Genomic DNA, 72089 nt, shown 5'->3' on the forward strand with positions numbered 1-72089 from the left:
AGACATTTTATAATACAAGTAGATTTTAAAAAGTTGATTCATAAAAGAAAAACTAACAGGAGAGCTTTAAGTTAAAAGAAGCTAACGAGATTTAACAACCAAGTATAATGTAAACCTGATTATATTAATAAGACAAACTCAGGGGTGAGTTTGAGCAAACTCCAGGAGATAGTGAAGGACAGGGAAGCTTGGCATGTTGCTGTCCATGGGGTCACAAAGAGTCAGACATGACTAAGTGGCTGAACAACAACAAAGTCAGGGGAAATATAAGCTATTAAGATATTTGGGGAGCAATTGAGGAATTTTGAATATGTACCAAATATTAGATATTATGGGATTATAGTTACTGGTTTTTTTTTTGTTGTTGTTCAAGTATACTAATGATACTGTGGTTACATAGAATAAAGTCTGTCATGATGTATGTGGCTTACTTTCAGATGGTTCAGTAAAAAAATAAAATTACAAAGTTTAATTCTATTATAAATTATTTATATTTATATTATAATAAATTTATTAAAATTTATTACTACTTTTTGTGCTGTACTTTCAACCACTCTGCATTTTAAGTATTTTCATAATGAAAAGTTGGAAATGTAAAGAAACTAGTTGACATGATATCTAAACAAACATTGATGGAGTTTAAAATGCTAACAAGATGAAACCGAGTATCTGGACAATAATGCCACCCTGGCTGGGAGTGAAAGATCGATGCTGAAATATTCTAAATTTCATATATTTATCAGTGTGTATGTGCTCAATCATGTCCAACTCTTTACCACCCCATGGACTGCAGAGCCTGCCAGACTCCTCTGTCCATGCGATTGCCCAGGCAAGGATACTGAAGTGGGTTGCTGTTTCCTTCTCCAAGGGGATCTTCCCAACTCAGTGATGGAACACATATTTCGTGTCTCCTGCATTGGCAGGCAGATTCTTTACCACTGCACCATCTGGAATGCCCAATTTTTTTTTAAGAGAGTCAATTATAATTTTCAGAAATTTTAAGATTAGGAAAAAAGTATTTTGCATTTTTCTGTATATTTACCATTTTCAGTTCTCTGCACTTACTTGTATAGTTACAAATATTCATCTGGTAACATTTTCCTTATGCCCAAAGAATTTTATTTAATATTTTTGGGGTGCTGGTCTACTGACAACGAATAGTTTCAGTTTTTATGTCTGAAAAGAAATGCTATAGAGTTCTATGCGTATTTTTTCTTGCTTTTAATATTTTAAAATACTATGTTATTCCACTATATTGTGGCTCTCCTTGTTTCTGTCATTATTCTTATTTGTTAATTTGTGTATAATGGCTTTTTACCTTGGCTGCTTTTAAGATATTATGACTAATGTTTGGCATTTTTACATCTGATTGTGATATGCTCTGGTGTTTTCATCATATTTTCTCTGTTTGACCTCCTTGGACTTTATTTGATCTGTTTCTAGTCTTTGTTAATTTTGGAAAAAAAACTTCAGACATGGCTTTAAATATTTTTCTCTCTCCTCTCTTCTGGTATTTGAGCTACATGCATTTAGGCCACTTGACACTGTCCCACAGCTCACTGATGCTTCATTATTTTTTGCCTTTTTCTCTTCTTCATTTTGGATAGTTTCTATTGCTAGAAATAGTGTTTGGATAGTTTTTATTGCTATTGCCATAAAAGTGAATGAAATAATACCATTTCCAGCAACATGGATGAATCTAGAGATTATCATACTAAACGAAATCAGACAAAGACAAATATAGGATATCACTTATATGTGGAATCTTTAAAAAAAAAAAAAATTCCACAAGCGAACTTATTCACAAAAAAGAAAAAGATAGACTTCAAAAACAAATTTATGGCCACCAAAAGGGTAGGGATAAACTGGAGGGATAAACTGGAATACTGGGATTGATCCATACATACTACTATATATAAAATAGATAACTAATAAGCACCTACTATATAGACAGAGGAAGTCTACGCAATACTCTAATAACTTATATAGGAAAATAATATGAAAAAGAATATGTATGCATACGTATATGCATAACTAAATCACTTTGCTGTACGCCTGAAAATAACACAACATTACAAATCAAGTATTCTCCAATGTAACATTTTTAAAAAAAGAAAATCTTTGGGAAAAAAACTACACTATAAACTTGGATGAACCTTTGAAATATAATTTGAGTGAAAAGTTACAGAAGAATGCAAATAGTAGGATACCATTTATGAAAGTATAAGACAAGAAAAATGAAATAAAGATACTATTTAAACACATCCATATTTGACAAAATTATAATGAAAGCAGTGGGAGGATAAAAATTTTAGAATACCACTGGTTACACTAGTGGTGGGACAGGGTGGGTGAGGAGGCTGTGGGGTCAGGTGGGGACATGCGACTGGAGAAGCGTATTGGAGAGTCTGAATACATTCTGCAATGCTCTATTTCTTAAGTTGGGAAGTAGACTAATGAGTGCCCACTTGATTATATTTCATAATTTATACTTTTGCATAATAAACTTCATAAAAACTGAAAGACAAGCAAAAATAAACTCTACTGTTATATTCTTGAGTACCCTGCAACCTCCAGGAGCCCTTCACACAGATGGCCCTAAAGAAATCCTCTCTGCCTCGAATAAGACCTATTTTTCCATCCTGGCCCAGATTACTTCTCTCTAGACCTGCTGCTGAGTCACTTCAGTCGTGTCCGACTCTGTGCGACCCCATAGACGGCAGCCCACCAGGCTCCCCTGTCCCTGGGATTCTCCAGGCAAGAACACTGGAGTGGGTTGCCATTTCCTTCTCTCTAGACCTCCTCTATTTCGCACAATGGACTGGGAACTCATCAAGTCCTCCCACTCTCGCACCTCCACTCAGGAAAGCAGTCCCTACCCAGTTTGCCTACTTTCCTTTCACAAATTTGCCCTTGATATCTTCAGAGCGGTGCTCTGAAGAGGTTCTCTGATACCTTTGGAGCAGCTAGGTCAGCACAGCCTGACTTCCGCACTGGGCACAGGAAACAAGTGCAGACCGCAAGCATGCGTGTGAGCCACTGTGAGACAGCGTCCTCCAGGGTAAGCAAGAAAGCGGGCAGGAGCTCTGGCCTGCGGGTTAGGGAACGGCTCCAGGCCGAAGGCAGCGTCAGAAGGGGCCTTGAAACGTGAGCAGGATTTTGATAGATGAACGAACATTCTCTTTAGAGGAAATGCAATGAGATGGTTGGATGGCATCACCAGCTAGATGGATATGAGTTTGAGCAAGCTCTGGGAGTCGGTGATGGACAGGGAGGCCTGGCGTCCTGTACTCCATGGGGTCGCAAAGAGCCGGATATGACTGAGCAACTGAGCTGAACTGATCCTGAGAGAACATTACAGGGATTTTGGACTTTGATCCTTTGGTTTGACTCATTCACACAGGAAGAGAGTAGGTGACAAAAACTGGATTGAGGTAACAGCAGAGAGCTAGGATGGTGTGTTAAGGAGACAGGTCTTTGTTCTTTAGACCATGAGAAGCCACAGAGGATTGTTGAATAAATGTTTAATACGGCCAGACCTCTCTATGAAGATTTAAATAATTAATCTTGGACTTCCCTGGTGGTCCAGTGGTTAAGAATCCACCTGCCAATGCAGGGGACATGGGTTCAATCCCTGGTCCAGGAAGATTCCAAATGCTCCTACACAGCTAAGCCCATGTACCACAGCTACTGAAACCTGCATGCCCTAAGCCCCATGCTCTGCAGCAAGCCACCACAACTAGAGAGTAGCCCCCCGCTTCCCCAACTAGAGAAAGTGCACGCTCAGCAACAAAGATCCAGCACAGCTACAAATAAATTAATTAAATAAGCAAACAATCTTGAGAACTTACTAGGGATAAGGCACGTGTATGTGTGTGTGTGTGTGTGTTTGTGTGTGTGTGTGGTGGGGCTGCAGAGAAACAAAAAGACTTAAGATCACTGCCCTAGTGGCTCATAATCCAGCTGAATTTGAAGGCTATAAATCAAAGGGGTAAAGAGACAGGACAGTTTTCCACCTTCCCTGAAATGGGTCTTTAGTGTGTGGTTTCCTTATCTGGTTGAAATCAGTGTGGCTAACCAAAAGTGTCTAAATTAAAGTACAAAGGCAAAGAGTTAATCTCTGCCTTGTTCAGTCCGTTTTAAATTGAGTGGTAATTAAGTGGTATAATGCTAGGACAGAGGTCATTGCCCATTCCTAGGAAAGGCACAGTCCGGTAGGAATAACCACAGGATCCCATGTCCACAAGTCCCATGGACCCTCTTTTTAAAGCACAGACTACAGGAATCTGACCAGTCACGTGGTGTGCAGTGCCCATTAGAGGAGGGCTCGCCTCCCCTGGGCAGTAGGCCCCAAGAAAGGGAGGCTCTCACAGACAGGCAGCAGGTCTTTTGATGCTAAGTGTCCCAGACAGAATCTTCTTTTGCATCCCTTCAGCCTGATCTTTAAATTAGTTGTTTTGTGAATCTATCAGTCTGGATAAATGCAGCAACCTGCCTCAGAGGTTGGTAAGGTGATCTGTTTATCTCTGTGTACTGGCTGAGATCTTGACGACATGGAGCAAGCCGGGCCTCTTCCTCTCCACCTATCCATCATCCCCTAAGCGCCAACACACCCTACTGGAAAGGAAGAGTCTGCCAAGACATCTGCTAGAATTATATTGTACTTCATCTTACTTTGGAAGTAATGAGATCGTTTAATGTGAAACGTAATTTAAAAGTGCAATGGGGCTTTTTTCTTTTCCCTCCCTTGGTGATAGCTTCGGATTCTTGTGCAGTTTGACTGACACATCATTAACAAGGGCGGAACGAAACCTGTTCCTTTCAGAAAATGAGTGTCCGCTGAGAGAGCAGGACAGAAAGCAGCCGTGAGGTGGCTCTTTGAAGAATTTGCCTCTGCCTCCAGCTCATCTCCCAACTCATTCACGATTCCTGACTCTGGGCTCCACACAAAGCCTGGTTCACAATGAAGAGAAGACTTCAAACACATGCATATTAAGCTTCCTCCAAAGTGAGACACCAAGAAACAGCTCAAACCATATCCCCTTCCCTTTTCCTCCACTCACCTGCTTTAGAAAATGATACTCTATCCTTCCAGGATATAAAAACAGAGCAGCTGATTCAGATCAAAAGATGCCAGTTCCATTAGCAGTTTCAAGTGTATTTGTTACCCCTCGAGGGGCATAACATGGGAAATTATTAGCACTGGGTGAGGCTGGAAATGTAGTTTTCTGGAAAAATTTCACAGTCAAGGTGAAGTCCCATAAGGCAGCTAATAGTTTTAGATTCACATATTTAAGAAGAAAAGTGGTAATAGTATGATAAAATGTTAGTGAAGCTCAAAAAACAGAGCTAAAACATCTCAGTCTTTGGGAGGAATGATATGAGATGTGAGATTTATTACCAGTGTTACCTGTAGGCATCAATAACAACATCCTGTGTTGCCATAATTTAAATATATGAATAATATAAAAATTGGTACAGTCAAAAAAGAGAGGTAGAGATACAAATGCTAGTTATGTTAACAGACTAGAAGGTGATGGCACCAGGAAATTGGATTTGTGCTTGCTTCATTATTGTTACTACTTCTTAGTGTGTTTAGAGTTATTCAACCCTGAAAACCATGAAATAGAGGCAGGTGAAGAGTCACATATCTTTTAATTGGCTTCTGCAGGAACTAGCCATGCAACCTTGAGCAAATCACTTCACCTCTCTTAGTAGTTCAGTTACTCAGTCATGGCCGACTCTTTGCGACCCCATGAACTGCAGCATGCCAGGCATCCCTGTTCATCACCAACTGCCAGAGTCTACCCAAACCCATGTCCATTGAGTCGGCGATGCCATCCAGCCATCTCATCCTGTCGTCCCCTTCTCCTCCCGCCCTCAATCTTTCCTATCAGGGTCTTTCCCAGTGAGTCAGTTCTTCGCATCAGGTGGACAAATTATTGGAGTTTCAGCTTCAGCATTAGTCCTTCCAATGAATATACAGGGCTGATTTCCTTTAGGATTGACTGGTGAATCTCCTTGCAGTCCAAGGGACTCTCAAGAGTCATCTCCAACACCACAGTTCAAAAGCATCAATTCTTTGGTGCTCAGCCGTCTTTACAGTCCAACTCTCATATCCATACATGACTACTGGAAAAACCATAGCTTTGATTAGCCGGACCTTTGTTGGTAAAGTAATGTCTCTGGCTGCAGTCACCATCTGCAGTGATTTTGGAGCTGAAAACAATAAAGTCTGTCACTGTTTCCACTGTCTCCCCATCTATTTGCCATGAAGTGATGGGACCAGATGCCATGATCTTAGTTTTCTGAATGTTGAGTTTTAAGCCAACTTTTTCACTCCCCTCTTTCACTTTCATCAAGAGGCTCTTTAGTTCCTCTTCACTTTCTGCCATAAGGGTGGTGTCATCTGCATATCTGAGGTTATTGATATTTCTCCTGACAATCTTGATTCCAGTTTGTGCTTCATCCAGTCCAGCGTTTCTCATAATGTACTCTGCATATAAGTTAAATAAGCAGGGTGACAATATACAGCCTTGACATACTCCTTTCCCTATTTGGAACTAGTCTGTTGTTCTGTGTCCAGTTCTAACTGTTGCCTCCTGACCTGCATACAGATTTCTCAGGAGGCAGGTCAGGTGGTCTGATATTCCCATCTCTTTAAGAATTTTCCACAGTCTGTTGTGATCCACACAGTCAAGGGCTTTGGCATACTCAATAAAGCAGAAACAGATGTTTTTCTGAAAATCTCTTGCTTTCTTGATGATCCAACAGATGGCAATTTGGAGCTCTGATTCCTCTGCCTTTTCTAAATCCAGCTTGAACATCTGGAAATTCATAGTTTACATACTGTTGAAGCCTGGCTTGGAGAATTTTGAGTATTACTTTGCTAGCATGTGAGATGAGTGTAATTGCGCGGTAGTTTGAACAATTTTTGGCATTGCCTTTCTTTGGGATTGGAATGAAAACTGACCTTTTCCAGTCCTGTGGCCACTTCTGAGTTTTCCAAATTTGCTGGCATATTGAGTGCAGCCCTTTCACAGCATCATCTTTTAGGATTTGAAATAGCTCAACTGGAATTCCATCACCTCCATTATCTTTGTTCTTAGTGATACTTCCTAAGGCCCAATTGATTTCACATTCTAGGATGTCTGGCTCTAGGTGAGTGATCACATCATCATGATTATCTGGGTCATTAAGATCTTTCTTGTATAGTTCTTCTGTGTATTCTTGCCACCTCTTCTTAATATCTTTTGCTTCTGTTAGGCTCATACCATTTCTGTCCTTTATTGTGCCTATCTTTGCATGAAATGTTCCCTTGGTATCTCTAATTTTCTTGAAGAGATCTCTAGTCTTTCCCATTCTATTTTTTCCTCTATTTCTTCGCAGTGATCACTGAGGAAGACTTTCTTATCTCTCCTCACTATTCTTTAGAACTCTGCATTCAAATGGGTATATCTTTCCTTTTCTCCTTTGCTTTTCACTTCTCTTCTTTTCACAGCTATTTCTAAGGCCTCCTCGAACAACCATTTTGCCTTTTTTCTTTTTCTTGGGGATGGTCTTGATCCCTGCCACCTATACCATGTCATGAACTTCCATCCATAGTTCTTCAGGCACTCTATCAGATCTAATCCCTTGAATCTATTTCTCACTTCCACTATATAATAATAAGGGATTTGATTTAGGTCACACCTGAATGATCTAGTGGTTTTCCCTACTTTCTTCAATTAAGTCTGGATTTGGAAATAAGGAGTTCATGATCTGAGCCACAGTCAGCTCCTGGTCTTGTTTTTGCTGACTCTGTAGAGCTTCTCCTGGAGAAAGCAATGGCATCCAACTCCAGTACTCTTGCCTGGAAAATTCCATGGACAGCGGAGCCTGGTAGGCTGCCGTCTATGGGGTCTCACAGAGTCGGACACGACTGACTCGACTTAGCAGCAGCAGCATAGAGCTTCTCCATCTTTGGCTGCAAAGAATATAATCAATCTGATTTCAGAGTTGGCCATCTGGTGATGTCCAACCATGTCCATGTGCAGAGTCACCTCTCTTGGCCTTATTTTTTCTCATCTACAAAAGGGAGCTATTGTTAGTGCATAACTTATCCTTATATAAAGCACCTGGTATATGTATTTTTTTTTTTAAAGCTCATTAGGTACTTTTCAAAGGTATTTAAAGATGCCCAGCAGGGACTTTCCAGTGTAGCCTACAAACCAATAGCACCCGCAAGACCTAAAGCTCACTAGCAAGGCAGACTCTCATGCATCACTTCAAACCTACCTCATTGGAATATGCGTTTTAACAAGTCAGGTGATTCATATTGCTCTTAAAATGCTAATTTGCATGCAGCATATCTGAGGTAGAATCTGAGGCTCTGCCTTTCCTAGTAAGCTCCCAGGTTATGCCTATCCCGCTGGCCTAAGGACCACAGTTTGGTTAGCAAGGGTCTAAAGCAGGGTTCCCCAACTTCCAGAATCTAATGATTGATGATCTGAAGTAGAGTTGATGTAACAATAGAAATAAAATGCACGATAAATGTAATGCCCTTAACTTATCCTAAAACCATCCTCCTAACCTGCTCTGTGGAAAAACTGTCTTCCATAAAACCAGTTCCTCTTGCCAAAATGGTTGGGAACCACTGGTCTAAAGAATGTCTACCACATTGGAGATACCTAGTAAAACAGCCTAGAGCACCCATTCTCAAATTGGGTGCCTCAGGATCACCTGGAGGGTTTGTTAAACCACAAATGAATAGGCCCGACCTCCAGAGCTTCCAAGTCAGCAGATCTGGGTAGCACCCATAATTTGCCTTTTTAACAAGTTCCCAGGTGATACTGATGCTGCTATCCAGGGATCACATTTTGAGTATTACTGGTCTCCAGACTTAAGTGGAAAATAAAAGATTAAATATTATAAGAACAGGTAAACAGGATGTTAGTCCAGCATGATTTTTAATTATAATGTACATGTTAAAACCTACAATGTACAATAGAGATTACTTGAAGGATGTCCATGTTAAAGTCTAAAATGTACAATAGAGATTGCTTAAAGGAATCGGTGTGCATGCTCGTTGCTTCAGTTGTGTCTGACCCTTTGCAATCCCGTAGACTGTAGCCCGCCAGGCTCCTCTGTCCATGGGATTCTCCAGGCAAGAATACTGCAGTGGGTTTCCATGTCCTCCTCCAGGGGATCTTCCCGACCCAAGGATCAAACCTGTATCTACCAGCAACAGCTGGTGGGTTCTTTACCACTAGCGCCACCTGGGAAGCCCTAAGGAGTTGATACTAAAAAGAAATTTGGGGATTTCTCTATTTGCCAGATTTAATTGACAATAAAATATTACCCCCCCTTAAAACCACCCTTTTCTTCCTAGGCTGCAGTTCCAGAAGCAGCAGCTCTTCTAAGCCACTGACCTTTTCCAGTTACACAAAGCGACTACTGACTTTTAGAGATAAACACGTTGATTTGAATGGAAAAGGGAAGGAGTTTAAGAAACACAGGAGGGTGCAATGACTAAAACTACAGGCATAAATGAACAAGTGAGTGAGCATATTAAAGGCTAGATATCCTCAGATTTAGCAAGGTGGATATGTCCATATATTCACCATTTTTTGTTTCATTATTTATGTTCCAGTGTGCTCCTAAAAGTTTTTAAAATATTTTGAAAATGGATCCTGGCTTTATTAACCTCGAGGTGTTGAGCTGGGGAACGTTAAGTCTCCACAGTGTAGGAAGCACCGCGCAGAGCCACCGCGGTTTCCCTTTGTCGCTGGTGGAACTATAAGCCAGGCTCTGTACTTTACAGAGAAGCAGCTGTCTCCAGTGGGCACATAATCGTGTGTGCCTGGCAGATTAGATCCCATGGCCATAGCCCTTCAACGTAAATGTCCTCAGATTTAAGAAGGCTGTAACACCCTCTGAATCCAGCCCAGGTTTATTTCAAAGGGCAGTTATCCCATCTCCTGAGAAAGAGCTGATGCCTCAGAACTGGGGGAACAAATGCAAAGTATAACAGTCATCATAATAATTTTTAAATTGTATACAATATAATGGAATCATCCTATTATGAGATATTCATTGTAGCTATGTAGACGATGACAGATTGTCCACAACTGCCCAGAGTTTAGTCGACAGAACATTACATAACCATTAAAAATTATGTCTGAATACCAAGTAATAATTACTGCATTATGCAACAAACATTTTTGAGGTTAAGTTAAAAGAGAAAACAATAACACAGAATTGCATCTAGAGCTTAATTACTGCTGTATTTTTTAAAGTTGATGCCCCAGAAGCACCTGAAAGAAAACATCACAAAATGTAGGCATTTTGTGTTTGCAGGACTCTTTTAAATTTTCCTATTTTCCCCTTAATCACTGTTTAATATAAGTGTGCACTGTTTATCATGAAAAAAATGAACCATTTTTAAAATTATGGCTTTTAAAATTATGCTATTTTAATGCTGATAACATTAAGAGTAAAAAGGAAGATAAGAAATTATTACTCTCTAATTACAGTTATGCTAAAATATCTACTTGTTAAAAATATAAGTCAATGCATTAGCAGTGTTGCTTTTATGAGGATTTAGAGCAACAGGGTGGTGGGGGGCGGTTCTCTAATTGCCAAATGTATTCAGTGGGGTTTTCAAATGAAACAAATGCCAAATACGAGAAAATGAAAGTGTCAGCACCTTTGCCATTCATAAGCACAGGAGACTTCTCAAAGAAGCTCCTTAAATTTGGGGGATCCATCTTAAAATGAAATGAAACAACAGCTTGCTCTTGACATTTTTTCTCCCATTGAAGAGCTTGGAGGACGTATTCAGCCACCCCATGCCTGAGCCTGGCCTCCCACAAGGGGGCAATGTAGAGCTTTCTGCTCTCCTCGCTTGGACGGGAGCCCAGCGGAGGCACATGCCCTACCGCTCAGGACCTCAGGGGAGGTAAAGCAGAATCCTATAAAGCGGAATCTAGCGGAGGTCACCACACCTGTAAACCAGAATCCAGTCCCTGGCAGCCTCACTGCCATAGGTGTTGGCTAGCACGACTCTGCCCATCAGCTATATGGGCTACACTCATACCAACTCTATATATGCCACCAGCTACACACATACCAACTCTATATGTGCCACCAGCTACACACATACCAACTCTATATGTGCCACCAGCTACACACATACCAACTCTATATGTGCCACCAGCTACACACATACCAACTCTATATGTGCCACCAGCTACACACATACCAACTCTATATGTGCCACCAGCTACACACATACCAACTCTATATGTGCCACCAGCTACACACATACCAACTCTATATGTGCCACCAGCTACACACATACCAACTCTATATGTGCCACCAGCTACACACATACCAACTCTATATGTACCACCAGCTACACACATACCAACTCTATATGTGCCACCAGCTACACACATACCAACTCTATATGTGCCACCAGCTACACACATACCAACTCTATATGTGCCACCAGCTACACACATACCAACTCTATATGTGCCACCAGCTACACACATACCAACTCTATATGTACCACCAGCTACACACATACCAACTCTATATATACCACCAGCTATATACATACCAACTTCATGTGACCACGAGTGCCCACATATTTGGGGCTCAGGACCCACTTGCATGTAGAGAGCAATAACCCTATTTTTAACCAACCATGCCCAAGGAGGGCCACATATCTATCAATCAGGGTCCCATCTAGTGACCTTTGCAGAATCTCACTGGAAAACAAAAAGTCCTTTCACCCTGAGTCCTGAGGTCCTAGAAATTTTGCCAGTAAACTTGGGGAAATTGAACTCTTTTTCATGTTGTGAGCCCCATCAAGATGTTAAAGTGTGTTTATGCTGATCTTCAAATAATGTTCCAAATAATGGCAAACCGTTCCCCTGGAGTATGCAAGAGGATTCAGGAATTCATTCGTTCATTCGCTCCATTCATTCAATGACTACTCAAGGGCCTTCTGTATGCAAACAGCGTGCCAGGTTAGAGGTAAATGGTACATGAGACCCAATAGCCACTCCCAACAAGCTGGAGGAGCAGATTCAGAGACAGACGGAAGGAGCAGGCTCATGGAAAGTGCAAAGGCTCTCCCTGCAGTCAACATGGGGAGCGGAAGAACAATGGGCTCTCTGGGAGAAATGGGGTCTCAGCTGGGCAGGGACACACAGGGTGAAAGTAACCTGGCAAAGGTGACGGCAAGTAGGGGAGTGGAAAGGGGAAGAACTTTCTAGAAAGAAGAATAGCCAGGACAAGAGCAAAGGGATAAGAGAGAGTTCTAGGGGATTAAACAGGATGGGAGAGGGGAAGGGACAGGGATTTTCAAGGCCTTGGTAAGCCATGTTGTCTTGGTAGCACCCTTCCAAGCTACCTGCCTCCCCCACCCGCTCATCTTGGGGAAGGAGGAGGGAGCTGATGACAATCAGAGCCCGGGTCACAACTGGACCAATGTCATTGGTTATGGAGCTTTCCTTGTAAATGCAGTGAGCTTGAAAATGTCCAGCCTCCCGTCATATTCTCTTGGGTTTGGCTGTTTGCCTTCCTTTCATTGGCCTCTTTTTCTCCAGGACTCCTTTCTTGTCAGAGCATCTGGTTCCTATGAGATGTCTGGAGCTATCTCTTATTCTGGAAGGGTCCTGCCCTGTGGAGGCCATGTGGGAACTCAGGTAGAACCCAAGGGAAGGGAGGCCACCTCCAGACCCTTAAAGCTGCCTGCTCTCAGCTCAAGGACCTTTGGCTGATGGCTGTGACCTCAACATGATAGCTACAAACATTTGTTCATCAGATAATGCATAAAATGGGATGCTTAAAAGGCTGCAAAGGTTGTCAATGTACAAAACAATAGGTTCTATGGAATGTGAATATACAAAATGGTAAGATTGCTTAGGCTTCTCTTGGAAAGTGATGGAGACACGAGGTCACATTGGAACCTAGCTCAAAGCAGATGTTTAGTATCAGCTCCTTACTCTCATCTCCTTCATTCCTCTGAGCCCTAGAGTTCACAAAACCCTGGCCAGTTAAAGTCAGCTGTGAAAATCCACAAAAGGAGCCCTATAGAAAATAACAAGCACAAAATGTTTTAAGCGGAAAAAAAAGATCATTGTACACTGAACACACAGTCAGGGAAAGTTTTCTATTAGGCATGGTTCAAGGGGTAGAAACCACTTTGCTCTTGGGAAGTCGTCCATCCACTGGTGAGAGGAGTCCACCCAAATGGCACAATTGGTGATTCGAACTACATGCAGAGGAAGAGTGAAGAGATGTAGCTACTGGAACAGGTGCCGTCCCTCCCAGCTGGGAAAGCTATAGATGGTTTTGTGGAGGAGGGGGCATTTGGGAGAGTGATAAGATTTGGATTCCAGGGTAATAGAAAGACCCAAGGCAGGGAGGAAGGAAACACGGTAAAGAGAAAAGTTCAGCTGGGCTGCCCATGAAATGAATCAGATGTTAGATCCAAAGGAAGGCAGGCTGGAAAGTCCCCTTGGGATGAGGGGATGGCAGGTCTAGAGGGTGCCAGCTTTCTGCTGACCCCAGGAATTCCATCCTGCCTGTCTGTGGTCTCTGGGGACACTGGGTCAGGAAGGGAGGTGGTGAGTGAGTACGGTTGACAAGAGACACTTGTGACCACCGGCGGCACATATTCACGCTTTAGTGTGACATGACACGTGTAGCCCGGGAGCACTCCCGGCCAGGCCTCGCACCAACTTCACTTGGGGAGTAATTGCCCTGTTTCCAACCTTGGTAGCCATGTACTTGGCCCCTTCTCTGCTCATCACACTTCAGAAAACCACAGCCACTCTCCCCAGGGCTGACCTAGGGACATGGTCAGCCTAGGGACATCCTAGGCATCACGGCCAAAAGACACAGTCAGGATCCAGAACACCGACAGAGCAGCCTGGGATGACTGACAGCAAAAGGCAGCCACGCTCCTGGCCTCCGCTCGGCAGATTCAGGGCAACAGCTGTGGAAAAAGCAGCGCGTGCTTCATTTCTGCCTATTCCGCATGGCCTCCGCGCCCGCCGCTGCTGAGCAGAGTGCAGAGTATCCCATGTGAGCCCCTCGTGAACCGCGATACTGTTTTTCCTGAAGGCCCTTTCATTCCAGCATGTTTCCATGTCTCAATGTTTACTGCCCTTCCATTCTAACTTGCCCGTGGCCAACAGCTGTCAGTCATCCATGTAGACAAACTCGGGATACCCTCCCTCCTCTCCCAGCCCCAAACTGTCCTGTCAATCCTCTCCACATCTGTATCCCATATGGTAGAAGGAACACCCTCCACGAGGAGTCACCGTCAACAACTCAAATGATGAGATCGAGTTCCAACTGAATGCTTGGTTAAACACATATGATCGACACCAAATAAAACGATGCACTGCTGATAAGAAACCACTGGCCTCAAGGGGATCCCAGGGAGAAACACACATTCTGTGACCAAATCTCTGACATATGCGATAAGGAGGCACCCACCTTTAAATATGAGCCAATAAAATGTAACGGTGAGCAGGATATTGAGGGAAATCAGCATTATTATTACTGGTAGATTTAAATTGTTCTCACAGAAGACTCGGATTTTTTAAACCTCTGATTTCTGAAGAGATTTTCACTTGAAAGTACATTGTATAAGTGAAATAGGACATTTCCTTTTGACAGAAACAATGATGATTAAGATCATAGGCTAGTCAATAAAATCCTCTTAACCCATAATTATACTGGAGAGGACTAGTGCCAAGCCAGCCTTGAGTCCAGTCTGTATCTCCGTCTCTGTCTCCTCTGATGTCCTTTGCTTATGCCCACCTGCCAAGTCCTGCCTCATTACAGAGATGAAGAGCAGGAACCTCTTCCTCCAAGAAGACTCCCTTACAACTCAGACAAGAGAAAGCTCTGTCCCTTTATGCTCCTGGAATGCTTTTATAGCCTACCACATTGTGGGCTATAATACACGTGTTTTCTTTGCCCTGTTCTACTGGAAGTCCCTTACTGGGAAAGAGGACATCTTAATCATTTTGTCCACTCTACAGTAGCTATCTTGATGTCTGTCAAAGACTAGTCCTTTCATAAAAGTGTTTTAATTGAAAAACACATGTCTGATGTTAAACCAAGCAGAATAATGAAGAATAAATGGAACTTTGAGAAAATGACTGATAGTGCCTTATCTACAGTTGAGTTGGATGCACAGAAAAGGCTAATAAAAGTTAAACCCGAAAAACAACAGAAAGAAGAAATGTCTTTCTTAGGACAGCATTCCTTTGCATGGCTAGGCCAAACTTTAATCAACCTCTAGTTACTGAACACACGCAGTACTGGAATTTTTTTCCATTAATACAGAATCATACAATGAGCAAAAATGAACTATCAATTTTGTGGGTATAATTATTACTTTAGAATAAGCTACTGGAAGGCAGTCTGACCCATAAATGTGCATATGTGTGTTTAAGACTTTATATAAATTGATACTTCTAAGTGGGAAGTCTAATGTTTCATAAATAGGTGTAATCTTTGCATGTGTTTTCTGTTAGCTATGTTCAATTCAAGTTAAGGAATTTCCCTTTCTTCTTGGTTATAGTTTGGCTCTTGAATTTGTGTTGGATTTTATCCAGTGTGTGTTGTCTGCTCCTTTTCTAGACCTTCACTCTGTTGGGCTCCTGGATCCACCTTTCACAGCATGCTCTGTGTGAGGAAGGGGGCTTGCTTGCCATCTGGCGATTGGCTGGGTTCAGCCAATGAAGGGACCTTTAAGCAAGCTAAAGAGGTGTTGGTGGGGGAGGAGGGAGAAGCTCAGCACATCCACTCTCCCGGCCTCCTCACTCTTGTCTTATCAGTAGTTGCATGTCTCTAAAAGGACCACAGCTTTGGTTAGATGCCCCCACTCCACAGTTTCTGGAAGATATCACCTCCTCTTGCCCTTCAAGCCTTGGGTGGCAGGGAGCATGCAGGTAGCATCTCTCCACTCTCACTAATCCTGGGGTGTTTCACCTTGCCTTGTCGACTCTTGCAACCCAACCCACATCTCTACAAAGAGGCCTGTCCTTAAACTCTCCACTTACCCTTCTGAGTGTTCCAGCTACTACTTGACAGGCTTGGACTGACACAGTAACCAGTACCAGGAGTAGTTCAGAGGCTGTGTGGAAGCACACAACCGTTAGAGATAATGGGGACACAATTTCTAAAGTTAACAATGGTGTCTTTTGTGAAAATGCAAATATTTTAACTCACAATGCCTGCGACAATGGCTAATTTGATGATGGATCCCCTAGAAATTAATAAATGGACAGCTTATCAGGTGTACTGATGGTTCTGGTGGGCAGAATCCTAATATAAATCACTATCATGGGTTTCTATCACCTCACAAACATTTTCTAGTCATAAACTGGTTTACAGACCCAGAGTAGGTTTTATCCTTTGAGGAAGAACACTACAATGCGGCCACAGGTATATGCTATGAATTTTCCTCTAGGCCTTCCCCAGAAGGAAGAAAATATTCAGGAAGAGGAATACCTAGACCTTCCAAAGGTTACTAGGTTCTGCCTCTGAACTAATGTTCAGATTGACAAGTGGCCCATGCTGGCAGTTCAGAGTGGTGACTTATGTAAATTAGATGATGTATAGAGTTTTGGACTGACTCCCACCTCTCCATTAGTCTAGTGGGACTCATCGTGGTTTGTTTGTCCAGTTTCAACATGTAGAGGTCCAAAGACTTGAGAAATACAAGAATGGTAACTCTTAACACAGCCCCGTTTAACAAATTATTTGGCTCATAAAAAAATCAGATGGTGTTCCAACACAACTATAGATAATTGTTTCTCCTACACTCACAAAGTAAGAGAAATATTTCTCTGATAATGAGTGATGTTGAGCATCTTGTCATGTGTTTGTTAGCCATCTGTATGTCTTCTTTGGAGAAATGTCTGTTTAGTTCTTTGGCCCATTTTTTGATTGGGTCATTTATTTTTCTGGAATTGAGCTGCAGGAGTTGCTTGTATATTTTTGAGATTAATCCTTTGTTGCTTCATTTGCTATTATTTTCTCCCATTCTGAGGGCTGCCTTTTCACCTTGCTTATAGTTTCCTTTGTTGTGCAAAAGCTTTTAAGTTTCATTAGGTCCCATTTGTTTATTTTTGCTTTTATTGCCAATATTCTTGGAGGTGGATCATAGAGGATCCTGCTGTGATTTATGTCGGAGAGTGTTTTGCCTATGTTCTCCTCTAGGAGTTTTATAGTTTCTGGTCTTACATTTAGATCTTTAATCCATTTTGAGTTTATTTTTGTGTATGGTGTTAGAAAGTGTTCTAGTTTCATTCTTTTACAAGTGGTTGACCAGTTTTCCCAGCACCAAAGAGTAAGAGAAATATAAATAAAATTAAGAAACAGAGGCCCACTCTCAGCTAAAGAGCCAAGAGAATTCCCTTGAAGGAACAAAGAAACAGACCTATCCAGTCTAATAGACACCACATTCAAAAAGGAGATAATGAAAATACTGAAGGAATTAAGAAAGGCTCTTGACAGAGTACTCTAAAAAAGAACTAAAAATGATAAGGAGAAGCCAAGAAAAATTAGAAAATTCATTTTCCAAGGTAAAAGATGAGCTAAAGGCAATGAACAGCAGAATGAATAATGCAGAAGAAAAAGTGATCTGCAAGATAGAATAATGGAAATTATCTGATCAGAACAAACAACAGAAAGCCAAATTGAAAAAAAAAAATTAAAGCAACATAAGAGACCTATGGGACAGTATAAAATGTGCCAAGCTACACATAAAAGGGGTTACAGAAGGAGAAGAAAGAAAAATGGAACTGATTATGTATTTGAAGAAATCATGGCTGAAAACTTCCCAAACCTAGAGAAGGAAACATATATCCAGATACAGGAAGCACAGAGAGTCCCAAATGAGATAAACCCAAACAGACATACCCTAAGATATAATAAAAATGGCAGAAGTTAAAGCTTGAGAAAATTCTAAAGGCAGCAAGAGAAAAGCAGAGTTAATTACAAAAGAACCCCCACAAGTCTATCATCTGATTTCTCTATAGATATACTGCAGGGCAGAATAGAGCGGCAAAATATTAATATATTCAAAATCTTGAGAAGGAAAAGTCTGCAATCTAGAACACTCTTCCCAGACAGATTGTCACACAGAACAGGAGAGATGAAGAGGTTCTCAGATAAGCAAAACTCAAAGGATAGAGTAACACGAAGCTGACCCTAAAAGAAGTATTGAAAGGTCTTCTCTAAATAGAACAAAAAGATACAGGAAAGAGAAAAGCACAATTAGAAAGTAAATCACTTAAATAAGTGAGTATACAGATCAAAAAGAAAAGAAAACCTATTTGTGAAAGATGATAAACACAAGGAAAAGTGAAATGATAAACCTGAAGCTGTAAAAGAGGACATCAAAATTATAAAATGCGGGTAGTAAGAAAATATAGATTCTTTTTTTTTAAGAATGATTTTGACCCTATATGACCATCAATCAGAGTAAGCAGCTATAGGAAGGGGTTAGCATACTTGAAAAACAGGGTAACCACAAAACAAAATATAATAATAGATTCACAAAAATAAAAAGGAACACAAGTATAAAATAAAGGAAATTATCAAGCTGCAAAAAGAGAAACAAAAAAAGAAACAAAGAAGAAACAGAATCAACTGGACAAGGTTTAAAATGACAATAAATACATATTTGTCAAAAATTACCTTAAATATCAGTGGACTAAATGTTCCAATTAAAAGATAGAGCAGCATATTGGATTAAAAAAAAAAAACTAAGAGCCTATAATATGTTGCCTACAAAAGACTCATTTTAGGGCAAAGTGCACACTAAGATTGAAAGTGAGGGTATAGAAAAAGATATTTCATGCAAATGGTAAGAAAGTGGGGGTCTCAAGACTTATATCAGATGAAATAAGACTTTAAAAGAAAGCCGTAAAGAAGGGCACTATATAATGATAAAAGGATCAATACAAGAAGAAGATTTTACACTTGTCACCATATGTGTACCTAATAAGGATCACACAAATATATAAAATAAATGCTAATAGACATAACGGGCCTCCCCTATAGCTCAGATGGTAAAGAATCTGCCTACAATGCAGGAGGCCCGGGTTTGATCCCTGGGTCAGGAAGATCCCCTGGAGAAGGGAATGGTGACCCAGTCCAGTATTCTTGCCTGGAGAATCCCATGGACAGAGGAGCCTGGCGGGCTACAGTCCATGGGTCACAAGGAGCTGGACACAGCCAGGAAACTAACACACACAGTGCCACCTGGGAGGGCTGCCATCTATGGGGCCGCAGAAGAGCTGGACACAACTTAGTAACAGACTAGTACACATAAAGGGAGAGATAGATGGGAATGCAGTAACAGTACGAAACTGAAAGAAATGCTAAAAGAACAATAGTAGGGAGACTTAAAAATATGCTACTAAAAAATAAAATTAATGAATCAGTGATTAAATCAAAGGAGAAATTCAAAACTACCTTGAGACAAATGACAATGAAAACATGACTAAAATCTGTGGGATGCAGCAAAAGCAGTTTTTAGAGGGAAGTTCATAATGATAGAGGTTTTCCTAAAAAAGAAAAGAAAATCTCAAGTAAAGAATCTAACCTCCTACTTAAAAGAATTAGAAAAAAAAAAACTGAAGTCAGCAGATGGAAGGAACTAGTAAAGATCAGAGAGAAAACAGAGATTTTTACAAAATAGAAAAAGAATTAATAAAACCAAGAGCTTGTTCTTTGAAATGGTAAACAAAACTGACAAACCTCTGGCCAGGCTCACCAAGAAGGAAAGAGAGAACCCACATAAGCAAAAGCAATGAAAAAGGAAACATAACAACAAATACCACAGAAATACAAAAAAATAAGGGAATGTTATGAACAATTATACACCAACAAATTTAACAATCTAGAAGAAATTAACAGACTTCTAGAAACATACACCCTACCATAATTGAATCAAGAAGAAATAAATAATTTGAACAAACTGATCATTAGAAATGAAATAGAATCTTTTTTAAAAAAAACCTCCATACAAACAAAAGTCCAGGACCAGATGGCTTATTCTACCAAACATAAGAAAAACTTATATCAATCTTTCTTAAACTCTTCCAAAAGTTTGAAGAGGGAACACCCACAGACACTCTATGAAGCCACCATCACCCTGATACCAAAACCAGACAAAGACACCACCACAGAAGAAAGTTACAGGCCAATAACTTTGATGAATATAGATGCAAAAATTCTCAGTAGAATATCAGCAAACCAAATCCAACAGCACATAAAAACATCCACACACCACAACCAAGTAGGATTCATCCCAAACTCACAAGGATGGTTCAAAATATGCAAAATCAATGTGATACACCACATTAAAAAAAAAAGAAAATACAAAGCTATGTGATCATCAAAATAGATACAGAGAAAGGGGCATAGAAGGACATATATCAACTTAATAAAAACTATTTATGACAAACCCATAGCCAGTAAAATTCTCAAGGATGAAACACTAAAAACCTTTCAATTAAAATCTGGAACAAGACAAGGATGCCCACTCTCACCACTTTGATTCAATATAGTACTGGAAGTCCTTGCCGCAGTACTCAGATATAAAAAAGAAATAAAAGCTATTCAAATTGGAAACGAAGAAGTAAAATTGTCACTATATGCAGATGACATATACTATATATAAAGAAAACCCTAAAGACTCCACACAAAAGCTACTAGAACTGGTAAATGAATTTGGCAAGCTAGCAGGATACAAGATTAACATACAGAAATCAGCTGCATTTCTTTACACTATAACAATGAAATATCAGAAAGAGAATTTTTTAAAAAAGCCTTTTAAAATTACACAAAAAAATACTTAGGAAACCCGACCAAGGAGGTGAAAGACTATGCTGAGAACTATAAATCATTAATAAAGGAAATTAAAGAGGATTCAAAGAAATGGAAAGATATCCCATGCTCTTTAAGAATGAATACTGTTAAAATGACAATACTCACAAAGCAATCTATAAATTTAATGCAATCCATATCAAATTACCCATGACCCTTTTAACAGAACTAGAACAAATAATCCTAAAATTTACATAGACCCATAAAAGACCCAGAATTGTCAAAACAATCCGGAGGAAAAATAGAGCAAGAGGCAGAACCCTCGCAGACTTCAGACAATACTACAAAGCTACAGTAATCAAAACGGTGTGGTACTGGCACAAAACCAGACATGTGGATCAATGGAACCGAATGGAAAGCCCAGAAATGAACCCACACACCTATAGTCAATCTTTGACTAAGGAGGCAAGAATAAAAAATAGGAAAAAGACAAAGTCTCATCAGCAAGTGGTACTGGGGAAGTTGGACAGCTGCATGTAAATCAATGAAGATACAGCACACCCTCATACCATGCATTAAAATAAACTCAAACAAATGACTTAAAGATTTAAACATAAGACATGACACCATAGGACTCCTAGAAGAGATTATAGGCAAAACATCCTCTGACATAAATTGTACCAATATTTTCTTGTATCAATCTCCCAAGGCAATAGAAACAGTAACAAAAGTGAACAAATTGGACCTAAGCAAACTTACTCGCTTTTACACAGCAAAGGAAACCATAAACTAAATGAAAAGACAATCCACAGACTGGGAGAAAATATTTGCAAACAATGGGACTGGAGAGGTCTTCATTTCTAAAATATAAAAACAGCTCATGCAACTCAGCAACAACAACAAAAAAACCCAATCAAAAAATTGGCAGACCTAAACAGACATTTCTCCAAGTAAGACATACAAATGGCCAATAGGCACATGAAAAGCTGCTCAACATTTTTAGTAATTATATAAATGTAAATGAAAACTACAATGAGATACCATCTCACATCAGTCAAAATGACCATCATTAAATAAGCTACAAATAATACATGCCGGAGAGCATGTGGAGAAAAGGTAACCCTCCTACACTGTTCATGGGAATGTAAGTTGATGTAGCCACTATGCAAAACTCTATGAAGATTCCTCAAAAAACTGAAAATAGAGTTGTCATATGATCCAGCTATCCAACTCCTGGGCATGTATCTGGAGTATTTAATTCAAAAAGATACATGTACCCCTGTGTTCACTGCAGCACTATTTGCAATAGCCAAGGCATGGAAACCTAAATGTCCATCAACAGATGAATGGATAAAGATGTGGTACATGCATACAATGGAATACTACTCAGCAATTAAAAAGAATGAAATAATGCCACATACAGCAACATGGATGGATGAGGAGATTATACTACTAAGTACAGTAAATCAGAAAAATAAATACCATATTAAATGACTTACCTGGAATCTAAAATATGGCACAAATGAGCCTATCTATGAAACAGAAACGGAGTCACAGACATGGAAAACAGGTTTGTGGTTGCCAAGGGGGGCAGGATATAGGGGAGAGATGGACCGGGAGTTTGGAATTAGTATAAGCCAACTATTACATATAGGGTGAGCAAGCAACTAGTGCCTACTTTATAGTTCAGCGAAATATATTCAGTATCCTATTATAAACCATAGTGGAAAAGAATATAAAAAGGAATGTACTTAGGTGTACCACTGAGTCACTGTGCAGTAGAGCAGAAATTAGCACAACATTATAAATCAGCTATACTTCAACAAATAAATAAGATCCCAAAACAAAACAAAACCAGATGGCTGTGGAGAATAATTGTGCGTTATTGCAAACTTAATCAGGCAGCAACACCAGTTCTAGCTTTGGTTGCAAATATGGTGATTTACTAAGAAAATCAGCACACTGGCCACAGGAATGCAGCTTGACAAATGCTATTTCTCCAGTTTCTATTGATAAAGATGATCAGAATGGATTTGCCTTCACATTGTCAACTCTCTGGCTCTTTTGTCAGAATATAATCCAGATGGACCTTGACCATTCAATATGCCACAGAACATAATGAAGGGCCATTATATCAGTAATAGTGTACAAATTGTACATGGTGACAAAAACTGCCTATGGCGAATTGAGTGGTATCTAATTTAACCAAATCACAGAGCTAGACACAGAATGCCTTGTTAAATGGAAATGGTCTAATTGAGACTAGAGTCAAGTAAGTCCAGAAGGCACAAGTAAATGGCATGAATAGGCACATCCTTCTAATATTTCCCTGCTTTTCCATCTACTCACACTAATGGCCTCATTGGGAATTCTCAATCACCAGTTAGAGGAGGAAAAAATATGAGCACAGTTTATGCATGAATCTGCAGATATATAGTTCCACAGCGGGCAGGGTGGAGGCTGGCCTTGAAAGAAGAGAGATGACTTCATTTGGGCTGACATTGAGTAGTACCTGTTCCTGCCGACCTCTCCTGAAGAAGGAAAAGACCAGAAGTAAGGCTTGACATTAAGTCACTGGCAGTGGTTAACAGCTAGGTGGCTGGTTAGGAACTTGAAAAGATCAAGATTGGAAAGTTACTGCTAAGGAAGCCTAGGCTAAAGATGTGCAGATGGATCTCTCAGCATGAACACAGAGAAGATAATCACTTCTTACAAAAGTGCCACCCCCAGAGGGCATCACTACAGAGCAAGTCCTCAATAGTCAGTTAAAAAGTGGATGTCAGTCAACCTTTTCCCAGCCACCCAGTGTATGCTCAATGGGCTCATGTCCAAACTAGCCATGGAGTCATGCATCAAACATTTTTTCCAACCACAGTGCTATGAGATTAGAAATCAATTACAAGAAAAAACTTAAAAAAAACTCCACAAACATGTGGAGGCTAAACAAAATGCTACTAAAAACTGATGGCTCACTGAGGAAATCAAAGAGGAAATTTAAAAATACCTAGAGACAAGTGACAATGAAAACACGGCAATGCAAAACCTATGGGACACAGCAAAAGCAGTTCTAAGAGGGAAGTTTATAGCAATCCAATCTTACACCAGGAAATAAGACATCTCAAATAAACAACCTTAACTTACATCTAAAGCAACTAGAGAGAGAAGAACAAACAACACCCAAACGTAGTAGAAGGAAAGAAACCACAAAGATCAGAGCAGAAATAAATGAAGACAAAGAAAACAATAGCAAAGATCAATGAAATCAAAAGCGGTTTCTTTTAAAGCTTCAGTCTCATTTTTGCAGTGAAAGTTACAAACAATACACCATAAATTAATTGAAAGTTATAAACTTAATAAATGTCAGGTTCATAAAAAAATAAAAGGTGGTTCTTAGAGAAGATAAAATTGATAAACAGCCAGATTCATCAAGAAAAAAGGCAGAGGACTCAAAATTAATAAAATTAGTAATGAAAAAGAAGTTGCAACTGACACCACAGAAATTCAAAGGATCATAAGACTACTACAAGCAACTATATGCCAATAAAATGGACAACCTAGAAGAAATGGACAAATTCTTAGAAAAGTACAACTTTCCAAGACTGAACCAGGAAGAAATAGAACATATAAACAGATTAATTACAAGTACTAAAAGTGAAACTATGACTAAAAATGTGCTAATAAACAAAAGTACAGGACCAGGAGAATTTTATCAAACATTTAGAGAAAAATTAATGCCTTTCTGTTTGAAACTGTTACAAAAAAACTACAGAGGAAGTAACACTCCAAATCTCATTCTATGAGGCAACTATTTCCCTGAAACCAAAACCAGACAAAGACATCACTTGCAAAAAAGACAATTACAGGTCAATATCACTGATGAACATAGACAAAAGTATCCTCAACAAAATACTAGCAATATGAATCCAACAATACATTAAAAGGATCATACATCATGATCAAGTGGGATTTATCCCAGGAATGAAAGGATTCTTCAATATATGCAAATCAGTGTGATACAACTTAACATACTTAAGAATAAAAATCATGTGGTCAACTCAATGGATACAGAAAAAGCTTTTGACAAAATTCAATACCCACTTATGATTTAAAAAAAAAAAAAACTCTCCAGGAAGTGGACATAGAGGGAACTTACCTCAACATAAAGTCCATGTATGACAAGCCTACAGATAGCATAATACTCAACGGTGAAAGGTGGAAGGCATTTCCTCTAAAGTTAGGAGTAAGACAGGATGTCCACTGTTGCCACTTTCATTCAATATAGTCTTAAAAGTCCTAGCCATGGCAATTAGAAGAAATAAAGGAAATCCAAATTGGAAAAGTGGTAGTAAACTCTCATGGTATGCCACTGACACTATACATAGGAAATCCTAAAGATGTTACCAGGAAACTATTAAAGCTCATCAATGAATTCAGTAAATTTGTAAGACACAAAATTATTATACAGAAATCTCTTGCATTCCTATACACTAACAACAAAAGACCAGAAAGAGAAATTAAGGAAAAATTAAGGGAACAGGAAACAATTTACCACTGGATCAAAAAGAATAAAATACCTAGGAACATGACTTAGCGACTAAACAACAAAACCCACCTAAGGAGGCAAAAGCTCTACTCAGAAAACTGTAAGACGCTGATGTAAGAAATCAAAGATGACACAAACAGATGGTGAGATACATACTGTTGGGTTGGAAGAATACCGAAAGCAATCTACAGATTCAATGTAGTCGCTATCAAATTACCAATGGTATTCTTCACAGAACTAGAACAAAACACTTTTTACAATTTGTATGGAATATGTGCAACTCTTTGCAACCCCATGGACTATACAGCCCATGGAATTCTCCAGGCCAGAATACTGGAGTGGGTAGCCTTTCCCTTCTCCAGGGGATCTTCCCAACCCAGGGATCAAACCCAGGTCTCCCACATTGCAGGCGGATTCTTTACCAGCTGAGCCACAAGGAAAGCCCAAGAACACTGGAGTGGGTAACCTAACCCTTCTCCAGCAGATCTTCCTGACCCTAGGAATCAAACTGCGGTCTCCTGCATTGCAGGTGGATTCTTTACCAACTGAGCTATGAGGGAAGCCGTGGGAACCCTAAGAACCCCAAATAGCCAAAGCAATCTTAAGGAAAATGGCACTGGAGGAATCAGGCCCCCTGGCTTCAGACTGTACTACAATAACTAAAACAGTATGATACCGGTACAGAGACAGAATTATCAATCAGTGGGACAGGACAGGAAGCCCAGAGATAAACCCACACACCTATGGTCAGCTAATCTGTGACAAGGAGGCAAGAATATACAATGGAGACTGGACAGTCTCTTCAATAAGTGGTATTGGGAGAGCTGGATAGCTATATGTAAAAGAAAAAAATTAGAATATCCTCTAACACCATAAACAAAAATAATCTCAAAATGGGCCAAAGACCTAAATGTAAGATTGGATACTACAAAAGTCTGTAGAGGAAAATACAGGAAGAACATTTTGATGACATAAATCACAAGATCTTTTTTTTCACCTACCTCATAGAGTAATGAGAATACAAAACAAATGGATGGGATCTAATTAAACCTAAATGCTTTTGCACAGGAATGGAGACCATAAATAAAAACACAACCCACAGAATGAGAGAAAATAATTGCAAAAAAAAGCAACCAAAAAGGGATTAATCTCCAAAATATACAAACAGCCCATGCAGATCAATAATGACAATAAAACACAACCCAACCAAAAAATGGACAGAAAACTTAAATAGATATTTCTCCAAAGCAGACATACAGATGGCCAATAGACACATGAAAAAATGCTCAACATTGCAAATCAGTACTACAATGAGGTGTCACCTCACTCTGGTCAGAATGGACATCAGTAAAAAATCTACAAACATTAAATGCTGGAGAAGGTGTGAAGAAAAGGGTACCCTCCTACACTGTTGGTGAGAGTGTAAACTGGTACAGTCGCTGTGGAGAACAGTGAAGAGATCCCTGCTTCCCTGGTGGCTCAGTGGTAAAGAATCCATCTGCAATGCAGGAGACATGGCAAGAGCTATGGGTGCAATCCTTGTGTGGGAAAGATCCCCTGGAGAAGGGAATGGGAACCCACTCCAGTACTCTGGCCTGGAAAATCCCATGGACACAGGAGCCTGACAGGCTACACAGTCTCCGGGGTCACAAAGAGCTGGACACGACTTAGCAACCAAACAATTCAGCAATCCTACTCCCAGACATATATCCAGAGAAAATCATACTTTGAAAATGTACATGCAATCCAGTGTTCATTATTGCTGAGCCATAAAAAGAACAAAATAATGTCATTTGCAGCAACACAGATGAACCTAGAGATTGTCACACTGAGTGAAGTCAGACAGAAAAGGACAAATATCAAATGATATCACTTATATGTGGAATGTCAAAAATGGTACAAATGAACTTAAAGACTTACACAAAAGATATACAGTTACAAATGTAGGAAAGAATCTTATCATTACTAGGGTAGAAGGGAAGGAGGAATATCAACATATACACACTCAGTTCAGTTCAGTTCAATTCAGTCACTCAGTCGTGTCCGACTCTTTGCGACCCCATGAATCACAGCACACCAGGCCTCCCTGTCCATCACCAACTCCCGGAGTTTACTCAAACCCATGTCCATCGGGTCGGTGATGCCATCCAGCCATCTCATCCTCTGTCGTCCCCTTCTCCTCCTGCCCCCAATCCCTCCCAGCATCAGGGTCTTTTCCAATGAGTCAACTCTTCTCATGAGGTGGCCAAAGTACTGGAGTTTCAGCTTCAGCATCAGTCCTTCCAATGAACACCCAGGACTGATCTCCTTTAGAATGGACTGGTTGGATCTCCTTGCAGTCCAAGAGTCTTCTCCAACACCATAGTTCAAAAGCATCAATTTTTTGCACTCAGCTTTCTTCACAGTCCAACTCTCACATCCATACATGACCACTGGAAAAACCATAGCCTTGACCAGACGGACCTTTGTTGGCAAAGTAATGTCTCTGCTTTTTAATATGCTATCTAGGTTGGTCATAACTTTCTTTCCAAGGAGTAAGCGTCTTTTAATTTCATGGCTGCAATCACCATCTGCAGTGATTTTGGAGCCCAAAAAAGTAAAGTCTGACACTGTTTCCACTGTCTCCCAATCTATTTCCCATGAAGTGATGGGACCACATACACTACTATATTTAAAATAGATAGAAAAGGACCTACTAAATAGTACAGCAAAGTCTTCTCAATACTCTATAACAACCTATATGAGGAAAGAACCTAAAAAAGAGGCTTTTTACAATGTTTTATTACTTTCTGCTGTACAGTGAAGCAAATCAGTTATATGTATATGTATATATATAAAACCAACTGTGGGGCTTCCATCATAGCTCAGTTGGTAAAGAACCTGCCTGCAATGCAGGAGACCCAGGTTTGATTCCTGGGTCAGGAAGATCCCCTGGAGAAAGAAATGGCAACTCACTCCAGTATTCTTGCTTGGAGAATCCCATGGACAGAGGAGCCTGGCAGGTTACAGTCCATGGGATCGCAAGAGTTGGACATGACTTAGTGACAAAAACCACCACCAAAACCAACTGTACTCCAATAAAAATAAAACTATACTCCAATAAAAAAAATTTTTTAAAGCAAAAAAAGAAACCAAACGTAAGACCTTCCCTCTTGGAACATGCTTGGTTCCTACGGCTTACTAAATGCCCTCTTTGCCCGTGCAATTAGTACTCAGTATGGCTCTAACTAATTCCTGGGTATACCAGACAGTCATTTGGGACAAGGTGATTACATTGTTCCTTCCATCTTCCATTGTGGGAAGGGCAAGAATTTTGCCTCACCAGAATAAATGCACTTTATGCTAATAGACTTGCTTTCTTGTATATTGTTTCTGTTTACAGGACAATCAATGCCTTATCTACTACCACGTTACCAAACCAAACGTGGGTCTGCTCATCTGGACACAGTAAAGCTAATCTACTGAAGCCAGGTTATGGTGAAGAAAACTGTAGCACTTACTGTAAGGCCAAGCAAAGAGTATGGGCAACTATTGTTCAAAAAGCTTTTGTTTTAGGAAATGGTTTTTAAAAACAGGAGGAGGCAAGTAAATACAAAGTCACTACACACAAAAAATAAAAACAGGGTGAGGGATAGGATCTGAGGGTGTGTTATCAGCTCATGGACATTCTTCTGACTAGGCTGGTGATGAGGTAGTCAGGAGTCACCATCAACTTTCTGGTTTCCACCAGTCTAGAAACCAGATGTAGTCTAGTGTCCATGTGCTTGTGATCAGCACACAGTTCACTTCTTCCACCTGGGGGGCGTTTCGGCATCTGTAATGCAGCTCACAGTGTTACCCACTGCCCTTGAGGAGGAACTAAAGGTCCCTGACTTTGTTTAACGGCTAAATTCTAATTATTTTGTCTTGCTTGACCGTTTTACTTTGTTTCAGCATTTTTCACTCCTGGATTAAATTTGTTCTTTGGGACTTGATGAGGGCCTATGAGCCTTTGCTGTAGTTTGAGGTTTTTGTTTCTCTGGTGGTTTTTAAATTTATAAACAAGAAGCAGATGGAGGACATGGGCAGTGGGATGGGGGTATGTTCTGTCCCAGGAAGGGCCCGTAGGGTGCAGCTCAGTTACCATGGTACCCTAAAAAAAACTCTTATCTCCAACAAAGCACACTTTTTATGGCAGAATTATAGCACTGACTTCATGCCCATGAAATTACAACATGCCCCACCACCCAGAGGCAGCTGGCTTGGTAAGATGGTGAAGACTTAGTTACAGAACAAGTAGGGAGATAACATTTAGCATTTAGACTGAGGAGCTACCTTACAGAGTATAGTATGTTCCTTAAATCAGCCCATATTAGGGTCAGTCCAGCTGCCAGAATTCATGGGTCTGAGAGGTAAAGCATGGAATTGGGAGCTGCATCTCTCCCAATTCTAGCTAAGAATTCACTGAAGCCTTTCATTCCTTTACTGTGACCATGGGTTTGATGAGGTTGAAGCTTCTAGGGCCCAAAGTGGGAAAGCGTCCACCAGGGATCAATTTCATTGACATTGCAGCCTGACCCTGAATCCTGTGCGTGTGCATGCCGAGTCGCTTCAGGTGTGTCTGACTCTTTGCGATCCACTGGACTGCAGCCTGCCAGGCTCCTCTGTCCATGAGATTCCCCAGGCAAGAATACTGGAGTGGGTTGTCATGCCCACCTCCAGGGGATCTTCCCAACCCAGGGATCGAACCTTCACCTCTTATGTCTCCTGCATTGGCAGTCAGGTTCTTGGCCACTAGTGCCACCTGGGAAGCCTGATGCTGAAACCTACCCATGTTTAAATCCCTGTACTACCAAACTAACAGGTAGAGGAGATATTTCACTGACTTGGGTGACTGATCCTATTACCAAGGGCAAATTGGGTTGCTGTGCAAGTCGGACTATACCTGGAAGACATGGGTTCACTCTAATTGGTAGAAAATTGCAGCAACCCAATAAAGATAGGGCCACAATGAGTTTGATCTTGTAACAGTGAGAGTGGGCATAACTTCAACACAACAGAATCCCATCCAACCAAGGTGCTGGTAGACAGTAAGGAAAACATGGAATAAGTGGTGCAAAAGAAAACCATCATTATTGAGGGTTCTTGGCCAGTTACACAAGCAGGGTCCCCAGTAGCTGCTAAAATTTACAGTAATTGTTTCCCACCCTTCCCCCCATGCAGCCTCAACTAAGATAAAAAACTTTTGAAGTTTCATGTGGTGATGCCACTGAAGTCATATTCAACTCAGATCACTTCCTTTAATGTTCTCCATCTTCGGTGTCTCCTAGAATCTTTGTTCTACAGATATTGAGGCCCTGGCTCTACCCTTGATATTTCTTTATATCTTCAGTTTTAATTCCCAAGTTCTGGGTTCTAGGAGGATAACATTTGGTCTGATTTCTAGTACAGTTTTCTGAAGTATCCATTGTGATATTCATTTTATTTTGTCTTGTGGAAAACATGATTTCCAAGGTCTCTTCCTTCATTTGTAGACTTGTCTTTCCCCATGGCTGTTTTCTTTTGTTTTTATGAATGTGATAGCCTCTCCCATCTCATGGCAACTGTGAATTTAATATTTTTGAAGTTGTTGCTGTTTCCTGGCCACTCAGCTGGATTCTCTTCTTCAAACTGCTGATCTGTTTATTTTACAAAGAGAAATTGAGGTCAGTAGTTTGAGGACTGTATATCAGAATCACTTGGCAAGTGTTTTCAAAATATACGTTCCCAGTTTAACTCCTTCAATGCCGCTGCTCCCAGTCCCAACAAAAGTGTAACAGTCTCCAAGAACTGTGTCTAGAGAAGAGTCTTAGAAAATAAAACACCTACCCAGGTGATTTTGGCATGCTTCCTCACCCCACAGTGAGAAATGGCAAACTGATATGAACAGTACACAGATGGTGTGAACTTCCTCTGGGAACCCAGGTTATTAGCTGGTTAGCATATTGACTTGCTATAACGTGTTGTGTGTGGACATTCTGTGTTGGCGGTGGTAGCCCACAGGAGAAAACTTTCAGCAGTAGCAGGCCAGGAGAGCTAGTGGAGTCTTAGAGGTGGCTGTTTAATCTGCTTCTTATTATGCCACATTGCTTGGTCTTCAGCTGGCATTCAGTAAATATTTACTCTGGAAGGAATGAGAAGATCAGAGCACTAGTTGCCAAGGAGGGTCAGGAAAGCACTGGCGTGGAGGCTGTGAGCATCCAAGAATCCACTGCTGTGCCGCCGACTTCCCTTCCACACTGGCTGCGGCACCTGCAGCCGACTGCAGTCCTGGCCCCTCTTCTCTCCACGGTCCCGTCACACAACTTCTGGGTCCACTGCAGACAGGCTCCTGGGTTTGCTTGTGTGATGTCACAAGTAGGAGCCGGAGTCAGCAGGCCAGAGTACAGAGCCTTGATCACTTGGTTCCTAACATTTTTGGTTAGTTGTGGGTACCTCTCTCTGACATGTTTCAAGCATTTGTTCCAGAAATGCTGGCAGTTTCCAGAAATGCCATTGAAAAAAAATCTCCATCCATCCACTTACTTCTATGGGGTTAGTCATCTCCTCTTGTGCTGACTTGCAGGTTTGCTGTCTCTGCCAAGCACGTCCATCACTCTGAACCTATTTACTCTCATCTAAAAATGTTGCAAAATGCCTGCCTGGCCTACAGATAACAACTTATTTCTTCAAGTTACTACAATATTTACCTTTGTTTTAATGTAATTTTTGTCATTTCAAAAGAACCCTTGAGTTCTAATCTTTATCTTGAACACTGATTTTTTTAAATGTGAATTTCTATATCTAAGTCAGCAGGCTTGCAGACTATAGGGCAAATGTGATTACAGATATATTTTCAGGCCACCTCAATATCACTAATGTATAAAACATTTGGATGAAAGATTAGAATCATACTGCATAGGACATGACTGATGTTCATCAGTATTGAGTCCCTTTCCTCTCCTGGTCATAAAGGTGACCATCCATGCCCCTTACACTTGGAAAGGGCCATGGGACTTGTTTACATCAATGAAATGTGAGACGTTAGCTACGTCACTTTCTGGCTATTCTCCAGCCTGTCCCCCTGAGGCAGCAACTACAGGAACCACCTGTCTCAGATGTTGGAGTCACAAGATGGTAGGACACAGTCAGCCTGAATTCTGAAGTGACTGTAGGCCCATGTGAATCAACCTATGCTGTATTAAAGACTTTGAAACTGTTTTTGAGTACAACATAACAATTCATTCTGATTATTTTGTATTTGGGTTTTCTTTTTTCCCCACATAACACATCAGCTTTTTTCCATGCCTCTAAAGTTCATCTAAGAACAAGATTTTTAATGGCTGCAGAATATTTCATGATAAGTTTGTATGCCACAAGTTTTTTGAACTAATCCCTTATCACTGAACATCTAGTCAGAAGCATGTCTAGAAACTAATGCTGTGGGAGCTTTATTCTGTTGTCATTGGTTCTGTATCAAATTGCACTGATGCTATTCTTATAGTTAGTGCTAAACACTGCTGCAAGTAAATGAAAACTTCATTGTTAACAGGTATAAAAATACACAGGCTGTTTAAAGATCGCATGGTTGTTTACATAGAAAATCCCAAGGAATCTAACAAAACAACTAGAAAGAGTGAATTTAGCAAGACCAACCATATAAACACTCATGAAAATCAAAGTGTTAGTTGCTCAGTCATGTCCGACTTTGTCACCCCATGGACTGTAGCCTAACAGGTTCCTCTGTCCAGGGGATTTTCTAGGCAAAAATCCTGGAGTGGCAATTCCCTTCTCCAGGGGATCTCCCTGACCTAGGGACTGAACCAGGGTCTCCTGCATTGCAGGCAGATTCTTTACCATCTGAGCCCCCCAGGGGAGCCCCTATAAACATGTATAAATTGGTTGTATTATATATATTAGTGTGCAAATGATTGAAAAATGTAAATAAAAACAATTTATAATAGCAACAAAAAACCTCACATGACTAGGATTTAGTTTATAAATAAAAGACACACAATAGAGGGATGAGATTCAAGATTAAGGAGAAGGACTTGGGCTCACCTCCTCTCATGGAAGCACCAAAATCACAATGAATAACTTTAGACAAAGAAGACTCAAATCTATCAAAAAAGATATTCCACACACAAAGGCAAAGAGAAAACCATAACGAGATGGTAGGAGGCGTGCGTTAGCAATATAATCAAGTCCCATAAACTGGAAAATAATTTTATTGCAGAGCTTCTTTCACAGGAGTAAGATTTCTGAGCTCCACATCAGGCTCCCCAGTCTGGGGATTCTGGTATTGTGAGGAGGAACCCCCAGACCATTTAGCTTTGAGGGTCAGCACGACTTGAGTGTTGGTGTTCCACGGGACTTGAGGAAACAGACTCTACTCTTGGAGGGTACGCACAAGATTTCACATGCACTGGGATGCAACAAAGGCGCTTCTAAGAGGGAAGTTATTGCAATACAATCTTACCTCGGGAAAGAAAATCTCAAATAAACAACCTAAGTCTACACTTTAAGCAACTAGAGAAAGAAGAACAAACAAAACTCAAAGTTAGATAAGATGAAATTATAAAGATCAGAGCAGAAGTAAATGAGAGTTGAAGAGAAATAGAAAAGATCAATGAAACTAACTAAAGTTGGTTCTTTGAAAAAGACCCAGAAAATGACAGACCTTTACCTGTACTCAAGAAAAAAGTGGGGAGGGCTCAAATTAATAAAATTGGAATTGAAAAAGGAGAGCTTACAATGGACATCATAAAAATACAAAGGATCATAAGAGACTACTGCAAGCAACTACATGCCAATTAAATGAACAACCTCAAAGAAGTGGAATGTTGTACCTTTCTAAGAATTTGTCCAAGACTGAACCAGGAAGAAATAGAAAAATTGAACAGGCCAGTCAGAAGTACTGAAATTGAAAACTGATTTAAAATCTTCCCAACAAAGAAAAGTCCAGGACCAGATGGTTTCACAGGTGAATTCTATCAAACATATAGAGAAGAGTTAATACCTATCCTGAAACTATTCTAAAAAAACTGCAGAGGAAAGAACACTGAAAAACTCATTCTACGAGCTGCCATCACCCTGATACCAAAATCAGACGAGGATACCACAAAAAGAAAATTACAGTCCAGTATCTATGATGAAAATAGATGCAAAAATCCTCAACAAAATACTGGCAATCCAAATCCAACAATACTTTAAAAGGATTATACACCATGATCAAGTGGAATTTATCCCAGAGATGCAAGGATTCTCCTATATATGCAAATCAATGTGATACAACACATTAAAAAATTGAAAAATAAAAACTATATGATCATCCCAATAGATGCAGAAAAAGCTTTTGACAAAATCCAATACCCATTTATTTAAAAAAATAACCTCCCCAGAAAGTGGGACTAGAGAGAACCTACCTCAACATAATTTAAGGCCTTGTGTGACAGACAACTAGCATCATACACAATGGTGAAAAGCTGAAAGCATTTCCTCCAAGAACAGAAATAAGACAAGGATGTCCACTCTTGTCACTTTCATTCTAGATTTTCAAGTCCTAGCCATGGTAATCAGAAGAAAAAGGAAAATAGAGAATCCAAATTGGAAGAGAAGCAAAACTGTCACTGTTTGCAGTTGACATGATACTATACCAAGAAAACTCTAAAGATGCTACCAGAAAACTATTAGGGCTCATCAGTGGATTCGGTAAGGCTGCAGGATACAAAATTAATACACAGAAATCTCTTGCATTTCTATACACTAACAATAAAATATCAGAAAGATATGAAGGATCCCATTTACCATCGCACTGAAAATAAAACACCTAGGACTAAACCTACCTAAGGAGGCAAAAGATTTGTCCTCAGAAAACTGTAAGACATTGATGAAAGAAATCAAAGATGACCCAAGCTGATAGAGAGATACACCATGTTCTTGGATTGGAAGAATCAGTACTATCAAAATGGCTATAATACCCAAAGCAATCTACAGATTCAATGAAATTCCTATCAAATTACCTATGGCATTTTTCACAGGACTGGAAAAAGAACTACAATTTGTATGAAAGAGGCCCCAAATAACCAAAGCAATATTGAGAAAGAAAAATGGAGCTGGAGGAGTCAGATTCCCTAACTCCAGACAATTCTACAAAGTTACAGTAATTGTAATGGTATGATACTGGCACAAAGAAAGACTTACAGAGCAACAGAACAAGATAGAAAGCTCAGAAATAAACACACGGTCAATTAATCTGCAACAAAGGAAGGAAGAATATTCAATGGAGAAAACACAGTCTCTTCAATAAGTGGTGCTGGGAAAACTGGACAGTTACATATAAAAGAGTGAATTCAGAACATTCTCTAACACTATATAAAAATAAATTCAAAATGAATTAAAGATCTAAATGCAAGGCCAGACACTAAAAACTCTTCAAAGAAAAACATAGGCAAAACACTCTTTGACATAAATCACAGTAATATCTTTTTCTTAATAAATCACCTCCTAGAGTAATGGAAATAAAAACAAAAACAAATGGGACCTAATTAAAACTCAAAATCTTTTGGATAGCAAAGGAAACCATGAGCAAAACAAAAACACAACCCACAGAATGGGAGAAAATATTTGCAAATGAAGTGACCAACACAGGGTTAATTTCCAAAATTTACAAATAATCCACGCAGATCAAACAACCCAATCAAAAAAAAAATGTTCATCTTCAAATAGACATTTCTCTAAAGACATACAGATGGCCAGAAATCACATGAAAAAATGCTCAACATTGCTAATTATTAGAGAAATACAATTCACAACCACAATGAGATATTACCTCACACAGGTCAGAATGGCCATCAAGAAGTTCACAAATAATAAATGCTAGAGATATGGGGAAAAGGGAACCCTTATGCACTGTAATTTGTACAACTATTATGGAGAAGAGTATGGAGGTTCCTTAAAAAACTAAAAATAGGACTTCCCTGGTGGTGCAGTGGAAAAGAATCCACTGCCAATGCAGGGGATATGGGTTCAATCCCGGGCCTGGGAATATTCCACATGCTGCAAAGCAACTAAGCCTGTGTGCCATAAATGCTGAGCCTGTGCTCTAGAGCCCGCTGGGTCACAGCTACCAAGCCGCATGCTGCAGCTACTGAAGGCTTCACGCTCTAGAGCCTGTGAGCCACAATACTGAGCCCATGGGCCCTAGAACCTATGCTCCACAATAAGAGACGCCATCACAATGAGAAGCCCACATATCACAATGAAGACCCAGTGTGTAGACAAAAATAAACTAATAGAACTACCATATGATCCAACAATCCCATTGCTATCTAGAGAAAACCAAAATTCAAAAAGATACATGCATTCCAGAGTTCATTGCAGCACTATTTACAACAGCCAGGACATGGAAGCAAGCTAAATGTCCATCGACAGAGGAATGGATAAAGATGTGGTACATATATACAGTGAACTATTACTCAGCCATGAAAAAGAAAATAATGCAATTTGCAGCAACATGGATAGACGTACTAGAGATTACACTAAGTACCAAAGACAAATACCATATGATATCACTTAAAAGTGGAATCTTAAAAAAAAATGAGCACAAATTAACTGATTTACAAAACAGACTCGTATCGTTTGAGAACAAACTTATGCTTACCAAAGGGGAAAACTGGGGTGGGGGTGGGTAACAAATAAAGCATTTGGGATTAACATATACATACTACTCTATGTAAAATAGATAATCAACTAGGATCTAATGTATAACATGGGAGACTCTACTCAATAACCTGTAATAAGCTAGCTGGGAAAGGAATCTGAAAGAATGGATATATGTATATATATGTATGTATATAACTAAATCACTTTACTATACACCTGAAACTAACACAACATTGTAAATGAACTATACTCCAATATAAAATAAAGATGCATCTCTATTTTGAAATTCTAAAATACTGCTGAGAGAAATTGAAAAGTAAAAAGTGAAGTAATACACCATTTTCAACTAATGGGAATGAAACAGCTAAATATTCTTATGAAAAACAATGAATCTAGACCCCTTACCTCACATCACGAGTAAGTGCATGCTAAGTCCCTTCAGTCATGTCCAACTCATTGGGACCCCATGGACCATAGTCCACCAGGCTCCTCTGTCCATGGGATTCTCCAGACAATACTGGAATACATAGCCATGCCCTCCTCCAGGTGATCTTACCAACCCAGGGATTGAACAGGACTCTCCTATGTCTCCTGCATTGGCAGGCAGGTTCTTTACCATTAGCACCACCTGGGAAGCCCCCACCTCACATCATACCCAAATACTAATTCAAGATGCAACATAAACTCAACTGAAAAAACTAAAATTATAAAGCTTCTTGGAAAAACTTAGAATATCTTTGCAACCTGTGGATAGGCAAAAGTTTAGATGGGATGTGACACAGTGAGCAATAACCATAAATGAGAAAAAGTTGATAAATGAGACTTTATCAAAAACTTTTTATATCAAGACATAAATAGTAAAATTTATGGACAAGCCATAGATAGAGAAATATTTACAAAACAAGGATCTACCAAATGCAACAATACAAAGTCAGTAAGTAAAACCACCATATAAATAAATGGGAAAACTGAACAAATACTTCACAAAGGAAAAGACATGTATGGCTAATAAGCATATTAAAAAAATGCACTTCACCGATAGTTAATGATGTCAAGCAAAGTAAACCACAGTGGCGTACCACCATACATTCACCAGGGGCTTCCCTGGAGGCTCAGTTGATAAACAATCTGCCTGCAATGCAGATCATCTGCAATGCAGGAGACCTGGGTTCTATCCTGGGTTGGGAAGATCCCCTGCAGAAGGAAATGGTTTCCCACTTTTTGCCTGGGAAACCCCATGGACAGAGGAGCCTTACGGGCTACAGTCCATTGGGCCACAAGAGTCAGACACGACTTAGCAACTAAACCACCACATACATTCACCAGAGGGCTTCCCAGGTGGCCTAGTGGTAAAGAACCCACCTGCCAATGTAGGAGACATTAGAGGTGTGGGTTAGATCCCTGGATTGGGAAGATCCCCTAAAGAAGGGCATGGCAACCCACTCCAGTATTCTTGCCTGGAGAATCCCATGGACAGAGGAGTCTGGCAGGCTATGGTCCATAGGGTCACAAAGACTCCAACACAACTGAAGTGACTTAGCACACACACATACATTCACTATAGCAGCTAAAATTTTAAAAGACTAATAATCACAAATGTTGGTAAAGATGTAGAGAAAAATTAGAAATTTTTAAAAGTTGTGGAGCAACTGGAACCTGCATATATTGTTGGTAGGAATGTAAAATAGTGCAATACTCTTGGCCCCTTTATCTTCTCCACCCCAACTGGTTCCAAGAATTTAATACCCTTCATTAGCTTATGACTCTCAAACTTCTATCTCTAGCCCAGATTCTCACCCAAGCTCCAGCGTAGTACCCAACTCCTGCAGTCAGGCCTTCACCGTATGTCTAATTGATACCTCACACACAACATGTACAAAAACAAATTCTCGATCCTCCCCCACAAAGTCTAATTTCACCTCTGCTTCCCCTTAGTGATGCCAACTCTATACTCCAGGTGCTGAGGCCAAAAATTCTTAGTCATCCTCCTCTTTTCCTTATACCCAATTCATCAGGAAACCAAGCTAATCCTACCTCCAGGTTATGCCTGGAACTTGACCACTTCCCAATGTCTCCCTGCCACCACCCTGGCTCAGATCACGGCTATACCTTTCCAGCTGGTTCCCTTGCTGCTTTTTCCGCCAACCGCCAGGACTATCAAATGAATCCCTTTAAAATGTAAGTCAGACGTTATCACTTGTCTGCTCAGAACACTGCATGGCTCCCTACTTCCCCTAAAGTCTGAAGACATTCAGTGGCCTTCAAGACTCTGTGTGACCCCCTGTGGTCCTCACACGCCCCTTGTGTACTGATCCCAGCCACACCAGCCTCCTGGTGGTCCCTGGAGTGTGTTAGGCATTGTCTAGACCTGAGGTTTCCTCACTAGCTGTTTCTTCTGCCCCCAAACCCTTTGTCCAGATCTTTCACAAGAAAAAAGCTCTCTTCTTCCTTCAAGTCTTTGCTCAGATGGATCCCAAGCACCAGCAACAGTGCTAGTATCTAGACCAGTACATGCTCAGTTGGTAAATAAGTGAGGCATATAGAACTGTGTGATCAAACCTCCACAGATCCTCTAACCAGCTACATTTGATACCCTTGGTATATTTCCTTCCTCCAACAAAAACAGATTTGTCTTCAGATCAACCTAGGACTACCCAAAGAGTTTTAAACTTTATTCCCCCAACCAGTCTGAAGTGTAATCAAGACCCAGGAGATGAGGAGAAGTGGACTTAGTTGAAAAAGAAATCCCATTTAAATCTACTCCTAAGTCAGAGAACTGCAGTCAGGTAGGTTCTGTACCCAAGAACACAGAACCAGAGAACAGTGTCACTCAGATACATGATAAGGATCCCAAGAGTCATCTTTATTTATTTAGAATGAAAACAAAACCAAAAACAAAAAAAAGCAAAAAAAAAAGGTCATCTCTCCTTAATTCCTGCTCAGTTTCTAAGGAATTAAGTTTCAATCTTAATATTCAACTTCTTCCCTCCAGACCTTGTGGGCTTACTTTTCTTCTTAAGGATTTGTTGAAAGCAAAAGTAACCATCACAACCAACTGTTGCACAAAAAAGATTAACTTCACTGCCAATCAAGAGGCAAATTGCTGCCCGAGATTTGCCACTTATCACAAGCAACTAAGAATCAAGGTACAACAGAATAGGTAGCATCTTTGAGCCTCCTAAGAATCCTCATTTTTGCTGCCACTGCACAGTCATCAATGGTCAGGGGTCAAGTCCCAGAGCGCATGCATGACCGGAAACCCAGACGTGGTACTCCAGTGGTGAGCTTCCTATATCCTGGAAGTTCTACTGCACGGAGCCGGCAGACTACGGGACTGGCGGCTACATGCAGTCTCAAGCCCTGGGTCAAGAAGATCCCCTGGGGAAGGAAATGGCAACCCATTCCAGTATTCTTGCCTGGAAAATCCCATGGACAGAGGAGGCTGGTGGGCTACAGTCCATGGGGTCACAAGAGTCAGACACGACTGAGCAACACTTTCACATTCAGCCAGCTTCTGCATAAAGAGGGGGTGGCTCTGAAACATGGCCCCTAGCACCTATTCATTGGTCAGCTTTTACCTGTGACACAATCACTTTTCCATTTGCAATCACTTGCAGTCAAGGGAGGAATAATGGAATCAGCCAGGGTCTAGATTTAGGTCATAGCATGAGCCTGATGAGCCAACATCAGTTAGCCACTGACTACACCATTTATGCCATCAGAGTCAGAACAGAAAAACAAAGGCGTTCTGGTGGCATATATGATACAGAGGTTAGGAAGTCTGGAGAAGCCATGAGTCCACTTATTATTGCTAGTGCTTCTGTTAATTCATTAATTAAATGATTTGTGTTGAGTCATCTTTCCAGAGCTTTCCTGGTAGCTCAGACGGTAAAGAATCTACCAGCAAGGCAGGTAGACCCAGTAATGCAGGAGACCTGGGTTCAATCCCTGGGTTGGAAAGATCCCCTGGAAGAGGAAATGGCTACCCACTCCAGTATTCTTGCCTAGAGAATCCCATGGACAGAAGAGCCTGGTAGGCTACAGTCCATAGGGTTGCAAAGAGTTGGATATGCCTGAGCGGCTAACAGGTGAGCAGGCCATCTTTCCAGTATCTTGAAGCTAAGTCCATTTTGCTGGTTACCAAGACAAGGTCAGGTCAAGTGTGTGGATGTGAATAACTTATATCATATAGACTACTCAAATTAAACAGAAGGTAACCTCTTTTCTAAGACTCTAGCTCAAATAAGAATAACTCCATCCCAGCACACTACTCCTTACTATCAATGTCAGATCTCTTACAATACTATAAAGACAGAAAACCAAAAGATTTTATGAAAATCTCTTTTGAGAACCTTCATATCCCATGGAGTATTGGTCTTGGTGAAACATTACTTTCTCTTGTAGATAATATAGCAATTTAGCAAAACCGAGTAAGTCAAACTCATTCCAAAAGTAAAATATTTCTGATTCATCTTAGCCTTCCTACCTAAGCTGACACATTTGCTCATGAAAATTACTTGAGATATCTTTATAGTGAGAGGTGGAAACTATTCTTTACTCTTGAGCAGTTCTTAAAAGCAAGTAATACTTGAATTTGTTCCTCCTGAGAATTAAGGGGCGATGTGGGGGGGATGGGGGAGGATCAAGGAGGTGTTAACAGTAAGAGCAAGAAAGAATCTAAAGAACTGATAACTATTTCTTATCAACAGCTGCTATTGAAAAGAAGCATATCTTTCTGCACTGTTGTACTCTTAACCACTGACTGGCAGGCATCTGGTCAATCTTAGGATTCAAGTAGCCCATATGGCCATTGGCAGCAAACCCTTGAGCTGCTGCAGTGCCAGGGCCATGTCAGAGCTGGTTCATGGGGAGGTCATGGAGAAAAACACAGTTTCTATGCCATGGCAGAGGTAGTTCTCTAGTCCAGATGACAAGGGTCTCACATCTCTCCCAACATCATGATCGGTTCAAGAGACACACAGTCCAGCATCCAGGTGTGAGACCCACTCAGGACAGTCGTCATTGCTGGGTAATCAGCAGATATAGCCAAAACAAGCTAAAGAAGAGGGTATAAACCCTTCCAGAAACTCCATTAGTAAAAATATCTATGTAAGGTGTGGATACTGAGCAGTTTGGGATGGAAATGAATTCTCTCCAACTGATGCTGGTCAACCGAGAGCAACCAGTGTGACTGTGACATTTGTGTGGGTTGGGGATGGTAGGTAAGACTTAGAAAATTAAAGGTGATCCACACTGGCCGAGAGGTATTTTTTTCTGCTACGTATCTTTACATGATTTCTTCTGGGAAAAGTGCCTCTCGTCTCATTAGGTCTTTCTATAATCCACCCACCATAACAATCCTCCATAACAAGTGTCCTCTCTATGCCATGGGGACACCACGCTTGAGGCTATATGTGCCCCAGATCTGTGATTTCCTCATGCATATGCACTAGCTCACTTGTGTCTGACTCTTTGTGACCCCATGGACTATAGCCCACCAGGCTCCTCTATCCATGGAATTTTCCAGGCAAGAACACTGGAGTGGGTTGCCATTCCCTACTCCAGGAGATCTTCCCAACTCAGGGATAGAACCTGGGTCTCCTGCATTGGCAGGCGGGTTCCTTACCACTCACTGTACCATCTGGGAAGTCCATAATTTCCTCCTGCCTGTTCAAATCTTCCCTCTCCTTTAAAGCTCAGTTGAAGAACATTCTATATGAAGAAGTTCATGAAGATCTATAGATGACTCCAGCCCCAAAGATATCACTCATCTCTGAACTTACATGCCACTAATTTTCTACTTTATTACACATCATTTGATGCTATAAAGTTACCCATGGTGTATTCCTCAATAAAATCATCCTCAAAGTCAGAAATTAAAACTTTCACTTTCTTGTTTGCCCCCACGGTACCTGGAATAGGCATGGACATATGGGAGACAAAGAAAGAGCAGTTGGGTTTTTCAAAAGTTGAAAACCAGCACATAGATTAAAAGAAAAGTTAGACCAGATAAACCTTATCAAAAATGTCTAAATTACATGCAGATCCAAAATTATATTATCTAAAAAAGCAAGGCAAGTATATTTTCCTGCCATTTGGAAGCCAGTGATGGATTTAAAAAAAAAAAAAAATCTCAGCAATGGCCGCAAATTGCAAAGACAACATAGTTATGGGAAAGAGTGAAGGAGGGAAGGCAAGATTTTATTTCAAACTGACCTTTATAAAACATTCAAAGGATGCGGAGGGAAAGTTAAGGATGACAGACAGCGAGCCAGGTGCTGCCTTACAGAGGAGAAGGATGACAAGGAAAACAGGCACTAATTGTGAGGGAAGGAGGATATGAAAGGGCATCGTCTGAAGGACGGGGGATGAGAGCTCTGTGCAAGGGGCCATGAGAACTACATTCCACTCTGACAGCCTCTGCACAGAAAGATGTAGACAAATTAGAACCTATACAGAGGTGAACAGAAGCATCTGAACGGCTGGGAAATTCAGAAAGCATACCCTGTAACATGGAAAAGTACGTTATAAAAGCTCTCACGGCTTCCACGCTTCACTCTGAATCAAACCATGGTCCTCCATTTTCTAGAAGCACAATATTTTAACATATATGATGTGCCTGGAACTTGACACACATGACTTCTAAATTGCACACCAACCTAACGATGCTACTGGCTGTGTTCCTTTTATCATATAGATGAGGATACGAAGGTTCAGAGGATTAAAGCTAGTTACCTATTCACCCATTCAACAAGGATTTTTTTGCCCCCAATTTTAAACATTTTTGTTTTGTTTTTTGTTTTGTGTTAATGGGCTATAGCCAATTAACAATATTGTGGTAGTTTCAGGTGAACAGTGAAGGAACTCAGTCATACATATACTTGTATCCACTCTCCCCCAATCCCGCCCCCATCCAGGCTGGCACATAACATTGCGTAGATTTCCATGTGCTATACAGTAGGTCCTGGTTGGTTATCCATTTTGAATATAGCAGTGCATGACCTTCCCAAACTCCCTAACTCTCTCTTCCCCCAGGCAGCCATAAGTTCATTTTCTAAGTCTATGAGTGTCTTTCTTCCGTGAGGACTTACTGTTGCCTTCCTCTATGCTAGGAACAGAGTACTAAGTGGAGATCAGGGCAGCAATGTCTGCCCTCATGGAATTTACACCCAAAGCTCATGGTCATAGAGTCAGAGAGTGTAGATACGATTTGGACTCTGATTCTAAATCCCATAGTCTCTTTTTCTCTTCTAACCCAGCAAAGAAAGCCTATAAATTGTTCTCTTTTTAGACCTGTCAAAACAACCTAACAATGTCGTTATAAAAACTTTTTGTCTCAACAACACTTATTGAAAAGACTGTTAAAACTACCGGAGGGAATATGAAAGTGTGTGGGAAATCTGGAAGGGAAACTTTTCTTACCTCTTATGTTCCTAAAGCAATAATACATAGAAGGCTTTTATGGTACATTGAGAAAACAAGAGGGGAGCTCCCCCTTCCTTGACAAACAGAAATTGTGGGAAAGGCTTATCAAAAATTATAAAACTGAGCTTGAAAACAAAACAAGAAAAGAAAAACCATAAATTTATTCCAGAAATAAAGAAACTTCCAGCTAAGTGACTGCAGTTAGGGGAGTTCACGGACTATGGCTCCCATGGGTACTGAAACCAAACAAATTCTAGGGGTTAGGGTTTTGAAACCCACATGAGTCATCAAACCTAGGAGCTGGGGAGCTGCGTATAAGGCCCTGAACCTGGAGTTATAAGGGCTACTCTGTCTCCCAGAAGAAGACAAAATATCACCCAGAGTCTTGAGAAAGGGACGAGGAAATTGTCCTCCTGGGTCCAGGGATAAATAAAAATAAGTCAACTCTAAGAAATGGAAATACTGAAATAACAGATCCATAGTCCAAAATTAAGCCAGATGATGAAGAAACCCCAAGCTGAGAAAGGAATACAAAGCTAGTCCTGAACTAGTGAAAACTCCTAGAACACTGGCAAAAGCAAACCCAAAATTCCACTACATGGACACTTCTACAACCCATTATAGATGCAAAAGCCCCAACTAGAGGTAAATTCACAATAATACGTAAACCCAATGAAAACATGAAATACAATGAAGGTGGGTCTGCAAACACATCAGTTGAAGCGTTGGAGCTAGTACAACAATTCATAAAGGGCTACAAGATAAGCAAAAGAATGAAGGAGATGGAAGCAATAGGAACTATAATGAACAGGTCAGAATTCTTGAAAAGACATATTCTAAAGAGAATTAAGAGGGGCTCTTAGAAATTAAAAATTTTGTCATTGAAATTGAAAACCCCGATGCACATTCGGTAAGCGAATTAGTTAGATGCAGCTGACAGAGAAAAGTCAATCAGCCAGAAGAAAGCACTAAAGACATACTCTAAGTACTGTAGAGAGAAAGAGACGGACATTATTAAAGAGCTATTGGAATATATGAAGACTAGAATAAGATTAAACATCTATGATGTCGGCTCTAGAAATAGACACTGAAAAAAGAGGGAGAAGTTTATTCAACAAAAATGGTTGAAAACTATTTCCAATGTGGGTTCTTACTTTGAAGAGCACAGAGAATCAAAAGAATATAGAAACATTAAATCCAGCAACATTATAGTGAAAGTACAAAACACTTAAGGAAAAAAATCTTGAAAACTAAAAAAGGAAAAAAAGACACAAATCACCTACAGAGGAATGGCAATCAGACTACACCATATTTCATATCTGCATCAGTAGATGCCAGAATTGTATCCCTAACAGCTAGGGGAACCTTTCAACCTAGAACTTTCTACCTGGATAATCTTCGATCATGTTGCTCAGCATGGAAGATGGTAGCCACTAGTCAAATGTGACTCAAGCACTTTAAATGTAGCTAACCCAAACTTAGGTGCACCATCAGTGTAAAATACACTCTGGTTTTCAAAGACTTAGGAAAACAAGAATGAGAAATCTCTTTAATTTTTACACTGATTGCATGTTGAAACAATATTATTTTGGCTATACTGAGTTAAATATAATGCATTAACATTTAATACATCTTTTTAAAAACTTTAAAAATCAGTCCTACTAATCTCTGTCCAGTAACTGAAATTCACCACCTTCCTCGAACTTCAGGCTATTTTTTACTTAATCTCTTAGTTATCTCCTTGGCTCCCCTATACTTTAGAACTCTCTTGGTTTCAAGTAACACATTCATTTGTAGGCTCATTTTACCCATGTCTCTCCTCATTAAATGAATGTAAACTCCACAGAGCCCATATATGCCATGTTCACCTCATATGCACTGTGAATCAGGAACTCTGTTTGGGTTGTAATTAGGAATGTGTACTTCAACAAAGGGTGGCATGTTTTGAATATGCCTGTATTGAAGCTGCCTATTTGACCTTGGGCAAGTCACTTAACTTTTCTGAGCTTTTCTTTATTTAAGCTTTTCTTCTATCTTGATGTAGACCATTTTGAGAGTCTCTACTGAATTTGTAACAATATTGCTTGTTTTATGTTTTGGGGCTGGTTTTTTGGCCCACACGGTATGTGGGATCTTAGATTCCCGGGGATTGTACCCACACACCCTGCATTGGAGAATGAAGTCTTAACCACTGGACCACCAGGCAAGTCCCTGAACTTTTATTCCTTTGGTTTTAAAGAACATAATCCTCTGTTCAAGATTTTAATGGAAAAAAAAAAAAAGTATAAGATAGCTCATAGGTTAGCTCCTAATGCTTTTAAACTTGTGCCTGGGTCTTAGTTTATAAAGTTGACGACCTGGAGAGGTTGATGCCATTGAAAGAGAAGGCTGTTAACTCACAGTTCCCTTAGAAACGAGCAGCATGACATTCAGGTCCACATGGACCAGTGGACCAGTGCCCATCAGGAGAAAAAAAACAGCAATGAAGGGAAAGTATAAACTACAACCATTATTGAAATTTCCATGGGAAAAGCAGAGCAGGATAGAGTAAATATTTTAATATGGGTTAGTTTGGGAATTTCCTGGTAGTCCAGTGGTTGGGAATCTGCTTTCCAACTCGGGGGACCCAGGTTTGATCCCCAGTTGGGGAACTAGGATCCCACATGCCACAGGACAACTAAACCCACTGGCCTCAACTAGAGAGAGCAGCGTGCTGCCACTAACATCCAAGGTAGACAGATAAGTAAATAAAAAGATTGGTGAGTTTGAGTAACTCCAGTGAGCTCTGGGGCATAAGAGATGCTGCTGGTTATCTGGCTCTAGGTGATTTAGTGCAACAGAATATGGACTTATTTTGTGATAGGTAGCTGGGGATATGGACTCAAGATCAGTTGGTGTGAATACAACAGGTGTATTCAAGGGCTAGTCATGTACATGATCTCTAGATTAATTAGCTAGCCCTAGGTAGCAGGAGGGGGCAGCTTCTTTCTAGCCAGCAAGCCCCCACTTCATCAAGATGTCAACACATCATAAAATGGTACGGATGTAAACACAACCATAAAAACACATGGTTAACACCTTATCGAGTTATCTCACCATTTCCCGGAGTTTACCCAAATTCATGTCCATTGAATCGGTGATACCATGCAACCATCTCATCCTCTGTTGCCCTCTTCTCCTTCTGCCTGCAATCTTTTCCAACATCAGGGTCTTTTCCAACGAGTCAGCTATTCACTGGAATACCCCCTGACTAAGCCTATGATATAAACCACTCACAGTGGCTTGAGCAGAAAGGAAGAACCTATTGTAAGGATACAGGCATATCCCAGGAGCCCTCAGTGAGCTGGGCCTAAGGAATGAGCTGGATGGGGGATGTCACGCAGGCACTCTTGCCTCTGTTCCTCTTTGCTTCTCTTGCTTCCTCTACAGGCTGATGATCTCTGCTGCTTCAGCGCACACGGCGGGTTAAAGGTGGACCACTGTAGCTGACTGGCCTGGTATGAACAAGGTACCCATCTCTAGTCTAATCAAGTGTTGCTAGGCAATGAGTCACATTATCCCAAACGGCTGCCAAATGTCCTCTGCTCTGGGAGAGGAAGAGAGTTTAGGTGGGCAAGGTGAACCAAGCAGATAAATATGATCACCATGGCTGAACAGTTCCAAAGATGCTGGTTAAAATGCAGGCTAAATGAAGTTAAACAGGACACCTCAGGCCACAAAGTTAGTGTGCACGGTACATTTTAAAGAGGGCAATATATTATGCAATGTTAACCCAATATTCAACTCCAAACACCTTTTTCTCCCAAAGACTTATGAAATATCATGTAACTAGCATCCTGTAGAAGACAATTGCCAAAGGGCAGAGGTTATGGCATATTTTTTAAATCATTTTTATTTATTTTTGGCTGTCCTGGGTCTTCATTGCTACACTGGCTTTTCTCTAGTTGCGGTGAGTGGGGCCTACTCTCCATTGACGTGCATGGGCTTCTCATTGCAATGGCTTCTCCTGTTGCAAAGTAATGGCTTCAGGGCACATGAGCTTCAGTAGTTGCATTTCCCAGGCTCTACAGCACAGGCTTAATATTTATGGCACATGGGCGTAGTTGCTCCATAGCATGTGGGATCTTCCTGGTCCAGGGATCTAACCTGTGTCTCCTGCATTAGCAGGTGGATTCTTTACCACTGAGTCACCAGGGAAGTCCTATGGCATATTTTTTAATTTTCAAAGTGCCTTGACCATTTGGCAGAGGTTCAGAAAACTGCTCCTATGGTTTTATTTGTGTGTCTTCTATAATGGATATATGGGGGGCATTGAAGATTGGAATTATTTCATGAGAAACAACCCAAGAAGAAAGGGGCTGAGTGGAGGCTACTCTCCAGGGAACTGCATGGGCTTCTCATTGCAGTGGCTTCTCCTGTTGCAAAGTGCTTGCTCTAGGGCACATGGGCCTCAGTAGCTACATATCCAGAAGGCCCAGAAGTCCCTGCTTAATATAGAATCTAAGCTGGAGCTAGATCACTCCTCTGATACAATTGCCTCATGTTAGAAGGCCCAGAAAGCTCAGGGACTGGCCTGACATGACACATCAAGGTAGTAGCAAAGATGAAACCAGAACAAAAGTACCACAAGTAATGTGATAGGGTCTACAAGGGGGCTCATTGTTAAAATGGCTCATTTTGTTGACCTTGCAAATAAAGAATAAAATCACAGTGACCCTTGAGACTGACCAAATTGCCCAAACAATGTTCTGTTTTCTCACTGGCCCCTACCTTCTCAAAGCTTTGAGACCACCAGATTCCAGACCTCTGGCTACATGACCACAGGACTCAACTACAGACTAAAATTAACCAGCTCTTCAGAGAATTTTTCATTGATGGGGTATAAGAAAGACCCCATCAGAAAGAGAGGATGCTGGTTCTCCTTAAGGGCCAGTCACCCTCCTGTTTCCCTCTAATAGATTTCCCTTTTGCCTGGCTGCCTGGCTCACTCTTTTTCTCTGCACTCGCCTTTTACATAATTAACAGTAGACCAACTTCAGATGTGTTCAAGGTAGAGGTTTGATTTTTCAAATATTTGCCAAGCCTGCATTGAGCTAATTGACCCAGAAGTACTATAGAAGCACCTGGATCTTATGAAAAGAGGAGCAAGTATTTTACAAGTTTGAGGGCAAAAATCCATATTTGCCAGTCCAAGATGAGCCTCACGAGACTGCAAGATGGCACTTCACCTCCATGCTGATAGACACAGAGGCTGCCTATACTCATAGTGAAATCACAAGGGGAGCCTCTCAGAGTATTTAATCCTTAATTTAAAACCTAATGATTCTTCAGCCTGTTCAAGAATTTAACTCCATCATCAAAGGTTAAACCGCTTCAGGGTTCTGCATGCAACAAAGCTGGAAATTAGCTCAGGAGCCCTGGATCCAAGTGGAAATAAAGATGGGCCAGCAGGAAACTGACTCTACCTTTGTATAAATGACCCCACCTAAAGCTTTGCTGAAAGTGTTACTGAGTGAGTCCAAGCTCGCTCTGCTTGCCACACAATAGGCCAATAAATCTGGTAAATGCAAGGGATACAACTTTATTCAGAGAGCTGGCTGATGGAGAGAAGACGGCAGATTAATGTCTCAAAATAACCATCTTGTTGGGGCCTGGATATCAGATTCTTTTATGGGATCAGAGATGGGGAGAGTTGAGGAAACAAAGCAAGAAGGCCATTTAATTCTTACAAATATCTCCTACAATGGCAAGCCTCAGGCAGGGGAATGTGTTCATTTCTTTCCTCCTGCAATCTACAGGTGGACAGAGCTGTGAACAAGGGCACTTTGCTTCCACAGTCAGGCAGAGGCAGGCAGGGTTCCCTGAGGCAGGCCTTTATGTATGCTGTAATAACAAAAGTGGCCAAAAGCAAGGATTAAAGTCACCGAAACAGATCCAGTGCAGAGTCAAAATTAATCCTTCCTGGATACAAGAGGAAGCCAGGGGACATATACCTCCAACAGCCCCAAAGCAAACACTGACATCCCTTGAGGCCCGCTCTTCCCACACCCCAGTACTTATATTTACATCCAGTGTGGAAAAGAGTGCAGCAAGGGTACCCCCGGTTTTGAGCCATCATGTGTCAAGTACCTTAGAGTAGGGGTCCCCAACCTCCAGGATCTAATGCCTGATGATCTGAGGTAGACCTAGTATAATAATAGTGCACAATAAATATAAAGAGTTTGAATCATCCCCAAACCACTCCCCCTCCACCCTGGTCCATGAAAAAATTGTCTTCCACAAAATTGCTCCCTGGTGCCAAAAAAGGTTGGGAACTGCTGCCTTAAGAGCGTGAAGATTTTGCTTGGCCCAAATTCTGTGACAGAAGCCATTTTAAAGTAGACTCACCCCTGAAGACTTCTATCACGAAATGGGAAAGGATCAGTTAACAGAACACACCCTTCAAAATGATGAAACAGAGAATGAAAAAAAAAAAAAAAAGAATGCTTTATAACCAAGCACCAGCCTTCCGAACAGTTAAGCAGTTTATATACACACACATCAGGGGATGGAAACGTTGCAGAAGTGGAAAGGGCTGGGAGGACTAAAGCCACAGCAGCAAGACCCCCATAGAAAACGAAGCTGATGTTTGTTCTCAAAAATCCATCTTCCTGAAAAAGTCCCTCCCTAGATCAGGATTAGTCCCCCTCTCCCCCCTGGCCCTGCACTGAGCCCAGCAGAGCCTTCGGAGGCTGTTTTGCTAGGTGTTTGATGATGGCAAATGGTACAAGACAGAGTCAACACTCAGTGACTTTTTTGCCAATTGACTGAAATAAAAACACATCAGGTAGCCCTGGAATTGATGAAAGAGTTTAAAATTATCTAGGGCTTTCCAGGTGGTTCTAGTGGTAAAGAACTCGCCCACCAACACAGGAGATATAAGAGACTTGAGTTCATCTCTGGGTTGGGAAGATCGGAGTAGGAAATGGCAACCCATTCCAGCATTCCTGCCTGGACAATCCCATGGACAGAGGAGCCTGATGGACTACGGTCCACGGGGTCCCAATGAGTCGGACCCAACTGAAGCGACTTAACACACGCATAATTAACCTAAGCAGATCCCCACTCTGCTCCAGCCACTCCTCTTGAAGGGATAGGCAAGCGCATGGAGGTCTCCTCCCCTTGTCCAGGTTATTCCTTCCTGGAGAATTTTGTCTGTTCACGTGTCTTTCCTCTTTACTTGATTTTCTCAGTATTGGTCGTAGCATCTCAACCCAAAAGCTGGATCAGCTGAGCATACAAAACTTTATGATTCTCTGTCCCTCTGTCACTGCTTTGATTTAATCTGGGGCTTCCCTGGTGGCTCAGAGGGTAAAGAATCTGCCTGGAAGGCGAAAGACCTGGGTTCAATCGATCCCCTGGAGGGCGGCATGGCAACCCACTCCAGTATTCTTGCCTGGACAATCCCCATGGACAGATGAGCCTGGCAGGCTATAGTCCATGGGGTCGTAAAGAGTCAGACACGACTGAGTGACTAAGCACAGCTCAGCTAAACACAGAATGACCTTTACTTTTGTTTATATAATTTTATTTCCTCCCAAGAAACAGTGGTTCATTATGAAGCACTCAGAAAACAAAAGTAGAAAGAAAATCCTCCTCCAAATCCATCATAACTCTACCAAAATAAAATTATTGACTAACCTTTCTTTTCGTCTTTACACATTTACATGTACATACAAAACGAAGAGCTATCATTTATTGAGTACTTTGGTAAGGGTTCAGACACATTTCATTTAATTCTCACTCTAATTCTAGGTAGTAAATACAACTTATCACCATATGAGACTATACTGTATATGCAATTTCTTGCTGTCTTTTTTGCTTTTAACATTTAAAGTAAGTATTTTCCACTTTACTAAAACTTTTATGGCTATCATTTTTAATGATTTCATATTTTTACTTTAGATATACTTTAAAATGCTTTTATTAAAGATTTGTTTTCAATTTGCTGTTTTATAAATAACACTATGATGAACACCTTTATGCCTGCTTTCTGTATTTAACACTATTTTTTTAGGATAGTTTCTCAGAGAGGGAATTACTAAGTCAAATGAGGAGCATGTACATGCTCAGTTCGTGTCTGACCGTGATCCCTGGATTGTAGCCCACCAGGCTCCTCTGTCCCATAGAGTTATCCAGGCAAGAATACTGGAGAGGGTTGCTATTCCCTCCTCCAGATCATCTTCCCAATCCAGGGATCGAAACTGAATCTCCTGCGTTGGTAGATAGGTTCTTACTGAGCCACCTGGGAAGCCCAAATGAATATAAATATTTTTAAAAGTTTTATTCAGTTATTTGCAGAACTGTTCCTGTGATTTAAAGCAATTTTATGTAATTCAAAGAATGTGATGATGTCATTATCAGAAATTACTAACTATATTATCCTGTTAAGAGTGAAAGATCACTTGAAGAAATTTTAAAACATTTCACCCTCAAATTTTCACAGAAAACTAAAAATGCTACTTAATATTAACGAGTAAAAGCTTTTTAAAAGTGTGCTAATGTATTACAAGCTGTTTGCAGGTAATTTTGGTAAATCAAAGTATGTGTGTAGCCGATTCAGTTGTGTCCAACACTTTGCAACCATATGGACTGTAACCCTCCAGGCTCCTCTGTCCCTGGGATTCTCCAGGCAAAAATACTGGAGTGGGTTGCCATGCCCTCCTCCAGGGGATCTTCCTGTCCTAGGGATCGAACCTGCATCTCCTTACGTCTCCTGCACTGGCAGGCAGGTTCTTTACCACTAGTGCCACCTGGGAAGCCCAAATAAAAGTATAAAACATTGACAATTCAGCCACAGTCATACCCAGAGACGGTCAGATTTAAGATTTCAGTGGGTTTCTCTCCATTCCTTAATAGAGAGATTAGATACAAGATAATAGTGTATAATCCATTTTCATACATTTTTTTTTTCACTGAATATTGTACAGTGTAAACCTCCTAAAGGATCTTGATGCTTCTACTCAAGCGCTTCCCAGGCGTGTGGCACATGCTCCACAGCGTCTGGGGAGCTTACTCCAGGCTGCCTAGCTGAGCTCCACGGCTCAGGTTAGGCGCCGGCAGCGAGGGCCCGTCCCTCACCAAGAGCCCAGATCCCGCCTGGAGGGAGCTTCTCTGGCCGCTGTCGCCACTGTGTCAGGCCGGATGGCTGAGCATTCACTCTTGTGTTAAACAAAGTGCCCATCAGCTCTCTGCTGACCCAGGGAAGGTGACAGATTTCACGAAAATGAAACTCTGACCAGGGACAGACTCCCTTTGGCTGAGCAGCGGGAACCGACTTTGATGACTAACTTGTCAAACCCTTCAGATACGAGTGTGTGCGGCTGGAGGTATTTTTAGAAACCAGAGGCAGCTCAGGAAGGGTGGTAGGGAGTCTAGTGTGGTACTTAGGGTCAGTAACAAGCCCTGTAACCTACTGAAAGCACCTCCTGATCTCAGCTGGTGGGGGGGCGCCCCCCCGCCCCGAGCTGGTGGTCCCAGCTTGCAGAAAGCATGCCGCTCCTGCTTGCCCACGGCCTCTGCTCACAGTGCTGGGCTGTCGTCCCCATTTCAGAACGAGGAGATGCTGACACTCAGGGAGCTTCACCTTCGTCTAGTCTCTGCAGTTCCTGGGACTTCATGCAGGAGCTACACCTCACAGCTACTTACCTCCGACTATGCTAAATACATCCCGTATCTGCTGTTTACCCTCACAACACCCTTCCCCTTGTATTTACCTATCAGAAAGAAGGCTGCAGAGCTACCGGACTGACAGTCTCAATTATTGGGTCACTAAAACCATTCCATGACTGTCTTTGAAAAAATGCAAGAGGAAGAAATGTGTACCTGTGGCTGATTCATGTCGATGTATGGCAAAAACCATGACAATATTGTGAAGTAATTGTCCTCCAGTTAAAATAATTTTTAAAAAAAGCAATCAAGATGCTGACACCTTTGTTCCTCATCACTGACTCCTGACTATGACCCCTCATCTCATGTAAGCCCCTGGACTCCTCGTGGAGGAGGGCGCAGTTCTTGAAGCATGAGCCAACTGTTTTTCCCTCTCCGCCGGCTGAGAAGTAAAGCCACCTTTCTATTTCCTCTGAACTCTGTTTCCACATTTTTTTTTCTGACTTTGGTGGGCAGAGAAAGCCAAGATTTTGGCCAGCAACAGAACCAAGACAAAAACAAGCTTTATCAACTGTAAAAGAACGGTGACTATCCAGCTGGGTGCTCTAGAGTTTGCCATGGTCGATGCAGTTCTCATAAAGACCCAACCTAGTTAAGAATTCTGGAAATTATAGACCAGGAAGAGACCTTGGAAATACATGGGCGAGAAATTTCACATAGCTGCCCTTCGCAGCCTGAGGCCCAGTAACTGATACCATCCCCAGAAGTGGACTTAGAACAGTTAAGCATGTTGCCAAAATTTAAAGTTCAGGTGGTTTCACATAAAACTCTGGGTTTCCGGCTTACCTTGAAAAGTGGGACAGCTTCCAGCAGCGAGCTTCCCTCTTGCTTCATGACTTGAGCTGCTCCCGCTTAGGGATGCATAGCCTCCAGCTTGCCACATCACCCAGTTTCCACAATAGATTCAGGTTCCCTAAGACCCTGTTTGTAGATGAACACACTGACCTCCGGAGACCCTTACAAGTTGCCCAACATCAGACAACTTGTTTTTTCCCTGCTCCATACTCTTGGCCACAGGCATCAGCCACAACTACGTGCTCCTTATGAGATCTCTGCGAAAAGTCTTCAGAATGGCTTTTATGAGCTTGTAGGATGCTTCCCCGCCTCCTTCCTTTTAAAGCCCAGCTGATCTCTCTCTTCATTTCTAAATTAAAGTCCTCTTCTACCAGTAAAGTGAGGCGGGTGGGGGTGGGGAGGATGGGGCTCTTCAATCGAAAACCCCTGTTCAGTGACTCAGTGCTGGAAAGCGTTTGTAATCTCTCCAACCTCACTTGTGTACACGTGCCTGAGTGTGTGTCTGCATGCGTGCTCAGTCGTGTCAGACTCTCTGTGACCCCATGGGCTGTAGCCCGCCAGGCTCCTCTGTCCATGGGATTCTCCAGGCAAGAATACTGGAGGGAGTAGCCATTTCCTTCTCCAGGAGATCTTCCCAACCCAGGGATGGAACCCACGTCTCCTGAATGGGTAGGCGGGTTATTGACCACTGAGCCACCTGGGAAGCCCCTCTCTAATCTCAGCTGCTCATAATAATCAGATGCCCTGGTCTCACCCCAGACAAACTAAGTCAGCTACTCTGGACCCAGGTGTAGGTAGTTTTTCTGCTACTCAGATGATTCCAATATGCCATCATGGTGTCTGATTGCTCCCGGAGGTCATGGAAACCAGTTTCCCTGCTGAGTGCTCATGAGACCTCCTGGATAATTTACATCAGTTTGAAGCATTCTGGAAACTTCTCTCATCTGGAAAATGGGGAGGATAGATTAGGTTTATGATTTCCAACTTGGGATGCTTTGCCCCTCAGCATCCACTGAGGAAGTGGTGAGGTCATGGAGCTACTGTCGATGTTGCAAAATGTCTAGCAGAGATGGTACACTTACCTGTGTTAAGGCATTTTCACACATGTTAATAAAGATGTTACGTTTCTTTGCTTCTGCTGGAATTACATTTACTTGGTATGCTGATTCTACTTGCAAAATATGGGGTTTCAGGGCGAGGGGAAATCTTGTCTGTGATTAAAATTGAGAAGGAAGGAATGAAATGAGGAAGGAGAGAGGGAGAAATTGAGAGAGAAAGGGAGAGAACAACCTGGCACTCTGTGATTTGATGGTCACACCTGGAACGAGAGAAGTAACTTCTGAGGAAGTGTATAGTCTCTGAATATCCCCCTTCCTTAAAAGAATTATATTCTAACACAATCCTTTTTAAGTGCGACTTCCTTCCTAAACTTCCTTCTTTGTGGAATGCTGGGCTTCCCTGGAGGCTCAGAGCATAAAGAATCTGCCTCCAGTGCAGGAGATCGGGGTTCGATCCCTAGGTCAGGAAGGTCCCCTGGAGAAGGAAACGGCTGCAGTCTTCTTGCCTGGAGAATCCCACGGACAGAGGACTCTGGCAGGCTGCAGTCCATGGGGTCGCAAAGAGTTGGACACAACCGAGCAACTAACACTTTTACAGTTTCTAATGCCTGGAAGCCAACACCCCTGAGAAGAATAAGTCCTTAATTCAGGGACCTCAACCCAGAAGGCCTGGTTTACCTTGATGAGCCCCAGCAGTTTGACAGCCAGAACCAGGCAAGGCAACAGGGATGAAGATAATATTGTCAGGGCGCTTGTCAGTGGGCAGTGACAAAAAATAAAACATTTTGCTACACGACAGATAAGTGCTCCCTGACAATCTGTCTGCTTTTATTTTTCTGAAGTCTTGCTCCTGCTTTATTCTCACCCAGCCGTTAAATTATTCTAGCCAACATGACCGTTTCCTCAATAAATGTTTTCTTGGCCTAAAACTAGGAGAAATTTCATCAAGGAAGCAGGGGCTGTGTTCGTTAGGCTGGTTTTTCTCTTTGCTGCGTCTCCTGGGGAAATGCCCGCGCTGAGTTTCACTCTCGCAAACGCAGGCAGTCTGGTGACCATTGCTAGGCAACGTGTCATCATAAATATTTCATCGGTGAAACAGAGTCTGTCTCATCCTTCATCTGTTTGGTACTTCAGCTCTCCTTTATAAAAACAATAGAAAAAAAAATAGAAATCCATGACCCCTACATTCCCTGAAATACATGATGAGAAACTGATGACAATGGAATCAAGTAGAAAATTCTTAAAATTCAGGTAATGGCAATCATTAGAGAATATAATGGGGAAAAAATCCCATTCACAATAATGTCTTAGCTTGGTCTGCTATTTAAAAAAAAAAAAAAAAACTGCCATAGGTGGGGTGGCTTAAGCAATAGACGCTTGTTCCTCAGTTTCAGAGGTTGGAAGTCCAAGGTCAAGGTGCTGGCAGATTCTGCTCACAGTGAGGGCCCCCTTCCTGCCCTTAAGATAACTGCCTTCAGTGCGGTATCACCTCACACCAGTCAGAATGCCCACCATCAAAAAAAAATCTACAAACAATAAATGCTGGAAAGGGTGTGGAGAAAAGGGAACCCTCCTACACTGTTGGTAAGAATGTAAGTTGGTACAGCCACCATGGAGAAGAATATGGAGGTTCTTTTAGAAAACTTAAAATAGAGCTACCATATGATCCGGGAATCACACCCCTGGGCATATATCTGGAGAAAACCATAATTCCCCCCAATGTTCACTGAAGCACTATTTGCAATAGCCAAGACATGGAAGCAACCAAAGTATCCATTAACAGATGAATGAATAAAGAAGATGTGGTATATATGTATATATCAGTTCAGTTCAGTCACTCAGTCATGTTCAACTCTTTGAGACCCCATGGGCAACAGCACGCCAGGACTCCCTGTCCATCACCAACTCCTGGAGATTGCTCAAACTCATGTCCATCGAGTTAGTGATGTCATCCAGCCATCTCATCCTCTGTCGTCCCCTTCTCCTCCTGCCTTCAATCTTTCCCAGCATCAGGGTCTTTTCCAACAAGTCGGTTCTTCACATCAGGTGGCCAAAGTATTGGAGTTTCAGCTTCAGCATCAGTCCTTCCAATGAATATTCAGGACTGATTTCCTTTAGGATTGACTGGTTTGATCTCCTTGGAGTCCAAGGGACTCTCAAGGGACTCTCTATATATAAATATATATGTATATGCATATATATATGTATATACACAATGGAGTATGACTGACCCACTAAAAAGAATGAAATAATGCCAATTGCAGTGGCATGGATAGACTTAGAGACTGTCATACTATGTGAAGTAGGTCAAAGACAAATATCCTATGATACTGTTCATATGCAGAATCTTTTAAAAAAAATGATACAAATGAAGTTATTTACAAAACAGAAACAGACTCACAGACTTAGAGAATAAAATTATGGCTTCCGGGGGAGGAGAGGAAGATGGAATAGATTAGGAGTTTGGGATGAACATGCACACACTGCTGTATTTAAAATAGATAACCAACAAGGACCTACTGTAAAATAAGTACATGAAAAGATGACTGCCTCCTTGCTGCATCCTCACAAAGCAGAGAAAGGAAGCCTTGATGTTTCTACTTATAAAGGCAATAATCCCATCTTGGGGGGCTCCACACTCATGACCTCATCTAAACCTGACCATCCCAAAGGCATGACTTCTTTTTTTTTTTTTTTCTGACAAAGTAAAAGACTTTATTGGGAAGGGATGCCTGGGTGGAGAACAGCAGGGTAAAGGACCACGGGAGAATGACTGCCACAGAGCTTGAAGTCTCGGTTTTATGGTGATGGGGTTAGCTTCCAGGTTGTCTCTGGCAATCATCTCGCTTGGTCCCTGTGTGGTGATTCAGGGTCCTTCCTGGGTTCATGTGCATCTCTCAGCCAAGACAGATTCCATCACAAGCCCAAAGGCTTTTCTTACTAATACCATCACGTGGAGGGTTAGGGCTTCAACATATGAATTGCAGGAGGGACATAAACATTCAGCCTATAACAAATATCATCCAAAAAACTTTAAGTGATGCTCAGCAAAACTTTTCAGTGATACGTTGGCACACTTTTATGAAAAAAAAATAATAATAAAGGATTCAATGGTGACTAAGCACTACAACTATTTCTTTTTAAAGAAATACCAAAACAGAGACAAAAGTCTAGAACATAACCAAAATACCAAGAGTCAGTTTCCTAGGGGATTTGAACTATGAGTGTAATAGAATTCTAAGGTGGCCCCCCAAGATTCCCACCTTCTCATGTATATGCCTATAATGCTTCAGTTGAGTGTGGGCGGGACTTATAATGGAATACTACTCCTATAGGTATGTTATATTATACAGCAAAAAGGGATTTTTCGGATATAATTAAGATCCCTGGTTTACTGAATCAATGGGAAGAGGATCCTGGGTGGGCCTGACCTAATCAGGGGGAAACGGCTGTGACCTGCCTCCAGGGACTAAGTGGCCTCCAGGAGCAGAGAGTAATCCCCAGCTGACACTCAACCAGAAAACAGGGACTTCAATTCTGCAGGCAACTGAATTCAGCAACAACACTGAATGAGGCTGGAAGATGACCCCAAGCTTCAAAGGAGAACCAGAGCATGGCCCACGGCTAGATCATGGCCCCCTGAGACCCTGAGCCAAGATCCAGCTAAGCTTGCCCGGACTAAACCCTCAGAAACTATGAGACAACAGATTTGTGTCATTTCAAGATGTTTGTGGCATTTTATATGTAGCAGCAGGAAACTAACACAGGGGATGATCCTCTTTTTCTGTATTTTTGTGTAACAAGCTGAGTACAAAGTTGAAGACTCCATTTGGAGCCCAGAATTTTTAAAGAAATAATTGCATCATCATTGGCAGCCTGAGCAGATAAAGTTTCCCCTAATTTCCTGGCCCTGGGGATACTTTCACCAATTTCCTTTCTGACCCTCACTAAGAGAGTTTCATCATGACACTAACTCAGAATCTATTTTTTTAGAAATATACCTTATAAATGGACCTTAATCTGCAAATAAACTGGGAATAATCTTCCTAAGATAATAATTGAGAAGTTCATAGGAATGGATATAAATAGATGTCCATCACAATCTTGCTTATAAAGATAAAATTCAGAACAAGCATAAGAGCCTAGAAATAGGAGATTGATTAACCAAAGTATGTTTAATTCATTCAGCGGGATACTATGCACCCATTTTAAAGATTATATAGCTCAGTGTTATAATGTAATGTTTATGATACATGTATGGGTGTTAGTCTCTCAGTCATCTCTGATTCTTTTTGACCCCATGGACTGTAGCCCACCAGATTCCTCTGTACATGGGATTTTCCAGGCAAGAATACTGGAGTGGGTAGCCATCCCCTTCTCCAGGGCATCTTCCTGATCCAGGGATTGAACCCAGGTCTCCTGCATTGCAGGCAGACTCTTCACAGTCTGAGCCACCAGGGAAGCCCATCATGATATACTGTCACATGTTACAAAAAAAAAGACAAATTAAAAAACTTGTGTTTAATCTTACTTTGTCAAAAAAAAAATAGGTTGGTTATATTGATACTCGCATGGATCTAGAGATAGATTAAAACTGCAAGGATGCACATCACGGTGATAATAGTACTTACCTCTAGGCATTGTGATATGGTATTGTTTTTTTTTGGTTCATTTGGATTTTCTAATTTTTTTTCAACTTATTCAATAAAGACATAGAAGACACATGAGGAAGCTCACTGTAAAAAAAGATTTACATTTCTATTTAAATAGTCAATAGCTTTGACTTCCCTTGAGTTTTGTTAATATTCCTAATGATTATATCTATTGATGGATTCCTAAACTTGGTCTCTGTAAATAATACTCAGATAAATCTGTTTTCTTAGCATTAAGGGTGTGTTTTCCAAATGCAGATCTTGGGAGCTGGTACTCAATTATGTTTGTTGTGGTCATTTCAAAACATACAAAAAGCACTGAGCATTCTCACATCCATGATACCACATCCATGAAGCTCACAGTAGAAAACACTCTTACTGAGAAAATAAACCCTTTTGATCTTCTTCCAATCACCTTAAACTGAAGTGTAGGCAATAATCTCACTTTTCAAGGTCAGAGGTCTTATGTTCTCTGCCAAAGTCATCAAAACAAAAGCCATTTAAAGTCACGGGACGATCACTGAGTATGTTGACCATCAAAATTTCTTCCCACTGAGGTTAAACCCTTGGTTGAAAGAGTACATCTCTGTACATAATCCAGGGAATAGAAAATTCTCTACTTCTTGGAGGGTGGGTGTGACTGAGGGTTTTGCTACCAGCTGGATAGTATAGACCAGTGGTTATAAATTGGACATGATTTTGGTCCCCAGGGGATAATTGGCACTATCTGGAGATATTTTGATGATCAAATCTGAAGTGGGGAATATGCTACTGGCATCTAGTGGATAAAAGCCAGGGAAGCTGCTAAACGTTCTGCAACATAGAGGACAACCACACAACGAAGAATTTTCTAGTCCCAAACATCCATGGTGTTAAGCTGGAGAAACTCTGGCTAAAGAGTCAGATACACACGAAACAGGTGATGTGAAGGACCTGAAACAGGTGGTAACAGAACTCTCTTACAAGCAATAACACCCCACACAGAGCAACAGCAAGAGTTATACCCAGTTCCGGACAATGTGGGATAACCAGGAGCAGATTCAGCCTCCTGTCTTACATGACTTGAGGACTTGAGATTGTCACACAGAGTGAAGTAAGTCAGGAAGAGGAAAACAAATACTGTGTATTAACATATATGTGTAGAATCTATGCAAAGAGAAATACAGACAATACAGACACAGACAACAAATGTATGGACACCAAGCAGGGAAGAGGAAACGGGGTAAATCAGGAGATTGGGACTGGTATATATACACTACTATTCTAAAAATAGATAACCAATGAGAACCTCCTATACAGCAAGGAGTGCGGGGAGGTACAGCGTGTGTGGAGGACACATGTTAACCTTAAAAATGCATTCCAATATGCATTGTTTTGGTTGTTTAGTCACTAAGTTGTGACTGACTCTTGTCGACCCTATGGACTTTAGCCTGCCAGGCTCCTCTGTCCATGGGATTTTCCAGGCAAGAATACTGGAATGGATTGCCATTTCCTTCTCTAGGGGATCTTCCCAATCAAGGGATTGAACCCGTGTCTCCTACATTGGCAGCTGGATTCTTTACCACTGAGCCACCTGGAAAGACCTCCAATACACATCAGGGACAGACAAATGTTTGATTCCACTCATATGAGATACCTAGAACAGTCATATTCATAGAATCAGACAGTATATTGGTAGATGTCAGAAGTGGGAGGTGGAAGGGATGGGGAATGGGGAATTAGTGTTGAATGGGAGAAAAGTTCAGTTGAGGAAGGTGAAAATGTGGGAAATTGAGGATGGTGAGAGCTGTACAACTATGTGAATGTACCTGGCGCTACTGAAATGAGCAGTTAAATACGGTTAAAATAGTATATTTTATATTACATGACTTTCACCAAAATTTGAAAGAAAAAAACATTTTAAAAAGAAATCAGACAAATATATCAAAGACAACATTTATCAGACATTAGACAACTTGTGGGGAGGCAGGATGAAGCTATACAAAAGGGGTCCTGAGTCTTTGGCTGAGTACTGACTTATACGTGCTTGAGAGGAAATGTTTGGGACATGCTTGACATCTACCAAAGACTGGGGGAAGAGCTACCAGAAAAGAGTGAATGGGACAATTTCCAGGGCTACAGAGGGCTGGGTACAGGTTACGTTCCCACACGCCAGAGTGGCATAACCTCTTAATACATATGATGGATAGAATCCTCAGAAGCACATTGGCTTAGTTGTGGGGCCAAATTAGCCCTAGACTAAAGGCCTCTGTGACCAGCCCTAAGAAAACTTAAACCTCAAAAGGATCAATCTGATTCCAAGTAATTTGACTGCATACCAAGACAATATTCAATAATCTATGAAGGAATATAGCAAAATCCAGGAATCAGCAACATAAAAAAACACAATATCCAGCATCAAGTTAAAAATCACCAGACAAGTTAGGCCCTCTCCAGTGGTCCAGTGATTAATAATCTGCCTTTCAACGCAGGGGACGCAGGTTCGATCCCTGGTCTGGAAGACTCCACATGCCTTGGAGCATCTGAATCCATGCATCACAAATGCGGGACCTGCCTGCTGCAACTACTGAAGACCACTCACCTAGAGCCTGTGCTCCGAGACGAGAGAAGCCTCTGCATTGCAAGAAAGCAACTCCCACTCACCACAGCTATAGAAAGCCCGTGGGCAGCAACAAGGACCCAGCACCGCCAAAAATAAATAAATAATAAATAAGTTTAAAAAAACTACCAGACAAGAAAAGAAGCAGGAATATAAGACCTGTAACCACAAGAAAGATCAATGAACAGAAACAAACCCAGAAATCACAGACATGATAGAAATACGAGACAAGGACATTTTAAAAGACTTTATTAGTATGTTCTATACATTCAAGAAGGGGAAGGAAAGCATGACAAAGAAAGCATAAATATTGCATATTTTATGAAAGAAAAGAAAGTGTAAAATATTGCAAAGGATGATAAATTTCTTCACTCTGGTGCTTATGAGCATGTGTTTTGCCAGGCTCTGTGACAAGGGAGATGGTTAAGACTCAGTCTCTGTTCTCCTGCAGTTCATTACTTAGCAGAAAAGATAGCCACAGAAATTATTAAATTTGATAGACTGAAGAATGCCTGTGGGGATTTGGCCAAAGTGTTAGAGGAACACATGAAGATTGTGGGTGGTGAGTACTTATTGCAGAGTTGTGGGTGGTGAGTACTTATTGCAGAGCTGAGGGATAGGTTCTCTACCAAGCATGCATGCATGCTCAATCACTTCAGTGATGTCTGACTGTTTGTGACCCTATAGACTATAGCCCACAGGCTCCTCTGTCCATGAGATTCTTCAGGCAAGGATACTGAGGTGAGTTGCCATGTTCTCCTCCAGGAGATCTTCCACACCCAGGGACTGAACCCAGATCTCCTGCTTCTCCTGAATTACAGGCAGATTCTTTACCTACTGAGTGACCTGGGAAGCCCCTCTCTATCCTAGCGACAAATAATGACAGCCAACTTCATGCAACAGCAAAAAAAGCAGTTATTGGATCACTACATGTAAAAACATATTGGAAGCTTAGGAACAAAATAGCAAAATAGCGACATAAAAACAGAAATAAACCCTCCTGTCTCGAAAAGTGAAAGTGAAGTCGCTCAGTCGCGTCCAACTCTTTGCAACCCCATGGAATATAGCCTACCAGGTTCCTCTGTCCATGGGATTTTCCAGGCAAGAGTACTGGAGTGGGTTGTCATTTCCTGCTCCAGGGGATCTTCCCAACCCAGGGATTGAACCCTGGTCTCCCACATTGCAAGCAGACGCTTTACCATCTGAGCCACCAGGGAAGCCCCTCTCTTGAAGCTAGCATTTACTGAATACTTAAAACTTTGTGTCATTTTGTCCTCGTAACAATGCAAGATAGGTACTATTATCACCCACTTTGGTAGATCACAGTCATGTCTCTTGATCCTCTAGTCCTCTCTATATGCATTCCCTTTGACTTGTGACTTTGAAATTTTCTGCTAAACAGAGTACATTCCCCGGCCCCTTCACTTTGGTGACATGACTTCTTTTGGCCAGTGAAATATTAGCAGATGTGATGGGACCAAAAATTTGGAAAACACCAGTACACTTGGCTTTATTTTCTTGAATATGTGCCATTACATAAGAATATGCCTCTTAAGAATAAGAGGATAAGAGACAAGTAGAATAGAGTCAACCCAACTAATCTGCAACAGAGAAGGCAATGGCACCCCACTCCAGTACTCTTGCCTGGAAAATCCCATGGATGGAGGAGCCTGGCGGGCTGCAGTCCATGGGGTCGTGAAGAGTCCGACACGACTGAGCGACTTCACTTTCACTTTTCACTTTCATGCATTGGAGAAGGAAATGGCAGCCCACTCCATATTCTTGCCTGGAGAATCCCAGAGATGGGGGAGCCTGGTGGGCTGCTGTCCATGGGGTCGCACAGGGTCGGACACAACTGAAGTGACTTAGCAGCAGCAGCAACTAACCTGCCAACCTTCAGTGAGAAACAGAGCCCTGCCTAGAGGAGCTAAACCCCAGCCCGACCCACCGACGTGTGACCTGATACATGCTTATTGCGCTGTCCCGCTGATATTTTGGACTTGTTGTTAGGCAGTAATACCTACCTGGTATGCACTGTCAAAGGAAAGGAAGGAGGTTAGAGCAACACAAAGCTAGAGGGACATACCCAGTAAACAGTAGAACCTGAATTTGAATTTACATCTGCCTGACACATTTACTGCTTCCTTAGAACCTCACTCCCGGGGATTTGCTCTAAGGCCACAGTTCATAAAAAAGTTACATGCACGTAAATATATACTGAAGTTTTTCTTAGGACCAAAAAAAAAAAAACTGAAAATGACCTAAAGTTCCCAAAATGAGAAAAGTTCCTAAGCAAACTATGATATACCATCTCAAAGGAATAGCTCATGATTATGAAATGGCTCAGTGGGTAAAGAATCCACCTCCCAAGGCAGGAGACGCAGGAGATGAAGTTTCAATCCCTGATTGCAAAGATTCCCTGGAGGAGGAAATGGCAACCCACTCCAGTATTCTTGCCAGGAAAAACCCATGGACGGAGGAATCTGGCAGGCCACAAAGAGTTGGACATGACTGAGCAACTGACACACGCTTATAAAATGGCAATTAAGACCCAGAGGGATGGGATGGGGAGGGAGGCTGGAGGGGAGATCGTGATGGGGAACACATGTAACCCATGGCTGATTCATGTCAATGTGTGGCAAAAACCACTAAAATATTGTAAAGTGATTAGCCTCCAACTAATAAAAATAAATGAAAAAAAAAAAAAAAGAATTTGCCACAGAGAGGGAAGTCTGTATTCTAATGAAAATCTTCAAAACTAAAATATATATTGTATGTCCAAAGTAAAAATGTGTGTAGATGTACATATATGTGGTTTCTACACATATATGCAAATAGAAATGGACAGAAAAGCAGCTTATTAAATGAAATCAACTTCATAGAACTGTGGGATTAGAAGTGATGTATTTTAGTCTTCTAATTTTCCATTAGAGTTGCTGTAATAAAAAACAGTGATTAAGCTGACACATACACTGCTCTGGTGTCACACTTCATCCACTCAAAGGGCTTACCCAGCCGCCCACCGTCTCATCCACACCAAGCCTTTGGAGCCTGCAGGACGCCCGGGCCTCACAGGGATCTTTCCTTCTGGTGCCATGAGCTTCGAGAGTACCTTCCCATGACAAGCCCCCACTGGGGGTGCATGGCTTACGCTCGTCTCAGCACAAGAAGAGGGGAAGCCCTCAGTCTCCAAAAAGCGAAAGCGAAGTCACTCAGTCATGTCCGACTCTTTGCGACCCCATGGACTGTAGCCTACCAGGCTCCCCAGTCCATGGAATTTTCCAGACAAGAATACTGGAGTGGGCTGCCATTTCCTTCTCCAGGGGATCATCCCAACCCAGGGATTGAACCCAGGTCTCCCACATTGCAGGCAGACATTTTACCATCTGAGACACCAGGGAAGACCTCAGTCTCCAAAGACCTTGCATTTGTCAGCCAGGACAGAGTTTGCCATCGATAAATTCTTTCACGTCAAAGCTGGAGACAAGTCTTAGCCAGCTTGTTAACCCAGTTAGAGAATGAGGAGAGGGTCAGGATGTGGTCGAGGGGCATGTGGCTCCTTCCTTCAGCGTTTCCAGGGTTCATAGCTCACTGTAGGGAACGCTGAGCAGTGCCACGGCTCCCTGCTGGCCGTGATGCGTATGTCGTCCCACTCGATCTCCGTGTGATGGTGTCCGTGTGATGGTGTCATGGCCTTCTCTAGGCAGCCTTAGAGAAGCTGAGCAATTTCCCCCAAGTGGACTTGGGCGATGTGTGTGTGTGTTAGGTGTTCAGTCATGTCCAACTCTTGGCGATAGTATTGGATTCATCAATGAACAAGTCAATACCAATGTTATCTTCTTCTCAGGCAATGAAAACCCAATTCTTTGGCCTTCCCTGGTGGTCTAGTGGTTAAGAATCTTCCTGCCAATACAGGGCACACACGTTTGACCCCTAGTCTGGGAAGATCCCACAGGTCCCAGGGCCACTAAGCCCGCGTACAAGAGAAGAACTCATCCTGCAACAAGAGCAGCCACTGCAGTGAGGAGCCCACACACCACAACTAGAGAGCAGCCCCCACTCACGGCAACTAGAGAAAACCTACACACAGCAACAAAGATCCAGCACAGCCAGAAACAAATAAAAATTATTAAAAAAAAAAAAAAAACAATTTCTTAGTAACTCCAGCTGGAAGGTCTTCAAGTGCCTTGAAGGAAGATGAGGAAACAGTTTTGAGGGCATCTGAGAGGGACCTCCTACTGGTGTCCAGGCCACTACTAGCTCACCCCTGAGCCGTGGGCACAGAAGAGTCCCTGTCTCCCTTTCCCACCCACTTTCCCTCTAATCGATCCTCCTCTCAGTAGCCAGAGTGGTTCCTACTTACAAATGGAGTGGTTCCTTACAGCATTCTCACAAGTCCTCAGTGCTCCCGTCCTGGTACATATCAGTAGAATTTCAGAACACCTCAGCATGAGGTGCTGGGACATCTTGGTTCTGCTCTCTCTTTAGCATCACCTTCCTTGACCGGCAATTGGGAGTGTATCCTTCATCCACCCAGGGCTACTTACAGACCCCGCCCCCCAATACACCCACGCAGGATTTCAGACCTTTGCCCAGGTGTCCTCTCCCCTGAGTCCATCTGTGTTATAGGCTGATTGTTTGTGTCTCCACAAAATTCATTTGTGAAGTCCAATCTCTCAATTTGATGGTATTTGGAGGTGGGTCCTTTGGGAGGTAACTAGGAGTTCATGAGACTGAGGCCCCCATAATGGGATTAGTGCCCTTAAAATGCATCACAACATACGGCAGGTGCAGACTTATACAGTCTGATTCCACTCATACGAGGTACCTAGAATGGTCAAGTTTTTAGAGTCAGAAAGTACATGGATAGATGCCAGGGGCCAGGGGGTGGCAAAGGCGGGGAGGGGGAATGGGGAGTTAGTGTTTGATGGGAACAGAGTTTCAGTTTAAGAAAGTGAAAAATTCGGGAGATGGATGATGGTGAGAGTTGCACAATAATGTGATGTCCTTAGAGCCACTGAACTGTGCAGTTGAATATGGTTATGAGACTTTGACCACAATACTTCCCAGCCTCCAGAACCAATAAATGTTCTTTCTGTTTAACCCAAACAGTCTATGGAGTTTTGCTACAGCAGCCTGAGCAGACCAAGTCTGCTTCAGTAGACTAAGGGAAGCTCCTCTTCTCTCTCACAAGTGGCACCTCTGGATTATTCACCCCTAGAGAGGGGAAAGAGCGATCCCTGTAATTACCCTGTAAACTCCATCCTGTGAAATAGCTCACGCCTTTCTGTGGTACCACATTACACTGCATGTCTATTTCCCCTCCTACATTGTGACCTTCTTGAGGACAAGGACTTTTTCACTGGATTCAGCTTTGTGTTCCCAATAGAAGCACATGCACAGCACAGAGTAGAAACTCAATGAATATTTGTCAGCTGGGACTCCACATAGGACAGCCCCACTCAAAGAGGCTTTATCATAGGACTATCCTGGTGGTTCAGTGGTTAAGAATCTGCTACCCCATGCAGGAGACGCAGGTTCGATCCCTAGTCCAGGAGCTAAGATTCCACATGCTGCGGGGCATCTAAGCCCAACTAGAAAAGTCTGCAACAAACAACACATGTAGCCAATATGTGGAAAGAAGCTTTATTGTTAAAATAAACTAAAAATATATGACAGTAGATTCAGTATTGTTTAAAATTTCTATATATTTACTTCAACTTAATTACTAATTTTCTAGTTATTTTATAAATTCTTGAAGAGGGATATTGAAATCTTTAATTCTTTGCAATTCTGTTAGTTTTTCCTTATGTATTTTGAAGTTCTCTTATTAGATGCATAAATATTAAGGAATCTTATGTTTTCTTGATGAACGGAGCCCTTTATTATTATAAAATAATCTTTATCTAGGGCAATAGCCTTTCCTCTAAAACCTACTTTATCTCATATTAATATAGCTATGTTAGCACAGTTTTAAGTAATGTTAGCTTGTTATATATTCTTTCGTCACTTTACTCAACCTTTGTGTCTATATATTTAATGCACTTACTTTAAATAGAATAATGTCTTGCTTTATATATATCTTTTAATGGGAGTATTTAGATTATTTACATCTAACATGATTATTATATGGTCAGGAATAAATGTATGATCATTTAAAAATATAAAGAAAATTATTTATTAAAATAGCTCCCACTCAAAAGAGGAAAAAGGGAACTAACCATTCACTGAGTGCCCGTTGAATGCCAGGCTCTGGGTGGGGCTCCTTACCATGTTGTTACATCTGTGTCTCATTTAATCCTCACACTAACCTTGTAAGGTGGCTGTGATAAGCCCCGTTTGCAGGTGGTGACAAGGATACTCAGAGAGCTTCAGTGGCTTGCCCACGGCCACGGCGTCACCAAGCAATGGAGCCAGGGTTTACTCCCATGTCTGGCTCCAAAGCCTGCACTTAGGATCTCTGCCTGAACCCAATCCCTCCGGCTCTGAAAAGGTGCACATCACTGCACCCACTAGGAGAGCTGAGTCTCTCAGAACATTCTTCAGCCAAGGGGCAGAGTCCCTATCACAGTCATCACAAGTTCCATTCTGCCTCTGACCTGGGGGCAGGGGGTAGGGGTTGCAGCTTCTTCGAGCGTCAGCAAGACAAGACTCCTCTGCCCTGGGTTTCCTGGCAGGCCCGGGGCAGGCACCTTGCGAGGTTCTCATGATAGGGGAAACTATCTCATGATAGGCATGGGCCACAGGCTGACATTCCAGGAACCAAGTGATTCACCAGCTTGGAAAGCATCCCTACCCCCCGAGGGCACTGGTGGGGACCCCTTAGGGTTCTCAGCAGCTCCCAGATGCAAACCCAGCACAGTAGGTATCCAAGTCATCTAGGGCTTTCTCCCATGCTTCCCTCAACTCTCCCAGCCTCTGCTCATTATCCAATGCCAAAGCCACTGCCACATCCACAGCAACATCCCATTTCCTGGGAGCAGAAGCTGTGTTAGTTTCCTAGGTTTGCTGCAAACTTGATGACTTAAACAACAGGAATGTATTCTCTCACAGTTCTGAAAAGCAAAGTCGAAAATCGAGGTGTTGGCAGGGCCATGCCCTCTCTGATGCTCTGCTGCTGCTGCTGCTAAGTCACTTCAGTCATGTCAGACTCTGTGCGACCCCATAGACGGCAGCCCACCAGGCTCCCCCGTCCCTGGGATTCTCCAGGCAAGAATACTGGGGTGGGTTGCCATTTCCTTCTCCAATGCATGAAAGTGAAAAGTGAAAGTGAAGTCACTCAGTCATGTCCGACTCTTAGCGACCCCATGGACTGCAGCCTACCAGGCTCCTCCGTCCATGGGATTCTCCAAGCAAGAGTACTGGAGTGGGGTGCCATTGCCTTCTCCACTGATGCTCTGGGGAGGATTATTTCTCGCCTCTTCCAGCTTCTGGTAGAGGAAGATGTTGCTTGGTTTGTGGCAGCATAATTCCAATCTCTGCCTCCAAATTCACTTGGTCTTTCATAGGCATCACTCTGTCTTTTGAATCCCCATGTCTTTTCTTTCATAAGGACACCAGTCACTGCATTTAGGAAAAAGTGAAAGTGTTAGCCACTCAGTCATGTCTGACTCTTTGGGACCCCACGGACTATAGCCCACCAGGCTCCTGTGTCCATGGAATTCTCCGGGCAAGAATGCTGGAGTGGGTTACCATTCCCTTCTCAAGGGGATCCTCCCAACCCAGAGACAGAACGCAATTCTCCTGCATTGCAGGTGGATTATTTACTGTCTGAGCCACCAGGGAAGTCCCACTAGATTTAGAGCACATCCTAAATCCAGGATAATTTCATCTCAAGATCCTTAAATTAACAATATGTGCTGAGACCATATTTCCAAACAAGGCTACATTCATAGTTACTGGGAATAAATACCTGACCATATCTTTTTAGAGGATACTCACCAGGTAGCTCACTGGAAGAGGGTCCACCTGCAATGCAGGAGACACGAGTTCAATCCTTGGGTTGGGAAGATTCCCCTGGAGGAGGAAATGGCAGCCCACGCCAGTATTCTTGCCTGGGAACTCCCATGAACAGAGGAGCCTAGAAGGCTATATAGACCATAGGGTCCCAAAAGAGTCAGACACGACTTAGTGACTAAACAACAGAAGCAATTCAATCCACTCTAATGCCCCCTTTTCAAAAAGGAAACACAGAATCTAATTTTTTTTGGTCAGGTACAAAAAGATAGAAAGTTCATAAGAAAACAACTTTCTTCCTGAATCTTAAAATAATTTGGAGTCTTGTTAGTGGCTTGCATGGCGCTGATGGAATCTGTGCAGCCAGTCATTGACATATGACATGAAAATCCTTTGCCCCCTATGAGAGGAAGAAATAGTACTGAAATTGACTCAGATGCAGTTACAAATATTTGTCAAAGAACCAAGTACATTTTAAAATATGAACAAGTGGATGGAGATTCCTGTTTCTCTTGGCTATTTCTTAATCACTTGGGTAGTAGATGTCAGACAGACTCAAATTCAGACCTTGATTGTATCCCTCTTAGCTGTATGTCTTTCATAGAGTTTCTTGACATCGCCAGGTATGTATTCTTATTCATAAAATGGACATGATAACAACAAAGCATGCGCTTCCGTCCTCCCAGAGATTTTCTGAAGATAAAAGTGTGTATGTATAGGCACAGTGCAAATACCAGTGGCTATTCTGAGAGGCTTGCAGAGCTTTGGTTGCCAAACTGAGTCTCTCAAGGTGTGATGACCATGCATAGAAAGGAAGGTCAGATGCAGGAAGAGCT

At 41.6% G+C, this 72089-nt stretch overlaps 1 long non-coding RNA gene across 1 annotated transcript; it reads right to left on the bottom strand.

Annotated features, from left to right (window-relative positions):
• Positions 1-847: 847 nt before the first annotated feature.
• Positions 848-25373, bottom strand: LOC122454989. Its single transcript, XR_006273565.1, has 3 exons — positions 25228-25373; positions 6287-6299; positions 848-858 (listed from the first exon to the last, which is right to left on the bottom strand). It is a non-coding gene; the product is annotated as an uncharacterized LOC122454989 (long non-coding RNA).
• Between the last annotated feature and the right edge of the window lie 46716 nt (positions 25374-72089).

The sequence above is a fragment of the Cervus canadensis genome, chromosome 17 (genome assembly GCF_019320065.1).
Source record: "Cervus canadensis isolate Bull #8, Minnesota chromosome 17, ASM1932006v1, whole genome shotgun sequence".
NCBI classification, from domain to species: Eukaryota; Metazoa; Chordata; class Mammalia; order Artiodactyla; family Cervidae; genus Cervus; species Cervus canadensis.